The sequence below is a fragment of the Nyctibius grandis genome, chromosome 9, assembly GCF_013368605.1.
Source record: "Nyctibius grandis isolate bNycGra1 chromosome 9, bNycGra1.pri, whole genome shotgun sequence".
Classification (NCBI taxonomy): Eukaryota; Metazoa; Chordata; class Aves; order Nyctibiiformes; family Nyctibiidae; genus Nyctibius; species Nyctibius grandis.
Genome location: NC_090666.1, coordinates 35,483,750 through 35,539,711, shown reverse-complemented (window position 1 = coordinate 35,539,711; position 55,962 = coordinate 35,483,750). Strand labels below are relative to the sequence as shown.

Here is a 55,962-nt window from a genome sequence, read left to right as displayed (position 1 = left end):
TTCACTACAAGGCGTCTTCACCTTTCTTTCACTTGGGACAAATGATAATTGAACTGCATGAATAAAGCTAGACTCTGAATACCAGACCAGCCTGCTAGCCTGGAAAATTCTATACTGCTGTTTGAGCAAAATGGACATTCACAGGCCGTTGACTAGAGCCAAGGGGTTCAATTAGTTGTGTACCTTTCTCTCAAGCAACTGCAAGCAAGGAAATTTTGCCAGCCCTGGATTTAAAATAAAAGGATAGATAACTAGTAAAGGATCATCAATAGCCATGAATAAAACTAGCATGTTAATTAAGAGTAAATAATTATGCCAGTGTACATAACTGATTCTTAAAAGGATGCTCTGCAGACAGAAAAGTTAAAATAGTAGCAAGTACCTACTTTAGGTACTTTAGACTAGTGACATAAGAACCAGTCCCTACAGGAAAACCAACAATATTAATAAAGGCAAAGGGCAGTCTGCCCTTCTGCTCTCCCGGCATGTGTTGTTAAGTCACATGCAGAGATTTCTAACAAGCATGTAGCCATGAAACTACTAAAACCAAGAAGCTATGCACTTAAGTTACTGAATGATTAACAATAATATCATTATTGTTAACATGAATATCATTCATAAGCTATTTTTTGAAATAATATTAAAAGACACCACTCCAAGTACAGTGCAGAGAAGAACTGAGGCAGTAATTAAGATAGACATGTAAAGATAAAATTTAAAACTCTGTATTACTTTTAGGGGGGTGGGCAACAAAGAAGCCACGCTAAATATAAAGAATTAATTCATGTGATCCACATTGCCTCATGCAATCAGCAAGAAGAAAGACGAATCTCTGTTGCTCCTAACTCTCTCACTGAGACTGTAACAATGAGTCCCAGGTATATCTCCCCCTTCCAGTCATATAACTTTGAATTTGCTACAAAAAAATCTACAGAAAAGTTACAAAATCACATTAACAGAAAATAAGTATCATAGGGGCCACATTTAGAGACACCCACTGTAGGGCTTAACTGCAGGTCATCCTTTAAAATCAGATTTTTTAATCAATGTAAGTTAGCACAGCTCCATTCCAATAAATGGGGCCATACCTTTTTGTCCCAGTTGATGATCCAGCCTATAACACTCTTGGAAGAAGCGAGATTTTGTTCACCTGAACAGAGACTCAGTGGGATGCCTCTGAGCTCAAAGTTGTAAGTCAGTGTTCACAGCAACCAGAGTTTCACACCACACCTGCTGAGATGTTTCAGCTATCCTGAATTCTCCAAAAGTCCACTTTGTCTGCAAAAGAAAGGAAAAAACCCTCCCAACAGAGCAGCAAATTAAGAAGGGGGGGAGGGACACCCTATTTTTAAAGCCCATAAAACACAAAGAAATCTCAGCTCAGTGGGAAGGTGAGTATGTGGGCAAGGGGTAATTTTTGAGATATATCATCAGAGAACTACAATTTACATGTAAGTAATTATCCCTTCTGTAAAAGCAGAACATTTCAGACTCCCAACTTCTGGAAGCTAGACTACTCCAAGAAGTAAGTTTGTGCATACAAAGATGAGAACAGAAATGCAGTAGGATTGTGGGACTACCACATGATTAAAAACCAGACAAAAACCACACCAGGGTACCGCTATCATCAGTCCATTTACCAGCGGAGGAATTTCTCCCACCTACCTTGAGCTTGGTGATTTGCTGAGTGCAGCAAAAGCGTTTTTGGAGGCACGTGAATAGGTTTAGAGGCAACAAGGTGGCTCAGAGGAAGCAAACATTCAATCTCAATAAATCGTGGGTAGACAGTGATGAGTATTATTGCTACCAGGATGTTTTCAAAATGTTTTTTTTATTATATGCAGATTTTTTTAAGACTGAAAAATAAATAAGCAGACGTCTCTTGGGTGATTTGATGCTGCAGGGTGTATCTGGGCTAAGGGGACACTGAACATAAAAATGATTTCACTGCTTTAAAAAGAAATAGCTCATAGAATAATTAAACATGGAAAATGTTGTATCTGGACTGGGCCTGGTTTTGTCATGTTCTCTGTGAGTTATCTCCTGGCTATGAAAGCAGCTAATTATGTGGACTCATACTAGGATAAATCTGTTGTTACAGGTTCTACATTGCAGCATTAAAGGCATAGCTGTGCAGAAGGGGATGCTGAGGTGACTCTCCAGAATAAGACATATCTCTGAATGCAGATAAATCTAAAACCAAGAGCGCCATGTTCAACATGGTCCAATTGGTATTAGTGTTTGGCTAACTCCAGAACTTGGAGATCAGGCTCTGCTTTACTGCACCTTGGTTGGGACTGCTGCTCAGCATACCATTGAGTGCCTTGACTTCATCTCAACATTGCAACATGACCTGTTGGGTTCCTGTGAATTTGATGGAAATGTTATGTCCTCTCCATGTATTGGTAACTCCAGGGATCACCTCATTAATGTCAAGCTAATCTAGAGAGATCTCCTGTATGAAGGAGCTTTTAGACTTGGGCTCTATCTGATCCATCTGTTCCAGCTTCAGGAGTTGCTGATAACTACCTTAAGAGGCAGAATTAGCGATGGGCAGATGGAGAGGACTTGCATAGCCTTCACTTTGTGGTTGTGCCACCCTATTTACATGTCTCCCTATCTCTCTCTCCTCCTTGGCTTATTCCTTTTCCTAGTCTCCTACAGATGTGTTTTTTGGGAGCCTAGGTCAGTTCCTCAAGCATTGTGGATCCCAGCTGTAGTTTCTACCTTTTCTACATCTCTATGACTGTGGCTCTGCTATGCTGCTCCCTTTGATACAGGCACAGCTTCTGTAGTAGCAGCAATTGAGATAAACTGACATTTGTTACATTGAAGAAATAAGTCTTTGAGCTGTTTGGAGCAATCCCTACTCTCTTTTTAAACAGCTAAAAGACTTCCTTTAAAAACCTAACAAATAGCAGTTAATCTTCATTGGTGTCTCTCTAGCGGCACCTGTATTGAAGGTCCTGGCCCAGCACTGGCAATAGCACTGATCTATTACTGTTGGCAGCTCTGGTGAGGACTGATTGAGGACTTTGGGAAGTGGACTGACTGCCCGAGTAGCACAGGTCGGGCAGGGCAGGAGGAATTAGGGAGATTTAAGGGAATATGAGAGAAAAGATGGCAATGTTGCTGCAGGGCTTGGGCTGAAAGCTGTAGTTATTACTTCCATAGGAACTGAGGTATTCTTGAGGAAGTATGAACAGCAGCTTTCTGCCCAAGCCCCACAGCAACACTGCCAGCAATTTGTTATCATGGTTCTACCTCATTAAAAAAAAAATTATAATCACTACCATAATTTTAGGAAGGGCAAACCTAAACCACTGAAAGGTGAAGGGACTTTCCCAAGTATAATCAGTAATGATAAGGAAGGGGAAGAGGTAGTATTGTGACCACTCTCCACATTCAAAGCATCACAAAGAAGATTCACTCCTCGGTACAGGTCAAATTCAGAAGGAACACTATGGAGTTGACTCCAAGACTGTAGAGTTTCTTTAGAGTCCATTTTGTGTTGATTTTACACACAGCAACTTTACCTCAAAACTATTATCCTCTACTGAAAACAAAACTAAGCAAAAAGTACAATCTAGAATAGCAAGCTCCCAAATATTGTTATGCAAAACAAGAAGCTTTGTTAAGAGCTTTCTTGAAGACACATTTGAAGGCCATTGTACACTTCCAAATTTAAACAGTCTGGTATGTGAGGAGAAATATGCAAAGCCAGTATTCTCAACTCCTCTGTACTTGTGCCTCTTCATTAAACTGCTAGGATGCCTCTGTTGCCAATTTTGCAAATAATTTAGAGTTGAACAGTCTTTTTTTAAACCTGTGAGAGGGAAAAAAAAAAAAAAAAAGAGAGAAAAATGAAGAATTTATAAAGGGAGACATAAATGTGGCAGTTTTAGAAATCATCTGCAAAGGGAGGAGGTAGATTGGCAGGTATAATGGCAGACCAGAGCCACAAAGCAGAGACACATCATTAAGAGCATTAACTAGGTGTTTTGAGGAATTGCTTTGGCAGACAGCCAACACGACATTAGTATTATTTCACGACAGACTTTATGTGTCACCAAACCTTTATATCAGTTAGGCCCCTAAAAGAAAATTAGTGTTTTTTAAAATAATGAAACGCTTCTACCATTTAAGTTTCTGGGTGTTTTGAAACTTTTAATCCATGAGAATTTGTAGCTTATTCATCCACTATTCACAGAACAGTTGAGATTCTCACAAAATTGTTCTGTCTTGAAGCTTTATCAAGAGCTCCATCTTTTACCCTACCCTCAAGTACAAAAGGAACGGATAAGGATAGAAATAATTTCAACTCAGGCTGACTCCTTTTGCAAGAGCTCTGAATGCCTCTTTATGTTTATGAAGCTTCCTTTGCATTGTGTAAATGCACACTTGCAGTGTAATCATGAGTTTTCCATCATCATTAGCAGCATGGTACTAGTAGTTAAATCAAAGAAGCCTAGTAAATGACACAACACTGGAAGGTTCCCACAAAGAAGAGCCTATTTAGATAATTAAGGAATCTTTATGGTATGAACATCTTCGCGTTGCAGCAAATTGTAACACAGTAGATAACACTACCAAAAAAAGTCCTGAACAAATTACATCCTAGAGATGAAAGCAATCTAGCTAGCCTGCACTAGCTTATCCCATTGTCTACAGAAAAGTACTAGGTGTCAAGATACCACAGAAAATAGTTTAGATCTTACTAGCCTAATTCACATTTTGGGTATGAAAAAAACTGCAAAAACCAACCAACCAACCAAACCCCCCCTAAAACATAAAAGCAAAGCACAAAACAACATATCTCAGCCCTTTACCCAGTAGCTCCCCTGCTCTCGGGGCTAGTGAAATATGGCAAACAATTGTCAACTCCCATCATTCCCTATAGGCCTCTGCACATCTTTATCAACATTTCCACTGAAAAGCCTACTTACGGTTTTTTGCCACTTGCCCTGGACATTTATGTCCACTCAGCACAACTCAAAGTATTGATATAGCCTAAGAAAGTGATACATTTTAAGTTAAGTTTATGTTTTAAGGAGAGAACCTGCCAAAAATGGAAAATTATTCCACATTTTACATATCTCTATGACTTTAAAATGGAGGGATCACACAATGACTGGGATTCTAGCCATCAGTTAGGACACTAGAAAAAAAGAACAGGCATGTTATTGCCAAGTTGCCTTTGCAAGTGTATAGAAATTTTTCAAGCCAACTCACTTCAAATTCTTAATTAGAGTTCCAGAATTCCTGTTGCTTGTCAGGGAAAACTCCATGTTAATTAGTTAAAACATCCCCCCAAAACCAGAAGTACTAAAGTGCACTACAGCTTTGACTTAAGAAGTTTTGCTACACTAAATGTCTCTCAAAGTTCTTTGCCAAATAAGATAGAACAAAGAACCTTCCACGTTGCAGAAAAAGGGGCACATATGATACTTGCCCATTTGGTGCCAAGAATAAATTGTTGCACAAGTGACAATTTCAGTGGATTTTTATAAACCCTTTTTGGAGTAGAAGTGTTTTTCAAAGCAGTTAAGCAAGCAAGTTTCTTACCACAATTTATTAGTCTACTGTAAAAAAAAGTCACTGACCTATCATTCTTCGGTCTTAATAGTTCTTCCTGGTCCTACAACATTCACAAGACAGTGCAGTCACTGTAAGAACAGCTTCCATGAAATAGCTGTTTTGATTACATCATTCTTGCTCATTACAAGGTTTCACTGTAGACATTAGGACATAGCAGTGGCAGGTAAACCCATGGCTCTTCCCAGTGGATTTGTGAAGGCGAACATGGCTGAGACAAGAATCCTCCTCCCTGCATTACACCATCCAGAGTCCTTAGCTAAATTATCTTTTACTTCACACACATTCTTGCTTCTCCACATTGTGATTTATATTTGGCATGATGTCTTTATGCCTATGCTTATAATTTTTCTAAGAAACTCTGGTCTTAAACTTAAGATTCATCTATTTGGTACCCGCATTGTCAGTAACATCATATTGCACTTTTGCATATTCTAGATATGGCACAGCAAGTATCCCCTTGGTTTAGTGTAAAAATCTGGTTCTTGCTACAGCCATGCAGCAGCATTGATTATATCAGTAAACAGAATTCAGCTGTAGGTAATCCAGAAAACTCCAAAAAGCCTATGGTAGGAAAATACTTTTTCTAATTTTTCTATTAAGTATTTAGGTAAATGCCTACCATCCCCAAGATATCTTTAATTATTAAAGACACTGAAAGTTCAGCTGCATGAAGGAAGGTCAGCATCTAGTCCTGGTTAACTCCAAGAATCAAGGATGATAAACAGGTAAGTTGTCTTTACCACTTCGATAAGGTCTTACACTGGAGTCAGGACTGCAATAGATGGCTGGACAGCACAGTCGCTCCCCCTGCTGATCAAACGTCTTCTTGTACCTTTTATCGTTCCTGTATTCACAAGTAAAAATCACCTAAAGCCATGAAAATTGATTAAAATTTGGTAGTTTACTACTTACATTACCAGAGCAATCTGAGAACAAACTATAACCTTTTGGTATCCTAGCTAACTCGGGTAAAAGGAGACATCCTGAGACTCACTTTTAAGAGTGGAAGAGGGGAATTAAGTGGGTCAATTCAAGACCTTTTTACCACGACGCTATTCTCCTGAAGCAGCCCACCCTTAGTGACCATTCGTTTTTTCTTAACTGATGGTATAAAATACATTAAGCATTAACCCCAACCAAATAGTAATTCCTGTTAAGAAAATAAGATTTATAATCTTTATTGTTTACTTACATATAATAAATACAGAACAAAAACATCACACCCATTGATTGTATTACACAGGCTGTTCATCAGAATACATTACATTTTCTTTTTGTTAGCCCTTTTATAGGGTTTTGGTATTGGATCTTAAGAATTCAATTTATAAACCTATCAACACAAGAACAATCCTCCGATTTCCACCTTTATACGTTTCAAATTTTCATATATATACTGATTTCGTTAAAAATATATAAGCACTGTTCAATATTTGCAATATAGGCCTTTAATTTCCATTCATTAGATTTCTATTAATACAGAGAATTTCAAAATAATAGCTTAAATCTGATTTTAATTAAAAATACATATTCTATATTTCTCATTTAACTGACGCATCTCCCCCCCCCACAAAAAAAAAAATTAAGTGACAGGGCAAAGACACTCCCGGCAAAAGCAAATGTTCACTTCTAAAAAACAAAGGGTAAAAGTTCTGCTCCTTGCTTCACCTGTATAATTCTGGACTAATGGAGACACCAATTTAGTATATAGGGAAGGAAGAAACCAGAAACCAGAGTTTCTGAGGAGAAATGCAACTTCACTTCAGATTTACTACTGCCATCCTGCTGTTTTCCTGGCTTAAAATCACTGCATCAAGCCATGATTATACGTTTTTCTCTGCATGAGTATACTTATCATTAAATGGAAATTAGATAAAAATGCTATATTTCTTTTTTATCAAAAATAGATCAAGGTTTAACACACTCTGAAATCAGGTATTTAAGTGCAAATGCAATACGCACCAGCAATTCAGGTCTCACTAAGGAAAATGGTTATAAGATTATGCATAAAGATGTTTCATAGAGGATATATACCTGGAACTAGCTGTGCCCTCAGAACATCTGAATTAACAGCAAACCATAGAGAATTCATGCCAACAAGTTTTCTTCAGTTGAAAGTTCTTCAGTTAAAGCAGCTTCTGCTTTAAAAGTGTTATTCAGAATTCACTGAAACTTAGTAGAAAATGTAATGCCAAAAAGATCATCAAAACTACCATTGGCTTTGTGCATCTTTTAATGCACAAAAGCTTTAGAAGTTTCACAAATCGATCTGTATAAACAACTAAGAAAGTTTCATAAACTATTTTGTTTTACCAATACCCACTCCAAAGAGAACTTATACAAATTTTAAATCATTACCAGGACCCCTTCGGCTGTACAATGCTGAAGTTGTATCACATACTCATTACACTTCTCTAATTCCATTCAGAGAATGTCAACTTGAACAACTGATTTTCAATTGGCAGACCATTCATTTGTAACTGGACTGTATGTGGGACTTTCTAACACTTGACAAAAAAAACCCTAAAAGCCCAAAAAAAACAGAGAGAAAACTTCTCCGCATGTACACTCTCTCTCCAAATATAATTTTTTCCATGATTTTTTTTTTACAATCACAAGGCTTAATTTAAGCATTCAGCTTCAATATGAAATGATTATTTAAAATATCTACATTCTATATTAAATCAAGATCAACCACAGAGAGAGATCAATCCAGTACACTTTTGGCTAAGCACTTCCTATACGTAATTGTGCTATGTAAGAAACTACCCTGATCATTTTACAGCTGATCCCATATGCTGCCCAGTAAGATTCAATTAAAATTTTGGGTTTATTTTTTAAAAGTTTTTTTTTCTTCTCCATTAGGAAATGGATATGGTTTGGCTGGAAAGCCCTGGCTAGGGGAACAGCAGGAAGGGGAAAGAAGAAAAAGGAGATTCTAAAAATATTTTAGAAATCACTCATTGTGATAAAGGAACTGGTGTAATTGGCAAGCAAAAGGTCAGATTTACATAGAAGAGAAGCGTCACCTATAACACAGACAAGGAAGAAAAGACTTGTGAGCTGGCAACATCAGTAATACATCGGAGGATCTCTCTAATGAAAAGACAAGTTGCATATTACAGAGTTAGCTCTATGCTAAATGGCTGCTTCCCCTCAGCTTGATAAGTGTGGGGTTTTGTTTGGTTGGTTTTATTTCTTTCCTAAAACTGTGGAAAAACTTCAGAAACATATGTGAAGAACTACAGAAACATCCCTGAATTATTATTTCTGAGGCCATTCCAGTATCCAGTCATATTTCTTCTGTGGAACATACACAAAATTTGTGCACCTTCCCTGACAAAACAGTCAAAAGTTCATTAAAAGAGAAATTGGATGCAACTGAGATGCAGTTAAAGAACTCTGTACTTGTAGAACTAAAGAGCTGCTTTCTACAAAAATCCTCAGAGAAAAGTCTTTTACACTTTTTAAAAGTAGGAAGTGAAAACCACATGAAATTCTGGATGTGTTCCACATCACGGTAGGCATTCCAGAAAAAGTCTGGCTACCTACCAACACCAGATATAATGATGCAATACTTTCAACTCCAAGGAGCATGAGAACACAGATAACTAAGCAGAGTCACATTTATGTGTTAGATTTATGTTTGTTAGATTTCTAACAATATAGAGAACTAGGGCAGTCAAAATACAATTACAGTAGCTTTACCTAGAGAGGAAGCACCCTGCATTCTTTGCAAAGTGAATGTAAATGGAAATGTCAAATCAGAAATCATCAAGTTGATCCTCCAGGTTATGATTTCTGATCACAGATTCTCACTATTGAAAAAAAAATTCTCCTAGAAGTATACAACTGAGTGAAGAGATTAACATGTCTTATACTGCTGATTTTAAAGAAAAGTCATGCAGCAAGACAAATCCGCCTTCTAAATAATTAAGATGCTTGCTGGCTATATGGAAATATTTTTTGTGACCAGTTACAGCACTATGTTTACCATTTTTACCAGCACTAAAATCCCTCAAATTTATATTACTGAAGTCTTAAAGCAAACCACTCCAAATGTATGCTGCAGACAGAAATACTGCAAAGGCATAAAGGTCAACCTGACTGCGGAGTTTCTTTTCAAGAAAGTTTTACTTTATTAATGCTGTCTATGACTCTGGTGGGCTTTGGATCAAATCCCAGTCTAGCCAAAGTAACTTTACTGGAAAAACAAACAAAAATCCCCAAAGTGAACAGACTTTGTAAAAATTTTATGATATAAATGCATATATATTTGTTAGAAGATTTATACTGGTACTCTACCCCAGGATCAAGATTATGTGTTACTATAGCACTGCCTAACCCTCAAAGTTAATGTCACTGCCATGCCATAACTGCAGCTTCGAAATCAGCAGTGCAACTATTAATTTATATGGCGCATAGTACAATAAAGTAGAAAACCACACATAAATTGCAGCATCAGTTTAGAACGGATGTTGGTCCAAAAAGTAACGAAGTGTTGGGCAGACTGTATTTTATTGACACCTTGAAATGCTCTTAACATTCTCATCATGATTTACCTGATAAGCCTAAGGAAGTTCAACATGAAAGTTACGTGATGTGAAATGTTTGAGTGAAACCTGAAAATGTTTGTATATAATTTTAAAAGCAGGAATTAGTTACCAGCTCTCACAACACATGGTATCATCCATATCTCCCTGAGAAATCATGCCCTGCAATAAACATGTAAAACAAAATACAGCATTCATGCAATTCTGGATTAGATAGAAAAAAAAAAAATCATGCATAACAAGTGTTTATGAACCAACACTTAAATGCTACTGCAGTTATAACAATGAAATTGTAGACGGCAGAAATGGTAACTAACTCAAAACTTACCCCAAATAGAGAAAACTGATTAAAAGTACCATCCTATAGTTAGCCATGTAACGCAACATTGTGATATTAACATTAGTTTCTGTTTCTTGATTTTTGAGTATGCTACTTAACTTCATTTACAAACATACAAACACTCTGCCTTACTGAGGCCTATTTTCATATGAAATTTGAAAGTGTGTCCATGAACTCACTCTATGTCTAAAATTTAACTGGTTTTCCCCCTCCTCTAATAGCTTAGTTTATCTCAGTAACTTAATTTCCCTAAGATAGGGGGATCTTTTAGTAGGGAATAGGAATGATAACATTCAACACAAAGAGAGATGGAACCAAGAATTACAAAGAAATCCTTTTACCACCTTATTTAAAGCAATCACAGTTGTGAATAGCAGTACCTAGGCACAATGGGGTTCGTGAAAGAGTATGACAATTACAAGAGCACACATCAAGAGAAGTAATTTGCAGGCTCTCCTATTTCTGCTAGTACATTACAAGGAGGTGTGCAATGCATATACCAGCATACGGGGTCAAGTATCAGGTCAAGTATCGCATGCAGCACCATGGTTTGTCATTCCAAGAATACCGCTGCTTAGCACTGTATTTCCGCAAAATGGTGTTAGCATTTCCACAAAAAATGGTGTTAGCATTTGCAACACCACAGTGAGATAACCAGGCAGTGCCTTAGCCTCCTTCTTAGCTTCTGAGTTTCAGTGTGCACTCCACTCTAGCCCAAATCCATGACAAGCCAAATCGGTCACATACTAAAGCCCTCACCCCCCTACATGGATTTCCACAGGCAAAAAGCCAACAAGCAAGATGCAGTGCACACCAGGCAACAGAAACATCGGGCCCTCGGTGTCTTCAGTGGCATCCACGTGCCCCATACTTCCTAAGTAATTGTTGAGTACTGATGTTGCATGTATTTCAGTCCTTTGCTGAATCAGTATTACATCTACAGCAGCCCTTCGTAGCGAACACATTTTTGGCATGACTGAAACCTAACAGAATAGCCAGAAAAACTGAAATCCTTTTCCCCCTTTGTTCTGGAGTGCAGTACACAGTACATCAAACTACGCAAGACTCGCCAAAACCCTAAAAGCGAAGGCATGCTACATGGCATTTGGCAAATTATCATCATTTCCTCCATATATAAAAACCAAACAGCTCCAAAACCTCAATCACACACAGAAGAAACTGTTGGTTGTCTCACAGGATAACAGGAATTAGTTTAACTGTTTGACAGAGCAACACATGTAGTATTCATTTTCCATTTTGTAGGCATGGGAAATCACTGTTCCTTAAGCATCTAATGACATTCAAAGAAATGCTTGAGATAAAAAATTCATTTTTTTTTAAATGGTATGTGCTTCCTACAAGAAATAAGTCAGAATAAAGACATTCCCAAATTGAATCAGCAAGAGCAATGACAATTTATGCTAGCACACAGAGGGTAAAGCATTTACGAGAGCTCCTTCACGTTCCAGTTGTGTCACGAGGAAGAAAAACCCAGCATGTCTCCATTACATCAGAGGTACCTGAGAATCAAAGCTAAATCTCTTGTGCATTTACCAAGCACCCATTAGAGAGCTACACAATTTACATTTCAACTTAGACATTATATTTATAAAATATTATTGTACTAAAAATCACAATATTTTATAGAAAAAATCTCAGCACATTCTATTAAATGCAGGAACAATGTTACATGTCATAGCTTCCATAATTAAAACTGTAACATATTTCTTGTAACTACAGGGGCACCACTGTTTAAAAATCCTTTCAGGAAGGACAGTTTGCTTTGTTTCTTATTCTTTAAAGAATTGTAATTTAATGCAAAAAAGACTGCTCAAGCTACCTAGCGCTGTGAGATTAAAATATTTAATATCTTCAAAAAAAAAAAAAAAAGAAGATTAACACATTTTTGTTAAAAACAGTGGGAAGGCCCTAACTTTGAGCTTACTGAACAAAACCATTCTTCAACATTCCTGGGGTCAGAGACAGAAGAATATTCTCTAGTACTTATTAACCTCTCAAACTAACGAATAATGCAAGTTAACGAAAGTCATATACATGGGAGACTGATGATCTTTCACTTTAAGCCATGAACATAAGGACAAATATGAATAGCAATTGCCCATTATACATTACAGCTCCAATTCTATCAGTATGTCCAATTTCAAAAGAACAGCATTAGAATATTTTGCTAAAAATACTCTAATTGCCCATCCGAAAGCAAACTCAGTTTTCCCAGGCTTAGTTTGCTGATACAAGTCCCAACTGATTCAAATTTGTAGTTAATGCCTGGTATCATATATTCAGTGTGATACCAGTATGATATATATATTCGGTATGATCTCATTGAAACATATCATTAATTGAAAACAGACATCAGCTTTTTATTGCCAGTAGGCCTTAATATTAGTTCTTGGAAAAAAGCTGAAGATAACATCCTCTAATTTGTCATAATTTAGAAGGAAAAAAAAAAAAATTCCTTAAAAAAAAAATCACCAACAAAAAAAAACACAACTAAGGAAACTCCACTTACCAAAAAATCCCTGAAGATTCTACCAAAGTCAAATGTAAAATTAGTTCCACACACTGCATTTTCAACTCCTCTACTTGTGGAGCTTGGGAATTGAAATGTGAAGTTTCTCAAAATGCCTACATAAATTTAATAAACTTTTTGGTTGTTTTGGGTTTGTGGTTTTGTTGTAGTTTTTTTCTTTTAATTTCTATTTCAGATGTCCAAAGAAGGACTTACTATCTCATCTTAAAGAGATGCCTCAGATCACTGAAACCTGTAGTGTAATCCAATATTAAAAATTTCAAGGAAAAATTGATAAACGTGCAATATTTGACCAGAATAGCCCCCAGGTTCATTGGGGTTTTTTCCTTTCTCTACTTACAGATTTTTACATTAAATCCTAGCTGCTGGCTCATCAATCCTTTTAAATGTGTAGCTAAGCATGTTGCTTTCCTGCACTACCTCTTGTCTAGTAGTTGTGTCACCAAACCACCAAAATTTCTTTTAGAAGGATCATTACTGAGTGTCAAAACATGAAAAGGGATTTGTGTTATGTCATCCTTCTAAATTTGTGTGGAAGGACAGTAGAAATACTCTACGATACATGGAAGAGAATACTGTTGGCTGAAAATCCATCCTACATTCCTTATAAAAAATAAAATTCATCAAAAGCCAAAATTAACTTTAAGTGTCTTATAGGCCATAAGTTGGAAAACAGCACTGACTAATTTCAAATATTCCTGAATATAATTATTCATAACTTTTCAGAATCAAACAGGACAGAAGCACTGCAGTGGAAGGAAAATACAGGTTATAAGGAAAATGACCAATTTTAGAATAAATTTATTAATGCAACTGGAAAAAAAAAAAAAATCAATGCAAATACCTTTATCTTTCAGATTGTTTAGCAGATTACTGTAGTGCCAACCCATTGACTGAAAACTTTCACAATTAATTTGATTTCTTTCGTAAGTTGGCAGTTATACATGTGAAAATTTTCAAATTTAGTTTTCCATGTGAGATAATTGGGAATAAGGATGGGTTACAGAATCAGTCTTTTTAAAACAAACACTGACTTTGAGAATATACTCAAATGTACTGTAAATATTTTACCATTTACTAAAATTTTAAACATTCCAGTTTGTTAGGTAACAAAAGATTTTTAAACATTGGCACCCAATGCCATTACAAGGCTTCTCAAAATGGCGTAAGACAATATATATGTAGTGTTCTGGGACCGTACAAAGATCCTGCCTCGATAATTACGAGAATGCACTTAATAAATTATTTTTCTATTTTCTTCTATTAATATGCAAATAGTTTATACAACATAAAAAAGTTAATTTGTACCTACTACAGGTAACATATCTATTTAGCTTTTCATCTGAAAGCCTGTAAGACTTGATGACCTGCAAACTTATTTACATAACTCATTTGAAAGTATTTTTTAAAAATAATATTGTCCAGCATTTAACAAGATTGTAAGTTAAAAAAAGAAAGAAATCACTTAACAGCATTTGCGTTCTTGATTTTGTCAAGTAACTTCACCAGCTCAGTGTTATAAGGCAGGCTGGTTGCTCAGATGGACTAAGACTCCCTATGGTGACAGGCATGTAGTAAATTTGTTCATTTATAAAACCAGATGAAAGCAAGAAAGAGAAAAAGTTGAGAGTTTCAAAAGAACTGAAACTTCTTATTTTTACTACAAATTCAGAATAGGCACTGAAATATGATTCCTTAGGGACTTTTCCAGAAGATTGTCTCTTCGCTGGGCATCATTCCATTTTTAACTAAGAAGAAGGGAAAAAAAAAAAAAAAAAAAATTATCAGGGCTATGTAATTAAAGACGAAAAAAAAGGAATCACCATATGTATTTGTTTCCATCTTATTAATAAAGGAAATAACTTGTCTGTTTTAAGCTTAAGACATCACAATTACTGTTTTGGTTAGAATATTTTTAATTTCATTATTAGATTTAAGTGACATTGAGAATAAAAATATACTTCTCATCATGTAATTCTGCGTGTGTTATTTGAAAACTAAAGCCCTGAAGCATAAGGGCTGAGTCCTAAACTATGTCTATCTTTATGCTCCAAGACAGTATCGACATACCATGTAACGTTCCTGTAGAGGTTTGTGTAACCTCCTCTTAGAGATGGATATTTTGCAAACTCCCTAGCTATTCTACTCTAGTTTCCCTACCCTCACCATGAGAAATATTTTCTCTAATATTTAATGCAATTTAACAACTTAATTCTTGTCAACCACAAACACCGACTCCTTCCCATTTTCTATACCCATAATGATAAAGTCTGGTCATGTCCTCTAAACTTCCTTAAACGGTCAATGCTTTTCATGAACTGCAGTAGCCCAAACTGAGACCTCAACAGCATTAAAAAGAGCGAAATAATTACTTCAGATCTCTTCCATACACGTCATCCACACCAAGCTGTATGCCTCTTCTGGTTTATTGACTCATGTCCAATTTTTGATGAACGTTGTAATACTCTTAAGTAAAATACTACTTTACATTTCAATACCATTGACCAAGAACTGTATCAAGGTAAGAATAATGCTTGGTAACAAATAATAATAATTTTGAAGATACGCTTCAAAACTCTATCTATCAATAGAGAACAAGATTAACTGTATGCTCTGTACAAATGTGTGCTCATATAACACGAATACCATAATGAAAACCAATCCTCACCTTCCTCTGCATTGACTGAAGTTTATTAAGCATACCTTTTGTCTATGAACAGCAATTGTCTCCATCTTGTAAAACACTATGCATAGGAATGAGACTTTCACACTGCTCACTTTCTTCTGGCATTCTTAAAAGAGACAAATTTATTTAAAGTTACACAATAATAGTAAATTGGGTGTTATGAAGCCAACATGAGTACTAAGCATGCTAGTGGTTTGAACTGCAGCCATTGAAAACATACAAAGACCCCTTAACTTTCACAGAGTATACTCAAGTTTGCACAATTTTCACTGCATGTTCTGGGTACAGGAACTATCATAGAGGCATTAAGGGGGGAAAAAAAGGAAAGTGTGACAGCCACTAGGAAACTTCTTTTAAAAGGTAAACAGACTTCCCATCTTCCCATTTTCTGAGCATTACATAGGTTAATAAATAGATTGACAACTACTACTATTAAGAAATTAGTACACCTGAATATAAAATTAGATGAAAACAAATACAGTATGAGTACTGTGGCTTATAAAAGAGTATAGGATATTGGAAAGGCTAAAGAAGAGATAGGATTATACTTTGTGACTGCCCTACCTCTGAATTCGATGTTTTCTACAAATAAAGGCAAAAATTCTTCTGATTCCCACCATCACTGGATCCCAGTTGTTATAGTGACATAAGAGAGTTGCAATGAAAAAAGAAAAAAATACAGGGACTGCCCCTGCAAAAAATAACCAGGAAAACTGCACCTGGAATTCAAACACAAACATCATTCACTCGAGTTAAATAAAAAAAAAAAAATTGAAGTTCTTTTAAACTGGGTGAAATACTACAAATATTTTTGTAAGTTATTTGGTACAATTTCTATAGCCACTGCTACTTTGAATAAATGAATAACTTTTCTTCACTGATCCGTTCTTTACACTGGAACATACTGCTTGTGCTGTGGTATAGATGAAAACTGCTATTTCCAAATAGTCCCATTTTTAGGTTTTAGCTGTCTGTCCGGTACCAATGAGAAAGTCCCCTAGACACTTCAAAAAGTCTCAATAAGAGATCTCACCTGGAAGATTTATTCACTGCACCTGTTTATTCACTACAAATATACTGTGGTAACTGCTGAAATCAATGCACACAGAAAGACTATACTACTGGAAATTTACATTTTCTTTTTCCATTTAAAAAAAGGCAGGGCAAATTATTTGCCCAATTTAAACTAAATTCTACTTTTATCTATACTACTACTTGTATCTATCTACTACTACACTCAGAAGTGATCATCTGAGACTGTTTAAAACTTAAAATTATAGAAAGTTAGAGAAATCAAGGGTGCCAGAACAAGAAGTAGTCTCTGAAAGGCCTTTAAGGCTAACAGCAATGAACCTGACGCATGGCTCCCTCGTGTGGAGAAAAGTTCCAAAGTCAAAGACTTTGGAGAAAAAAGGTACGGTTTTGATACCTGGCACTCACATTCACTCTCAAAAATCTAATATTAGAGCCTTATGTTATCCTTACTGACTTCTAACAGAAATTCATAAACACATGAGTTAACAGAAGGAATATTTAAATAGTTGTTAAAAATGTGGTTGTAATTTCTTAAGATTCAGATTTACGTCTGATTATTATAGAATCATAAAGACCCAGAAAGTTAGTAATTATGCATATTATATAATTACCATAATATCTGACAGTCATACGAAGGCTGCATATATTCATAGTTTAATCCTTACATTATTAGCCATGCCAGTGGCATTCCTACGTAGGTTCCTTTTACGAAAACTGAAATGTGGTGTAAAGACAAGGCTGGCCAGAAGCACTTGCAGTTGTTCTTTAATTCTGAAAAGTGCCTGTTCAAGGTAAAGCATTTGGCCAGGCATTGCTGATGACTTTGGGTACTTTTCAAACAAGCTGCACCTTAATCAAATATATTTAAATGTGCAAGTGCAGGCTTGCAAGTGCAAAATTACTGTAACTGTCAATATCAAGAGAGTATTAATTACAACGCAGTTCAACAATTATTAACAAGCGACAGAAGTAAAATACTGTTTGTTGTATATAACGTTAAAAATAACACTGCCATTTAACCCGAAGAGATTCTGTTAACGATGCTCAAAACGGTAGTACGTTACCTTTTGCATGCACATGTCAGCTATTATGGACAGAGGTATTGTAAGGCTTAGCGCAAGTGTGCCTATCAGTGATGAGGTAAGAAAGCATCCCCTAAAAATAATAAAAAATAATAACGATTATTATTTATTATTACTAATAATTATTACTAAAGAGGTCTGTCTTAAAAGTTAAAAGACAACGAAAGTAATACATCAAACTGCAGAAGACATTTGATAAAGCTTAACTGTTAAGCATTGTTTGTTTTAATAATCAAAAATTCAAATACCCACACTCCATCATAAATCTGTGAAACTGCATAGAATTCTTAACTAGACTATTGATGTCTTCTGGAGTCAGGTTTAATCCCCATACAAACCTTTTGAGATGATGAAAAAGTCACTACTTCAGATGTAGTGACTTCGCCTAGAAAAATCTGCATTTTGTTTCCATTTTGAAATAGTTTAATACCAGCCTACAGCAATGAAATCTGTTTTGCCCCAGTCTGGTTAATTAAAAAAGAAAGGTTACTGATGTCTAGAAATCCTACCCAAAAAGACATATATTTTTTACAAATAGACAAATTCTTAAATTAACAAATTGTGCTTTTTAAATCTCACTCTAAAATACACCCTTTAAATCATTCTTCAGAGTCTCAGTAAGATTTCTCTGCATTCTACAAGTGGTCTCATCATATTTCCCAAACAGGAACAAAGCTGTTAGGCTTCTCCAAGTCATAGAGTCACAAAAAGCCATTACAATTTATTTAAATGGCAGAACAACAAAACTACACGCATATGTCAGAGCAGTACTCATTAACAGCCACAGAAAACTGACCCTTTTTCCCCAAATTCCTTTGCAAGTCATATTTAGTTTGCAAATGACTGACTTAGTGAATGAAGGTTTAAATACAAAAAAAACCAAAAAACCCTCAAAGTATATGTAGGAGAGACCTAAGAACATGTGAGCTCTTGAGATCTTCAGCATTTTCATATAAACCTAAGGCTCTATAAATAAAACATGACTGGCCTGAGCCATTTTGATACCAAGTGAAGAGCATAACATCCAACATAAAAAACTGCAATTCCCATTTTATGATTGACCAAGTCAAAAGTTACCAAGCAATAGCGAGGCCTGTTAGCAAATACTCCTCTACGAAATAGCCTATTCTAACTTATGAAGAAAATAAATACAAGGGGATATCTTCCAATTCAAATCAGTAATGCCCACTACTGAGTCAGCCTCTTATTTCAAAGGCATCCAGAATTAATTTATTTATTAAGATAAAAGCCATTCTCATCCTTGGCAAGTACTGAAAACAGTACCAGCTAAGCTTTTTTGTGGAACTGCAATCAGTTCTTCACATAACTGATTTTAAAGAAGGAAAATCTTGTATTTGCAATTTTTATTAGAATTCTGAAACTTGTCTTTTACCTACTCAATCCTTATTCTGGTTACTGTAAAATTAAACAGATGCAACATCACTGAAACTCACTGAAGAAAATGCTATTTTAATTCACAAGTTTCTTAATGCCTTTTAAACACAAAGATTTGAACATGCATTTGGAAAACATTTTCTAGAATACAACTTCATGCATGTATTTCTCCAATTAAACAAGAAGCATGCTCCCAAATCAAGCCTTTAGGTCCTCCCATAAGACTGTCTTTCAGCCAAGCAAAAGTGACCAGTTTGGTATTTGTAATCACTTTGCATTTTTCTATGTCTTTAAAACAAAGAAAAATGTATGCAGATGAGAAAGGAACAGAAAGGAAACAAAGCATTTTAGATACTCTGCATTTTTGCAAACTTCTTTGCCAATATTCTAAGATATAAGTATCTCTGCACTGACTACTTCTGAATTAGAACCAATCTGTCCACCAGAACAGTATAACTGAATAAAAAGTACAGAATCCAACGAAAACTTATCAGCAGGTGAAAAAAAAAAAAAAAAAAATCATGAAGAAGCAAACCTACCACTACATTATTTAGTTGACATTATGTGGTTGGGTGAAGTAAAAGAATACGTTAAATGGTATTATTTACTTCCAAGGAAGGAATAGAGGACCACACCAGTGCCACCCTGGACAGGTAAAAGGATGATGCCAGCACAAACTCTGAAATTAGCCCTAGTCCAAAATTCTAGGGAAAATAAAAATAGCTCTTTAATTGCCGGGATTATCATTCTGAGTAATTACACAAATAGCATGTGTATAAAAAAAGTCTGTGCACACCCATGTACTTAACCCTATGCTAGTACTTGATTTTAGGACAAGCACCAAGTTTTGTTTTTTGTTTTTTGTGGGGTTTTTTTGTTTGTTTGTTTTGTGGGGGTTTTTATTTTGCCTGTATTGAAATTGCCTTAACCTTTTTACCAACTGATACTGAAGTGTAGTCTAATCTTAAAGGATGGCATTAACGTCACAAAAATATTCCATTAATAAACAAATTAAATTATGAAGGAACATACGCTGCAATGCATTCATAACTAGGACTTGTGTAAGAGTTTGCCAACAAACAAAAAATGTCACAATTAAATTTCTTAAGTAACTTCAAAGTTGATCTGAAAACCATGAAAAAAAAAAAAAAAAAAAAGGTTTTCCTGGAACTCCACCTAGATTTTTTGTTGTACTACTGTCATGAACTTCGGATCCGAGGATTACAGATGTCTCTGTTTCAGAGTAGCTATCCCATGGGGTTTTCCACTCTCTACCACAGAGGCTGAACTCAAGGGTTCTCAGGCAGAAGCTCACCAAGTACAACACCTATTCAAAATGTAGCACTGAAATGGACATCGTTCACTGAGCAACTGTATGGCATGGGAAGCATCTCTCTTTTTGGAAACTTCCTCAGTGTTTCCAGAATAAAATAGGACTTTTCAACTTGTAGAAATTTCCGTTACACCCCTATTTTAACCTAATGCTGGCCCAGAAGAAAATTGTCTCAAGCTGGGAACCCTGACTTACCAAATAGTTCTCTAATAACACTGTCCTTCTAACAGCTATACAAAGGTTTAAGTCTGCTACAGCTTCTGAGCCGTTCATCCAGAAGTCTCATGTTTAATCCTCTGTTGCTGACCTAACCAGACTATCATATAATGAAATTAAACAAAAGCTAGGCTAATGTATGAATTGCCGTATCTTCAAGATTAATGCATCTACTGAGATTTAGGTCATTAAGTCTTTGAAGATTTAAACAAACATGTCAACTATAGAATACTAGATTTTGACTCATACATTCAATATGCACAAGGCCTTGGAAACTGAAGAACAGTTACAACAGAAATTCCTGCTCTCCTATTACTACTGCAACTCTATACCACAAGGTCTTTTCATCTCAAAATGTTAATTCTAGAATGAGCTAAGCACACAGTATCTTAGTAAATACTACAAGACCACATCACCTGCTTTTTAAAGTTAGCTGTTGCTTTTAAACAGGACGTTGTGACATGATGGATGACATCTTCTAACTCAAACTGCATACATGGACAGAAAAAAGCAAGGAAAAAAAAAAGGCAAAAACACCCAAAAAAGGTAAAAAACCTACCTAGGCAATTTGACATCTCAACATTTGAGAACACAGGTAAGACAATTTATGTGAAATATATACAAAGCACATAGTACGTACCATAGCCAGAGGAACTCTGACAGAACTGTTCCGATAAGGCCGTTGATGACAATGCACATCCATATCAGTTTATTGGGAAACTCAAATGCTTCAAACCCAGTATAGTGAAGCAGAAAAAACCCTGGCCACAGCAGCAACAGATTAAACAGCCCTACAAAACCTGGGTATAAAAACAGTATTAAGTAAATCACAATAAATATCCAACATAACTAAAATCTCAGCTAAACTCTGCTATTTTGACAACATGCATACACAAAAGCAGCAACAAAGCAATATTTTAAATCTTTCAAAGGAAAGGAATATAAGAAACTTTACCTGAAATTCACAAACAACAATTATATCAGATATTTATCAGGTATTTACAGGTTTGAAATTGGAAAAAAAAAAAAAAAAAGGAAAAAAAGATTTCCATTGGGTCCAAAGGGACTGTCTGCATTCCTACAGGTAGTGTTATCTTTCATTGTTAAGACTGTAAACAAGAAACAATTCACACAACCAGTCTCTAAAGTACTCATAACCACGGGAACAATAGGCTTTCCCTACTTCCTTGGCTTTTCTGAGCCCCTTTACCACTCATATACAGTTCAGTGCCTGAAAGCAAACAATTTAGTCACACACTGAATTAAAACTTTCAATAGAGTTATTTTTAGTCTTACCAAAGAACATTGGTATGTCAAGTTTATCTTCTCTATCTACTTTCCTTTTTATCATTACTATGTACACAGCATAAAGCATTGCTCCTACAAGAGACCAAAGGGAACCTGTAAAGATGAAAAAAAAAAACACTCAAGACATGCCAAATGTTATGCACACTAGGATCAACTCTCCTAAACATACACCTATTATAAAACTGTCAGAGATAAACAATTTATTACAGAATCTGTTACTATATGAAAAGTATGGAAAAATGCAGAAAGCCCGAAAATGCAAATACTTTGCCAATTAAGATATATACATGGGGGGGGGGGGGGGGGGGGGGGGGGGGGAATCAGCATAAACATCCAGTTTCAGAAGTTGAAACTAAAAAGCCAGATTGTGAAATGTTACATGAGTAAGAAACATACAGCTTGCTGTATGACCTGCTGAGTATTGTCAAAAGATGGTACTCATCACTGCATATTCTAGGATTGAAAAAATAAGTAAATACCTATTGTATCTTTTCCAGCAGATTTCTCAGATCCAGAGAGGTTAACAAGTACCACACCACCAATGCTAGCAAAAAAGAAGAAATGCAAAATGCCACTTAAACCCAAGAACTTTTTTACAAAGACAGAAAAAAAGGGGGAGAAAAATATCAGAATAGAGTTCTCTCTTTAGGTATTTTTAGTTAACCAAACCCCCACTTTTGGCAAAGCCAAAATGAGTTCTCTATTGCTAAGGCCTGATCCTAAGCTAAAAACAACCAAACAAAAAAGTCCCACTTTTAACTTCCCTGAGTAATGCACCAGGCATTTAATGAAACAGGCTGACAACATTGAATGTAAAGCCTCTTCCCCTCTCCCTATCTACACAAAAATACAGAAACCATAATTAAACAACAAGAAAATAAGAGCATATTTCCAGCAGAAACCTGATTAATCTAGCTTCCTACAGGAGCATGAGATTTGGTAACTGTTCATGATACAAAGTATTTGAAAAGACTTAATTCACTTGCTCAATTCATCTGTGAAACAAGGATTTTAAAAAAAAGTGAAGCATATAATATATTGTCACAGATACCATAGGTACAGTAGGTATAGTCATCATCTCACAGTATCAGGGAGTTTTTGATCAAATGTTCCATCCCATCATCTTACCTTAAAATAACAGCTAATAATTTGGACAGGGTAAACCTATCTCCACTGTTACTGGGAAAGACTGCAGCTAAGATTAGAGTAAAAAGCCCTGCAAGAGAAATTAAGAAGAGTTTATACAATCAAGTTTCACTACTAGTTTGTTCAGAAAACTGCAAAGACATTTTCTTCTTTATATTTCACATGCTTGTTTTAACTGCTTGATCTTAGCATCCATAATTTTAAACAGAACTATTATGAAACTAACACCTCGTGGTGTGAATCCTCAGATGAGCAAATACATGCTCAACTTCGAGAAAGGCTAGCCATACTAAGAAGATAAACTGCAATAAGCCGGAAAATTCAGTGAAAAAAAATCATCACGTAATTGTGCTTTTAAAACTGATTTTATAAAACAACAAAAGTTACTCCTCAAAACATAGACTGTCACATAATTTAAATACTTTAAAGTTCATATTAGAGCCTTTCATAAAACCTGTAAAGCAAGTGATACGCATAATGTTTAGGTGGTTTAAGTTCTTTAACCCTAAAGCTACCTTTTTAAAAAACAATAATTAGCAAGAAGACTTTACTCTGAATTGTATCTATTTTGATAAAAAGTTACACCATCTTTCCTTCAAACCTATTACACTCCCAGTATGTCCCTTTAATACACAGACATAACCACAGGAGTACATACACATGAACTTGAAAAGCAAAAAGCAGGGGAATCATGAAGAGAGCTTAAATCCCTGCAATTACATAACGGAATTTTTAAATGCACATATTCAATGGCTTTAAGCCTTATGATTCCCCCAAAACCACAGGTAAATCATTACACAAATCCATTGTAACCAAAAAGATTTTTATGTTATAAACAGCCTTATAACACACATCTGATTGTGTAAATAAAACTTACCAGAGGTTGAAGACAAGATATTAACTATGGCAACCTGTGTATCTGACAGAGCTTCTTGGTAAGAGAAATTTGCCAAGAACCACTAAGGGGGAAAGAAAAATAGTTTTGTGATTATATGGATAGCAACAGCAGAGTTTATCAGTGCAACAACATCCTACTTAAAGAAAAAAACCCAACTATTTGTCCAAAAATAAAATCAGAACAAGACTTTTACCTCATACAGATTTCTAACTTCTATTAAAGTGTCAGGTACATTAGAAGATGGAGGCGAAATTAGAACTGGCCCAAACCAACCACATTCAACTATGTGTTTAATAATGAAAACTTACTTCAGAACTTAAACATAATTTAATAATTAAAATGAAATTGTAATAGCTATTCTATAGTAACTGAAGGTACTTTCAACTTGTTTTGCAAGTGCTTCAAGATGATTACTGCACAAGGGCTGCAAAGAAATTTCAGATATACATGGGACATTACTCAGCCTAGTAAGTTTTTTTTAGAGTACTTAAAACAGGCACACATCTTCCACCCTAAAAAACAAGCATCACTTACATTCAACACCTCAAAAATATTTTGGAAGGATTCATGTCTGTGAATTACTTCCTAAGTATAAAAAATGGCAAGTGTTTTATCATTTCTTGACTGAGATCTCATTAATAAGATCTCAGATATACCCTCAGGGAAGTTACCATTCTCTGAAGTCTTAGGTGGAAATACTTACACTGCCCAAGAAGAAACCCACATACATGCCAGTAGTAGCAGCATCCAAGAATAGCACAAACAGGATTTGTTTTGAAAGTAAGGACTCTACCCTAGGAAAGCTGCATATGCATATACATCCAAATAGACACAGAATTTTAAATGATTTTTTAAAAAGCTATTTCATCCATCCAAATCATTAATGAGTGGCTTATTATTCTCTTGTTGCTGTGTGGACGTTCTTTATGTATACACACGGAAAAATTACATCACTGTTTTCTGGTCTATGGATCAAGAATACGAATAATTTTTTTAATTACGATGATGATTTAAAATGTTTAAAGAGCATAGCTTCCTGAGGAAAAGCTGTGGTGGGCCCACACTACATATACCCTATTCGACAGTATCAGTGAAACTATTTCTAGAAAAGCTGTCACTGATCTGCTCTCTACATTTTTACAGTCTCTTAAAAATCTTGCCACCATTAACTCTCTCTCCCCGCAGAACTGAGGCATGGTGCAGAAACACCAGCAACCAACAGATTCATAAGTAAATCTTGCAGCCCTCAATGGAGCTGAAGGACGATTAACTCTCTTCTCTTCATACTACTGGAGGGCACAATGCTGCAGCGAGGCACAAGATGGTACTTTCTGGGATGGCCCAGAAAGAAGCCATAGTGACATCTACCCACTTCACGCAGTCTCACTGCAGCTGTTAACAGCCTGTATACATGTAGTCCCAGATGCTGCTGTACCAAACACACCCAACGCTGGACAACATGGCACAAAAGCATAACACATCTTATAACTGACCTTACAGTGAACTACACACCTAGGATCTCTTTTTATTACCCTCCCTTTAAGAAGTTGCACCTTCATGTCCAGCACATGAGGAAGGTTTTACTTCTTAGAGTATATTTATAAAATGAGGCATAAAGAATATAAGTTATCTCAATACTGTTTCACTATTATTATACAAGTTTTAATTGCATCTATACTTAAGTTTTCTGAAAGAATGAAGCACATACCACAAAGCAAAAGAAAAAGCTAATTTTTGCCACTTGGGTTGCTGTGAGTTTTCCTACAGTTTTTAATATTGATTCCTGCTCCTTAACCGTTGGATATGACATGCGAGACAACTTTGCTTCCAATGCATGGCTCGAGGGGAGTTGTCGAATCTCCATAATATTACTGAATCTTACACGAGGCTTTTTGGGAGCTTAAGAAAAGAGGGGGAGGAAAAAAAAAGGGAGAGAAAAAAAAGGCTGCATATTATCATTAAACTTTTCAGGCCAACACAATATGCAAATAAAACTATGATGTTCTAATACAGCATTGATTACAATACTTCACAAATAATAAGCGTTTATCCACATAGAAGACATGCCATTATTTTTATTTATTAAACTAGTATTTTGCTATTTGATAGGCCACTAATAAGACAAAGCACAATTATTGTTTTCAATCAGTACAGTTGTCCATCCACAAAAACCCTCACTGAAAAGCACCATCTCTCCACCCTGTCAAAAAAATCCCCACAAGGTAACAACAAATTTTTAGGTAGGAATTACTCTGTATTTATGAATATTACATATAAGATTTTCTTTAATTGTTTAATAGTCAAACAGCCAAAAACTGCACACAACTATACCTAACTGCAAGGACAGTGTTTCATTCAGAGGATGAGAGTGTCCAACAGACCTCAAACCATAGCAGAGATCATAATGTCACTTGCTCATTTGAAATCCACTCTGTAACTAATCTTGCAAACCAGGATCAGATTTTATTTATAAGGGTATTGTAAGTAACATTAGTTTCCTGTGTAAAGAAAACATTACACGCTACATATAAGTATTAGCCTAATTCAACAGGAAACAATATCTAATTTCCTAAAAAAGTAAAGGGAAAAGCTACAGCACAAACAACCCTGGAGTGAATGGTGCATGTTATCACAAGACAACAGAGCACACCAAAGCGGTTCTGCACAAGTGCCATCTAGAAATTAACAAAGAGGCTTTCCCTTTTATAAGCAGGGACTCTTTTACTGAGAATCAGACAATTGGATTCTTTGACAGCCAACTTTTCTATAATTGTCTGGGACAGTTAGGCCTGTTCCAGCTACTATCACAAGATAGTGAGGCTTAAATAAAAATCAGAATGCACATAGACTGTTAAAATTCTTACTTTGACTGCTTTGCTCCTGCTCTAAAAGGGACAATAGCTTGTTTTTCCAGAGGCTGACTCACTGCTGCTGGTCATACAAGCCCAGAAGGAAAGAATCACAAGTACTGAACCCAGTTGGTCCCTTGAGATAAACATAGGCTGGATCTGTAGTGACCAAGAAAGGTAAACTGAACGATAGGCCTATGTTTTATCTACCTGAAAGTAAATATATGAGACTGCAGTTCATGCAATTAAGAGATTTAAGGAAGAAAAAAGAAAAAAAAAAAAGATAAAAAAAAAAGCAAGTCCTGCAACATGACATCAGTTATACCAACAAAGAGGAAAGTAATTCATTCACCAAAGAACTAGCATTTCAGCATTCCAAAAGTCTTTACTCACTTTTCTCTGCATCACTATTATTACTGCCATTTTTTTCAGTAGGCAAATCATGAAACTTTACAGGAACATATAAAGGTTCACTCTGAAATGAATCAGTATAAGTAAAAATACAGTTAAGCAGGATATTTAAATTTAAGCAGTAGAATTAATATAGTGAATTAGAAAACTAAATAAAAGCTTGGTGAATATTAAGATAATCAAATTTAACGAAGCAGTTTTGCACACAGGGGACAGGCTTGTCAGAAATGTTCATACATAATCTATATTTTATGTTAAACATATTGGTAAAATGCAGTACTCAAAAATAACTGTGTGCTTTTGTGTATATCCTCATGGACACAAAACTCATCCCCTGAAAATTCAAACCTACTGATTTAAAAATAACTCATCAAAATCACAGACATTTCATTAGATCTATAACTTTGTCCAAATGATAAACTAGAAACATGAAATACAGAATACATATACAAAAACAAACACATACTCATTTTCCTCCCATGACCCTAAAAGCTCAATAACTAGAACTAAAAGTCGAAAAACTTTGGGAAAGGAACTCCAATATATAAGGCACTTAGAAGCATTTTAAGCAATTAAAACTTCTGCTAACGAGACATGTTTTAAGCTGCTTGTTTAAATTAAATTAAGAAACTGTAAGACTGAAGTAATGAAAAAGACCTGGTAGCTGCATTTTCATTAGGCTCCTTGTTTAGGACCAGAATTTTTGTAGATATTTAAATTAATGCAAAACTGTCCAAGGTTAACAATGAATCCTGCTTCGAGAGTCATATGACCTTAATGAATTGAGCAGGCTAAGAAGATTTTATTCTTAAATGTAGATAAATAAAGTGGAGAAAAAAAACAAAGAATGAAATGAAGAATACTTCTGAAAAATCTCTCTTCAACTCCCTGTTCAGTATAAAATACCCATATTGTTGTTTGTCAACACTCAATTGCCTCCCCCTACTCTACTACAGAGATGGTACAAGCTTTAAAAGTTCTGTGTTTTGGACACATTTCTGCATGTGGCCTCTGATTTAGGTATGCAGATTAAGCAGCAACCTGTGATCAACAGGGGCGTAACAAACTGTCATTTATGGATGATGAAAATCACCACAAAAAAGCCATCTGGCAATGCAGCTTAGCAGCAGAATACCAGTGCTGACATTTCATTCAGTAGTCACTCTGTCCACCAGAAGGAAGAAAGCACCCTATTCTCTTTCGAAATGCAATGCAGGATCACAGTATACAAGATACTCAACTAACTGAATGATTCCGTTGTGGAATTTAGTCTGGAAAACTGTTTGGCTTTACCACTAGCTCTCCACATTTCACTTTGGTAGCTACTGAGCTGAATGTGCAAAGGTTTCCTTCATACAACATAAATATTTCTTTCACAAACTACCACAGAAACATTCAAGTAAGTGTTCTATTGAGCTGAGAACCTGTATTTCTCAAAATAAGCAATGTCATTCTTTGCCGCACTTATTAGTAACATATAAGTTACCAATCCCCTTTGCCAAAAACTATTACATTTAAGACCGCCATATTTTAAAAACATTAACGTCAGGATAATGGTGACATATTACTATAAAGCATCGACCTTCACAAATTAAGGCACTTACCAGAGAACTGTTTACAGTGTTATCTGTTGTACAAGCAGCAAAATAACCTTCAGCATCTGCGAACTAATTACAGAACCTTAAATGTAATAATCTATCAAGACGGAGTTATTAATAACTGAATTTTCTGATAATAAGTTTTTTAATGCCTTTTTCCTCAATTCTATCACAATTTCCTCTCTCCCTCCAGCCCTCCTCCCCAATAAACAAGAGAGCTTACAAGTTCAGTAAATAATTTCAGTAATTCCTTGTACCTCTTGGAGAACCCCATTGAATTCAACTGCCCAGGTATCAGTGCAGGATCAGGCTGTTAGAATGCCAAAATCTGTAAAGTTCAGTCTTTGCAAGACATGCTTCACTAAATTATTGTGCACATATTAACAATAAGCCTCTTGTTTCTTCATTTTACTGAGGCAAAGGTCCTTTGTATAAAAACCTGGAGTTCTGCCTTAGTTTTAACAAGATTTAAATTAGGATAAGGTCAAGTATCATTTCTCCTCTTCCCTTCTGCATCTTAACAAGCACTACTACCCCTATTCCCTGACCTGCAGCTTGCTCTTCTACCATGCTGGTAAGTAACCTATTAAGCAAAGCCTGTAGCGTGGAAGAGGGCTTAGAAGTAAGGTATGAGCGTTTACCTCAGCAATCATTATTGAAATAAAAATCTATAAATGGATCATTTTTGTTCCAGATTAATAAACACAAGACATTTTAAAGGCACTTATAATAATTACGCAGTTGAATATTTAACTAAATTCCTTAGGGAGGGGGCGGGGGGGAAATCTTCTAACTGCACACTACAGTCCTGTCTCTGCACTGTTCTTTTGAAATATGCTAACATCAAAAGTAATGGCTATTTCCTACAAATTATTTTTAAAATTACTTTTTATAGGATTAGAAAGAAAAAATAATGAGATTGCAGTAGCGGTGCCATGAGTGCCACACACAAATGTGACAGATTCAGCACTCTTAACTCATTGCTGTCCAGTTCATATAAGTTCATATTACCTCTTTCTTTGACATAGCACTGCCCAAGATTCAGTCAGTCAATATAACCATGACAATTCACACTAGGCAATAGCCCCCTATTCTGCTCATCTCCTCAGATTAACAAATTTGATCAGTATAATTGCTCTGTACAACTAATAATCCTTTAGCTCTTTCATCATCCTTATTTGTCATTACTGACAATAAAGAATCTGTAAATTCTGTTTATTTCCTGATTATCTTACTAAGATCCTGAACAGCATCAATTCTAACATGTGCCATACTATGCACAGACATTTGATATTAAAGGCTGATCTACCAAAAATGATTTCAAGATATCAGCCAACTCTAAATGTTCTGTGTTTAACACAAGATTTGTTTAAAATCAAAAGGATTAGTTTTTGGTTTTGTGGTGTTTTGGGTGCTTTTTTTTAATAAAAATCCTTTGGCTTTGTCATGTAACACTTCAGTTACTTAAGTATGTTACACCTACAACTGTCACTATCAGACAAGTCTAATATACCCAGAAGAACTAAAGTCAGTTCCTTTCACACAAGCTATTTTCTATAAAGACATGTTGATTAACAGCATGTTCTTGGATCACGTTTTCTGTTATTTTAATGCAAGATTAATATCAGGCCAAATGCCTTACTGCTTCCTGAGTCCTGCTGCTCAGCATCCTGAAACACTGGCACAGAACAAGCACTCTTCCCAGCATCTCTAACTTCCTCGGAAAAAAAGTATGTGTTTCTGTAACATGACAATAATTTTAGACTCGAGCACAAATTATGCCTAGTTCCAGAAGGTCATCTGTGCATAAAGGCTATAAAAACACAATATTAACAACAACAAAAACATAATTCTACCACCTTTTCTAAATATGACTTTAAAAACCTCAAAATCTCTTAGCAAACAGTTCATAGTTCTGCCAGAGACAAAGAGAGTCAGTAATAAAAATCAACTACAAAGTTCAAACACTGATTCCATTGGTTACAGATGCTGAGGAAATAAAAGGGAACCAACAGCAGTGATGCTCATAAGCTCTTCTTAAAGAGAATTATCCTCTGCAACTGTCCAAGATAAAATACCAGGCTAGATGGGCCAATGGTCTGGCCCAGTAGAGCATTTCTGATGATTCTTGACACATTTCATATTGCTTTTTCCTTTCTTTTCTTCCTCTCACAAGACTACTATGATGGTTGCCATGTCTTCCTGTGCCGCGATTGTTTACAACTGCTTTTCTGAAAGCACTATTTCACAAATACGTAAACTTTGCCTTTCTCTAGTCCCTATTTCAAGTCTCTTCTGTACAAACTTCAGCAAATATCAAAGCATTTATAAAGTTAAAATACTTACAAAAGCTGCATGCCTTCCACGAAACCCACGAGTACACTGTTGCCTCCATGGTTTCCAAACAATAAATCCCAAGAGGTACAGAACAAACATGGATGTTTTTGCAAATGTACTGAAAAAAGGTTTGTTGTACTTTGTAAAAACATACTGTGGGAAGAAAATAATTGCAGTATCCAAAATTACCAATTAGGTGAGAATTCACAAAATTAACGAACAGATTTAAGTATATAGTCCAGAACAGTCTTGTTCCCAAAATGACAGTGCTGCACATATTGGCATGTATGACCAGAAGACACATGTGGCCCTACCTATTCTGGGGGTACCCTCTCCCATGCTATCTTAAATGCCATCAAGAAGGCACTGAGCCATTTTGTAAGATACAATGTCACCAGAGAAAAGCTACTTATTACATGTATCTAACTGAGCAACATATTGATATGCCACTGAATTCAAAGGATTTACATACAAATATTTTCTAAATGAAAGACCACTTTTATATAGCATAGTAATCACAAATTAGAGAAGATTATTTAAGTAACATTTCAGTATCAATAGTGATTCCACCAGCTCATTGGAAAAAAATTTTATTACTATAATGGCGTGTTAAGCACAAACATTTTTATATGCTTAGTTTCAAAACTGATACGGAACATAACAACTTACTGACAACTCAGAAACTTGAATTTGACAAGAATTTATTAAAAACTCAATTTCCATTGCTAAAGCTCTGTTGAAACTTAACAGGAAGCAAATACCAGATCAATTTCAAGATGGTGAATACATGAACTAGATTATAGCAAACTTGTCTGCAATTATCGGGCTTAACTCCATGACCCGAGTCCTTTGTTGCTCTGAACTATAATCCACCATACCACCTAGCCTGCAATGTTACAGCCCATTTGCTACTACTTCTCAGGAAACATATGGGCATTATTTTAATCAACATGGCAATGAACAAAATGAACTCCCTAATTACAGTACATAGTTATGAGCTTATGTTGTTTCATTTTAAAGTCATCAATAACACCTTCTGTCTTGAAAGCAGCAGTCACCGAGTTGAGCTTATTCAGAACTTTTAGTGGATACGGGTTAGTTCACTAACCCAAAGGGTATCGTCTTCCCTGTACTGAAAAGGTGGTTAAACACTACACTAGAACACTCATTGAGTGTTCAAGTGACCATGTTTCTGCTGCATTTTTCTCTTAAATAGGCTTTTATTTTCCTTTTAAGAAGCATGGAACAATACTTACAGAAGTAAGTTCTGAAGAGGCAACCCATATCACGTCAACGAGGAGAAGAATGACAATTCCTAGAGCCATTCGCCTACGCTGAGTGGATGAACTGCTCTGGGAGCTCATTCGATTCATGACAAAAACCCACACCATTTGTAACCTATTCAAGATTGATAAAGGAATAAAACCCAAAAGATTATAAATGGTGACTAAAGAAAAAAAGACAAAAACAGTGGAGGGCAAGTGTTGAAATGGACCCAATATGCCAGGAAACACGTTTATATTTGTTAAAAAGCAGATCTTTCACACATCTGGCATGAGATTTTCAGAGACATTAAGGGCAATTATAAAGTAAATCTAGACTTTTCAAGAATTTATCAACTATTCTACCACCGAAGCAAGCAAAAGTAGGTAAAACATTTGGAATTTGTATGCTACAAATTCTGCAAAATTTGAAACCCCTACATTTTGGTAAATTCAGATACTCTAAGCTGATAGTAGAAATTATTTTAATGTGTTGTGTCAAATACAATCCTACTAAAGGTAGTCAGAAACATGTTTAAACTTAAGCATTCAACAAATATTTCCAAAGACATAGCAACACATTTGGGTAAATTATGATCCCTCAAAGAGTAAAGTGATTCATGAAAAAAAAAAAAAAAATTAATTAAATTACACATGCACTTGATCTCAAAAGATTTACATATCTCTTTGGTAAGTTATGAAATACAGGCATGCACCAATTCTAGTGAAAACCTACCAAACTAAGAGTAAGCATACAATATATGCAACAGAACGCTTTGCCTATTAAAAAAACCCCAAAACATCGATAATGATTTTGAGTGTGCCCCAGTATGTTACACATAAGAATAATTAATTAAGAACACTTCATATTCTGAGAAATCAAAACTACAGCAGTAAACTAGCTTTAAGCTTGTCATGTAATAAAAAAGTCATGAAGACTTGCCAGATATTACAGCATAAAGTTTGGATATTGACACGCACAAACCTATTTTTCTTTTCATCTACACACCTCACAGCTCCTAGAAGTCTTTGTTCAAGGTAGTAATAGAAAGGCCTCAATCTGAGCATTTCTGGTGAATTATCAGAAAAGTACATCTAGGTTTAAATGCTTATAGCCAACTGCTTTTACATACTGGAAAAGTGTACCACTCAACAGAAAATTCTGAAAATATGGCTTGTGCTGCAAAAATTCTTATTAGGGAGACGACTATTTGCAGTTAAAACATTAAAATTTATGCAGGAGGTGAGCACTACAGCAGTGTGTAAACAGATCACAACCAACCTTCTTTCCTTTTCCTTCAGTAGGCAGAGTACTTCTGTTTTATTCAACGCAACGTTTTATTCTGTTTTATTCAATTCATTCTAAACACAAGAGAACAGAACTTATATTGTTTGGGCTGGCCAAAAAAGTGGTACATTGTGACTTTAGAGGGCTCAACATTGCACCACTTGCACTAAAAATAAGTATTAACATTACTGAAAACACTGAAGTTATATTAAGAGGTCACTAAAGTACTTTCCAAAAAAATAAAAGAAACGCAAGGCAAACAAGCTTTTAAAAATTATGCTTGTGTTTTAACTCAAAAAAATTACAAAGATTCACTGGACCTACTCCAAACAAGTGGTTAAGCATGAGCATACCAGACCTACATGCATTCTTATATCCACTAATGCTACTAGAAGCTCATTCAGATTTGTGATACAGCTTTACAACTGCCCATTAGAAGATGTAAATTTAGGAAAATCTTCAGTTTTATGATTAAAAACCTTCAAATACAAGTGACAGAGACTGAGGTCTTGCTCATTGGCCTACTCATACGAGAATCTTTCACATACTTTCTAATGAATCTCAGTAAGAGATGCATATGGTAGTTCTATTATTAACATTAACCTATTTATGTATATATTTTAAGAACCAATTTATTAGGAGTTAATTTGCTACAGATTACATACACCTTGCTATTTATCATCACAAACTCAAACACTCACTGTCTTTGAGAGAACTCCTCAAGGAACTGAAATCTAATTTGCCTTGATGGAGCAAATCCTGACTCTTCCAGTAAATAAAGGTGATCTGCTTTGCTAACACAGTTCGGTGATTTTAAATTACACTTTGTTTTTTCCACACATGTCAACATATAAACACGTACTGTCTTTTCACTATTTACAAATTATTTATGAAGGAGACAGTGCCACAACGTCCTCAGTGAGGAAGCTATGTGATTTCTTTTTTCCAGACTAGCCTATTCCTCAGATTAATGACTTAAGTGTCCAGATATGCACAAGTGCATTTGAGACCACTACACTGTTTCCCACCTTTGCCTCATGCCTCTCCTTTGCAATACAGTCTCTGCCATGTTCAAATCTTGCCACTTTCTCCTCTGTCTCTCAAAGGGCTTCTTTCCAAAGAAAATCAACAGGCAGGGTTCCTGAAGTATAATTACACCACTAGATCTATGGTGATATATTCCATGTGTGGCCATCAGTTCTGGATAATTATTCTACTTTTCTGATAAAATGGTGGGGCTGACAAAAGAAAGCAGAAGTCTTAAGTACGGAGGTGTAAAGTTATGAAAGACTCAGAACGGAATGGCAGTTTTTATTTGATACAGAATAAAGGAGAAAACACTTCTCAAAGAGAGAATAGGGATATTATCTTAAACCTGAGTAAGCTAACAGAAAGGGTTTTGTGCTTGAAAGCTTATAAGAGTATTTTCAGTTTTTATGAGTTGGTCTAATAGATACTACATATTATACTCTACAAACTTTGGCTTCATTTTATTATGACTCATAGCCTACAAGCCATTATATGAAGATATATCATATATAGCCTACAAATTGCTCATATGTGTGCATAATATACAGTGAAAACAGAAGCTGGGCATAAAAGAGTTCCAAAGAAGCTAGAAGGAAGAAATCTCATTCCTTGACAGGCTACAGTGCGACACATGAACAGTGGTAATGTATACCAGAAATGGGAAACACTCCAGCCTTTCACCGGTTATGTGCCACAGGTAGGAGGCAGAGAGGCAGCTGGAGACAGGAAGGAATTGCAGTAGCCTGATCAATTTGACACCTCTACATCACATGCTCGCATCCCTAGCTCTTCTGTTCTCACCACAAACTGCTTCAAAACATTGTGCATAGACATCACGCACAGAGATCATTGATGTTTATAAATATGTAAAGGGCAAGTGTCATGAGGATGGAGCCAGGCTCTTCTCAGTGACATTCATTGACAGGACAAGGGGCAATGGGTGCAAGCTGGAACACAGGAGGTTCCGCATAAATATGAGGAAAAACTTCTTTACAGTGAGGGTAGCTGAACACTGGAACAGGCTGCCCAGAGAGGTTGTGGAGTCTCCTTCTCTGGAGACATTCAAAACCCGCCTGGACGCGTTCCTCTGTGATATGGTCTAGGCAATCCTGCTCCGGCAGGGGGATTGGACTAGATGCTCTTTCGAGGTCCCTTCCAATCCCTAACATTCTGTGATTCTGTGATTCTGTGTGATTCTGTAGTTGCTTAATATTGTACTCAACTTGTCTACATTAGGCTTGTACAAATCCCTTGCCTTAAGATCCCTTGGCAGGAGGGGAGTAAAGGATGCTCGAATATCTAGTACTTCTTAGATAACAGGTCACTTATGAAGTTATTCAGAGCATAAGTACACATTGCACCATTTCTACCTATAAGCAGATTTTAAAATTCTAATTAAAGAGCCCACACTTATGTCTTTAAGCTGAAGCTTTTTATATGTTTCACTAATAGCTGCTATTACTTTCTCGTCTGACTACAAAGAGTCTGTTTAACATTTCTGTATACCTAATACAGCCCTTTGCTTGGTTCTTCCCTAACAAGGAAAAAAGCTTAACAAGGAAGGGTGACTACAAAGTCATCATGCAGCAACATGCACCTTCAAGCTGGTAGCTGACTAAAAAAATTATGAAGCAGCAATACTAAAATGCCTATAATGTTCAGCAGAAAAACAGAATGCTATTGAAACTTACATACTAAGTTTCAGGGCAGAATTAAAACCTGTAAAACTTCACACAGAATGCAAAGACAGACAGAAATTACTATTTTGAGAAGTTTTAGACAGACCCATCATCCCACTTATTGACAAAGCACTAGTATGCATGAACTTGTAATGAAATACGATTCCATGCACTTCTTTACATTTGGCTTCTGTAGAGTGACAGCAACATGCTCTGACAAAAATGAACATAGAAAGAACAAGATTTACGTTTCTCATACATACCTTCCACAATAACTGTAAAAAAAACAAACAAAAAATGCTAACAAACTTCACACATCATGTCAAAGTGATGACAGTCTCCTAAAAAGAAAAAAAAAAAAGCAAGCAAAGGTTGAAAATTTATGTGCATGTGTATATTAAGCACTTATCTTCGCAAAACGTGTTCTAAAATTTCAAGTTCAACAAGTGTCTACTGCAGCTCAAGTCCTAAATGATAGGGAAATACAAATATAGAACCTTAAGAATCAGTCCACATCAAAAATGCTAGCAGGACAGCACTGAATTGCAAGAAAACAGGATCACTTACTATTTTTGATATTTGAAAGAACACGACCCTTTCCTTATTAATTGAGTATAAGAGGCTCACATGAGAAAGAAGCAGCTGATGATATTCAGTTCTAAATTTTCAAGCTATGCAGAGAAAGGCTGTATTTCTTAACCCTACATTCCTAAGCAAAGACTAGAATTAGGAAGGTAGTAGAAGAGCATATAGGCTCTTTGTCCTTAAAATAATCTAGAAAGATAAGACACCTCCACATTATTTCTTGTGGAAGCCTAGTATCTTTCCATATTTTGATATAGTATTATTACTGTATCCAAAACCAAAAAACCTTACATAAAATATTTTTTTTTAATTTTAAACTCAGATCCTATAAAGACATTCAACAAAGTTCACTTTAAAATTATTATATAGGGAAAGAAACATTATACATAAGGGACTTCAGAAAAAATACTATACTACACCAATCGGAAGCCCATCTAATCTGCAACTATTTGCAAATCCACGTGTTGGCAAGTATATAGTGCTCCAAAACAAGGCACAACAAAACTAGAACTGACAACAAAGAATAATAAAGCTGTAAGTTTTATTGTCCAGAAGTGCTGGATTTTTTTTCTTTTATTATTCATGTGAAAACTTGCTAAGCTCTGTTTTAGGTACATCCTGTATCAACAGAAGTCACACCCTATATTAATAAGTCACAGATTAGTGCATAGAATAGCGGTAGCAGTAAGGGCAAAACTAAATGTTTATCCTAAATTTTGCCTTTGATTACATGTCAAGCATGGCTGAAAGTTTCTAAACTGTGAATAGGAGGCAAAAGTTAAACTGATGCTCTCCACCTATTTTAAATTAGATTAAGAGGTAGACTATAAAGATGGACCACAGAAGCCTATGATTCAGCCTCCACTGCACTCACCATGATTTACAGACTGATTAGCATCCAGCAAGTTCAAGCCCTTTACTACACAGTTCACCAAACTGGTTAAAATAAAATTTGAAGATGTAGCTTTAAGACACAGGCATGTGGTTATCCATCTTGTATACCACAAAGTCTATGTTCACTGTAGATCCTGAACACCTATTTAGTTCAGTGCCCTCACATACAAACAGTAGCTGCTGGTCATATTTTTCTTACACTACCAACCTAATTAGAGATCAAGATCAGTATCTCAGATAAGCAAGACTTAAAGCAGAAGACTTTTAACCATACAAAGTTTGAACAGTTTGTGCATGCCTAATTTATGCAGCCAAAATACAAAAATGTAGGAATAAGAAAAAAATTAGAAAGCAAAAAATATGCTTAAAAAATTCTTCTCTCCGTGCACACTAAACTAAATATCACTAAGAGAAAGATACCGTTCAGTTGCTTACTTTCAGCCCCTACTTAATCCATATGAGCTATACTCGAGTAAGCAGGTGCAGAACTTGCACCAAAATTCGGTTATTATGCAAGATATATATCTTACCCTCTATCAGCATGCAAGATCTGCTGTGCGCTGTAATCCTGACTGGAGCTGATCACACAGAACCCTGTTCAATGCTTATTACCAATAATTAACCCATTTCAGGATAAGGATAAAAGTTCAGCATATCAATATAACAACTGACACCTAAAATGAGAACTGTACAAGACACTTCTCTGGAAGAACACGGCTTCACCCTTACAAAACATTTAATTCATCAAGTGCACAGAGTTATGATAAATTTAAGCCACCAGAAGACATATAGGCTGAAATAGAAATGATGGTTTAAAAGCAAATACAATATTCTACCCTATTAAATATAACAGAAACTTCAGTGTATGTTTGCCTTCTCTTTCTATTATTAGGAAATACAAGTTATATCATGTGGAAAGCATATTTAATGTACCAGTTGAAATTTGACATTTGAAGGAATATTCATTTAAAAGGCATTTCTTAACATCATTATAATTTTCAGCAAATAGCATGGAGATCTTTTTAAGTCTTTTTTAATTTTATTTACCATTTTAACAGTATTAGAGTTGGAGCTGTCATCTTGTGGAACCATTTTTCAGCCAGTTACATGAAGATCATCTGCAAAAAAAAGATGAAAAAAATATACTTAACTTTCCTTGTCATGACACCGCATTTGGTTTTTAAAATGTTACAGTATCCTAGATCACTTAAGCTGAGTCACCACTTTAATTTATGACACACAGAAAAGATAAAAAACGGTCTCACTACATAGTCTGCAGTGTATGTTTCCCTAGCTGACTACACTAAAGCCAACAAGCTCAATAGTCTGCCCAGTTCTGGTGTTCTGAACACGCAATAAGTGACATCTGAGGACAGGATGTATAACTCCACCATTGATACCTCATGTGCAACCTTATTTCTGTAGCACTAAATGTTTCTTTGTGCAGATTATGTCTTTTTTCATATTAAAAGTTCAACCCTAAAAAAGAAAATCATATGAAGTTCACAAAATATGAAAAACTTCTATTGCGTTGACAATTAGAGAAGAGAACATCATGAGTAAAAGAACTGCCAAATCTTGCAAAACAGGAGTGTTGCCTCTAGCTGTTCTATGAGGAAAACACACACTTCCCAAAAAAGTACATCATAACAAGAATAACAAGAGACCCGAACAGCAGCGCAGTCACAAACTATGATGCAAGTCAACTTGAAATTCCTTCTGGTATTTACTCAAGATTATTTCATATACAATTTGAAAGACAACGTACCAAGATAAGGTTTGCACACAGAAGAAATAGTTTTAGTTTTTCCAGTTATACCAGCTGCTCCAATAATACAAGTCCTGGGATACAACCCCCACCCCTTTAACATGTACTGTCATGGTGATTCTCATTTCATATATGATTACTTTCAAGATAAGATAAACAGAGACACTGCCTTGACTCTAATCAGAAAAAAGCTGAAAGTAAACCGACACACGTTTTACACCCATCCTTCTAAATCTGGAAATGTACATTAAAGCAATGTTAATTTAACACAACTCTGACCTCCACTCAACTTTCAAGGAGTATCACGAGATGAGAGCAAAAGCAAGAATCTTCAGAAGAGATGGAAAGGTGAGCCTGATGCAACATGACAACTGTATTCACTACAGCCCTGTAATACTTACTCAAGGAAAATTTCCTGTAGAATCTGTAGAATATAGTGAGGCAAAAGACCCAAAAAAATAAACTGAAGCCAAGTTTTTCATGCCAGTACTGAGTACTGCAAGTAGAGATCATCATTCTTAGCTAAATAAAAAGTTATACAAGACCGAAGTTCGCACAGAAAACACACTAATTTTAGTACCAACATAACAGAATTCAGCTACACACGAAGAGGTGCTTCAGTAATCTGGCAGTGCACAATGTAACGATAATACTATCAAACTGTCATGGCACAGCTGGATCCTGGTATCCAAGGAATAAAAGGAACACTTGAAAAAGTTTCCTGTTCAGCACTCACTCAAAATCCATGAAACAAAGTTTCAAACAAATTTTCTCATATAGCAATAGTAATGCAGAATATTAATCTATTGCATTCCTCGGAGTCTTTACCAGCTACCAGAGTATCTAACCACATACTTCTCAGGTTCATTCATACAGCACCCCAGCATGACTACAACCCAGTTGGACATAAACATCTATGACCACATCGAGTTAGAAACATACTAGCTTCAGGTCATCAGAGTGAAAGCTGACAAGTGGAATTGATGTTGCCCTCCTTCTTACACTCCTCCAATAACATTAGAAGAAAATACTTAATGTCAAGCTGCCAAGGCCTCTTTAAGTGTCACCATGTACAGAGCAATCTTTTAGCCACCAGTAGCTATACATTTAATATTAGCTAAGAATTACAAGTGACACCCGTTTCACATGCTACCCATCTAATCTTGTCTAGTGCAAGATCTAAACATATCACGCTTTGTCACAGGGCAAAGAGCCACAGATAAGAACAAGCACAGCAGCCTTCAAAACTGCACGTCACTCTCGCATCTGAAAGCTGAGCCTTCCAGGCATGCTAGAAATCGGGAAAACCACTGCATTCAGACACGTGTTTCAGAGTGAATGGGGTCTTCCCCTTCCTTCCTGCCAACAGGTATCTTTGGGGAAAAGCAGCAGGAACAGAGAGAAGGAAATGAGTAAATCTCCTTAAGACAGTCAGAAAAAGTGTGTGCCTGAGGAGAAAGGAACATGGCTCAAGCCCTGGTGATTACAGAGGAGGAAGAATGAGTACCTGTCCTGCGCTCGCACGTAAAACAAACACTGGAGACCGCAGGGGGAAAGAGGCGCAGCCCAAGCAGGGGGAAGCACGAACCTCCTCGCCTTCAGGCGAGGCAGGACGAGCTCGTCACCTGCCACCTCGCTCCTGGGAAAGCGGAATCCCCCCGCACACATCCCCTCCCTCCCCGGGCAGGGCGGGCACGCTCGGCTCACTGAGGCGGGGAGAGGAAAGCGCTTTCTCCAACACCGCTGACACAAACGTGATTGGGACGGGGCCGAGGCCCGGCAGGCGGAGGGGAAGGGGCGACACGCTGCCGCCGACCACCGCTGGACGCCGGCAACGGCCGGCGGGAGACGGGTCACACACCCGGGCGCACCGACGCGGCGCTCCCGGCCCACGCGCGACGTGAGGGGGCAAAGTTCCCTCTCCGAAGCGAGGCGGGGCCCGGTCTCGCCCCCCTCAGCCCTGCGGGCCGGGGACCGGGCGGGCGAGGCCTCTTGCCCGCGACACCCCCGGCGACGGCTGACAGGCGCGGCGGGGGGGCAGCAGCCGCGCAATCCGCAGCCCGCCTCCCGCCGCGCACGGCCGCTTGGGGCTCGCCCCGTCCCCGCGACGGCGGCGGTACCTGAGGCCGCGAAGGGGCCCGGAGCTCCGTCCGGCGGCGGCACCGCCCGCGGCCCTCCCCTGCCTCCCGCCCGCCCTCTAAGATGGTGGCGTGCGCGCGCCGAGAATCCATCCCCGAGGCCGCGAGCGGAGCGCTGGCCCCGCCCCGCCCGCAGGCCGGCCCCATCGAGGCGCTCGGCCAGCCACTCGCCACCCCTGCCGGCCGCCTCCGGTCCCTGGGCGGGCGCGGGCGGGACGGCAGCGGGTGCTGCCGCGGCCGGGCACCGGGGAGCGGTTCGGAGGGGGCGCCTTCCCCTCACCGCCCTTTCTGACTGCTCAGACACCGAGCCGAAAGGTTGCGGCGCGTAAAAGCCTGAGGTGCCGGTGCCCGCGCTGCGCCGCAGCCGGCCCCGGCCGGCGGCCCCTCGGGGCCGGGCAGCAGCCGGGGCCGCGGGCCGGCGGAACGCAGCTTTGCTTCGTTTCTCGCTTAAAAACTCTTCGCGCTCCGCTGCCGGCCGCGCCGGTACTGGGCTCGGCCCCGGAGGGCTGGCAGAGGAGGGCCCCGCCCGGCGCAGGGTCCTGCCCAGAGCCGGCCGGGGGCACGGGGCGCCTTCCTGGCCGGCGGGAACGGGGAGCGCGGGGTCGCGGCTCCTTCCGATGGCGAGAAGCGGCCAGTGGGCTGGGAAAAAGTGTAGCAAACTGGGGCTCTTGCTCGTTCCATCAGGAGCAGGGCTCATCCCCTGCGGCTGGGGGTTTGCCTTGGCTCCCGGGGAGCGGTGCTGACTGCGGTCCGCACAGTGGCCGTCTTCAAGGAGAGAAGAGGTAGAACAGCTCTGATGGAAGAGAACTTCCTTCGGACAGACGAGCCATTGTCTAACATCTATAGTCTTTTTCAAGGCAGGGAGATAAGCAGGTCAAAAAAAGAAAGAAACCGAAAGATGGAGGAACAGAGAATGCAGAGGAAGAGCGTGGGAACTGAAGAACTAGAGATGGAGAAGTGGGATGGAGGTTGAAACTAGGCTGTCAGAAAGAGGGAAGAAAGAAAAGCCGAAGTGAGCAAGACCCTTGAGAAATGTCCTAAAATGCAGTGAGATTGATACCAGACGGTTTAGTAAAAGTAAGCCTCAAAGTACGCCCTAAAAGGCCTACTCTGTGTAACCTTTAGACAGAATAAACTTTCAGCAATTTTCCTTTCAGCTAAAATAACAGTACGTTCTGAAGCTAATGGTATGTTTTGAAGACAGGGTCTGCTTCTGGGACTGATAACACTTATAGTCATCACTGATTCTTGCTTGCGCTTAGTCTTAGAGAATCCAAGGTCTCTGTTAAATTCCTCACTAATTACAAAGAAGGGCCAGAGATAAGCAAGACTGTGAACAACATCTTTGTAGTGTCTTAAATGACTTGATTCACAGCTCTGGTGCCAGGAGTAGAGATAAATCCTGTAAGAATCAGAACAATATCTTCTCCTTGGAGCCACCTGCATGTGTCAACAGAAAGGCCTGGACCACGCTTGCGCAGAAGAGGGTTATACAGTGGACAGCATCACTATGGGGGGATTATGACCACTAGAGACCCACAGAGCCCACCCAAGACCCCTTCCCCAATTTAGTAAGCATGCGCAAAGACAATTACATAATATATTAGCATATGCATAAGGTTTCTTGGAATAGGTGGGCTTTACTCGGAATTGTATGAATATTCAGTTTTCTATAATGTATACAACGAGTGTGCTTCTGTCCCTCGGTGTGCATGCTAGGAGCAGAGATCCTCCATGCACCCAGCGCTGCAATAAACCGGTGTCGGCTTTCTAAACTGTCATTTGGTTTAGAGAGTTTTCTTGGTTACTATTTTCTGGTAACAAGATGGTGGAATCTTTGTTTCATAGTTACTGTAATCTTTACACTCTGCGATACAGTCTCACAGGACTGGGAAGTAGTGGCAACTAATTAAATTCTCAAAATAGATGTCTGCTGAGCTACCAATGCACTTTTAACAGCATAAAAAAAAGTGAAGTCGTATAGATGTATAAGCTACATTAAAGCACAGTTAACCTTAACGTTTAATTTTGAGATGCACAAGTTATTGACTAACCAAGCTGTAAAAGGAAATATTAGGCAAAGTTAAAATCTGCCAAAAAATAATGATTAAAATAAACTAGCATAGGCTTAGATGAAATTGCAAAATCAGGTTCTGGTCTTGTGTGTTTTGGTTTTGTAGTCCACATTACCTGCTTGTAGTCAGTGTTGATTAGTATTTAAGAATCAAGCTCATAATACCAACCTAAAGATAACCAAAGGTGTATGTAATGTGTTGCAGATTATTCAGTATTCACCTGCTAACATAAATGCATCTTTTTGCAAAGTTCAACTGTTACATATTTGGGGAATTTTATGGTAAAAACTGCTAGGAAATAATGGTAAGCAATGTATACGGATGAGTGGAAAGGTAACTAGTATTTAATTGTAATTAGGTGATACATATGATATAGCTGTGAAATTAATTTACGTGCTGTTCACACTTACAAACTGTTGAAATAAAACATGTTTCCCCCTTCCTACAAGTTAGTGATTGAAAAGATCTGTTATCTCTCATATCAGAATATGTTGTCATATCATCATATGTCTGGCTGAGTGTCACTGTTGGACTTGAATTATTTCCTTTATATAAATAAAAGTCAGTTCTTAAGAAGAAAAGAAAATCCTTTTAAGAACTTTTCATCTGAAACTGGTTTGGGTTTTTTTTGTGAGCCTTCATTTCTTAATATAGCTGTATTTTTATTTGCATATAGGACCACTAAGAGACACATCCAACAAGCTTGATGCCTCATAAAACTGGTTGTTTGAAGTAGTAAGATACAATCCCTGCCCAGAAGCATTTCTAACCTAAACAGCACAAGGAAATGCAGTGAATTATGATCTTGGTGCAAACTGTCCTTTTTGGATGTATTCTGAGTATATATCATAAATGATGCTGTATTGATTTGTTGTGCTTCTGCCCTCACTATCTTCTGCCTTGAAGCCAAAATTGCCAAAATATGCAATATGGTGCTTTTATATGAAATTTTGACTTTACAACTTTGGAAAGAGGTTTTAGGTAAAAATAATTTCTTGGACAAAACTGCAGGAAAATAGCAGTCCTCGTGCAGTGGCGCTTTCTGTGGAATTTGGAGGAGCTGAAAATTATACAAAACGTAATGACAAAAATGTGTCAGCATCTAATTTTCTTGGGTCTTGCACATCTTTGCTCCAAGTATTTATACTGAGACTCAGTAAACTTACATGGCTTATCCAAGGTCAGTTAGTTAAGAAGCAGTGAAACCTGAGACGACAACCAAAGAGTTATGACTACAGAGAATACACATAATACTTTTTTTTATAGCTAATGGTGCTTTTACTAAATAATATCTTGAAAATTATTATGCATAATTTATATTAAAATGGGGTGAATGTTTTATATTAAAAAAAAAGCTGCATGTGTTCTTCTGAACAGGCAACAGGGAAGGTGCAGATTCTCAGACTCTTCTGAGGCAGTGATAGAAAAGCTCTGGAAAAGGGGAATTCACCTTTGAGAGCTAACATACTAAAGCTCAGCTTGGTTTGCTGCCCCTGGCAAGTGCTGTCTCACAGTGCGTGGCAGTAGCTGGTGCTAGGGATGGCAAAATACCTGGAGATGTACAGATTTTCTCTCTTTTTTTTCCTTCAGTCTCCTTTGAGAGTGTAAAGCTTATGAAATCCCAACTGTGAATTAAAACCATCTGAGTGCAGCTCCACATGTCCTCTCTTGCGTGTGAGTTTTCTTCTTTATTTTTTATGAGGCTGTGCAGTTTGCATCTCAATGCAGTCACACAGCTAAATCCAACTTGTTAATGTTCTGATTTTAAACATTTTGACTAAGGCAGGTGAATGGGAGAAAACTGCAGTTCTTAAGGTGGAGTGCCAAACTTCTTTTCATCGCCGAATGAGGCACTTATGCTGTGGTTCCTGAGGCATTTGAAGAAAAATGGGTCAGCATTGTCAGAAGCCCAGAAGTTTGTACTTTTTACACTCAGAAATATCACAGGACTCCTGTATTTTTAGCTCTCGACTAAGTAATTTGCTTCCTATTGTAAAAGTCCGCATTATGATCCTGTGTCTTCTCTGAAAGAAACTATTATAAGAATGATTTCTTTTCCCCCCTTTTTTTACTGTTCCTTTTTTAGGAATTAGAGTTTCAGTAATCACATGTACTAAAACTATATGTATCTTGCAAATATACACATATTGTATATTTATTTTTCATGCTGTTAATATTTTAGTTACATAAATAGTACTTTTATAGGCAAAGCAAAATTACATCTACTTCCCAACAGCACTGTAATCTTTTCATAAGAGAAAACATCCTCAATTTTATTTTACAGACCTGCTTAACTGCACTTATAAAGAAAATTTGAATTTATTTTCTGCTCATATATGTTCTACTTATGAGAACGTAATAGCTGATTTGGATTAGATAGATCAGATCCCAGTAAGGAAATTTAATACTCTCTAGGTCTCATAATAGATCTCTACAAAGGAACTGAATCCACTTATTTTAGAGAAATGCTTCCTTTGGATCAGATCTTTGATGAACAAGATGTTCATTGTTGATGAACAAGACAAAGCAGCAGAAGAAACTGTGTTCAAATTTAAACTGACAAGTCAGTTTTGATCAACTTCTGTCCTCCTTGGGGGAAGGATGTAGTCTAAGTGTTCAGGACTAGGCTTGGCATAGGATGCATGACAGCAGAGTTTTCCCCTGTTCTGTTGGGTCAGACCAAAAGTCCATCTAGCTCAGAATCATGTCTCCACGGTGACTCGTAATGGATGCCTGGGAAAAGGGAACTGGAAACAAGGCACTTCCAGAGTAGTTGTAGCTTTTAGAAATAAATGATTTACAGTATCCTTATGGAAGTCTGTAATTCAGCCAATATCTTTAATAGCTCTTGATGGACCTATGAACTTGGCTAATCCCTTCTGTGAACCTGGTTACACCGTAAAACATTAGCTGTTAAGGATTTATTTAGGTAGAGTCTTGTGGTGTAAAAGAAAATGCTTCTTTTTGCTTGGGTTTAGCCCACTGGTTAATAATCTTATCACATAACTTGTAATAGTTGTTCCATCTCACCTTCTTTGCACCATTTGAGTTTTAATGTGTCTTATAGTTGTCCTCAACTGCCCTTGAAGTGTGCTGAGTCCCACTTTGCATGAAGCCACTCATGACGGAGGGAACGGTTCGATTGCTCAGCTACCCTCACTGCCTTCCTCTGCTCCTGATCCAATTCTTGAGATGCTGAAATTAAAACATCAAAGTTTGGGTGTATCATGAGTTAGATATAGTTACAATTTCCATTTTGTTCTCAGTCCTCTTTTGTGTATTTACAAGCATTTTGTATTTGTGACCCTTGCTGAGCTGTTACACAGCTGTTTTCTCGACTGTTTTACCTTATGACAAGGCTCTAAGAAAATTCAGTGCTTAAAACTGTTACCATTTTGAATAAAATTTGTGCTGATTACTATGAAAACTACCAGTACTTACAGAAAAATGTTACGCTGCAGAGGTATTAGAAGCAAAAACCACAAATATTTTTGCAATGTAGCTTTTTATCAACCATTACTTTTAATAGCTGTAAAAAATAAACTAGAATTGAGAGCTTTTTCTGCTTCCTACTGAATATTACTTGCAAATATTAGCTAGTAATAAGATTATAGACTAGTAAAACAACTTGTTTGGGGAGCTTGTCATCACTTATTTCAGTCTCTTTACTTTGCTGATTTATAATAGTAAAGAAAACAGGAATCTTAATTGGCAATGGGATTTCCCAGACTGAAAATGACTAAATTGCTATCACTCAATTATTTTCAGTGGATGAGCTGTGATCATAATTTGTTAAAAAAAGACAATTTAAAAAACCATTTGGAAGCCTATCCAAGCAAAACAAAAAGTAAATGGAAAGTAAACCTTCAGAAGTGTTCTGAATTACAGAATTACCATGCAATTAAGAAAAATCATATGCAGGAGGGGACTGCAGGCATAACCTTCATGCAGGTTGACAAGTAGAGAGTCATTTCAATACTATAGCTAGCAGAAACGCATGTGTGAGCACGAGTGCCTGCTCCGTCTGGAGATGCAATTAAAAAAAACAAACAGGTCTTCACAGAGAGTCAAATGTGATTTTTACTTAAAGCGAATATTCCCATAAAAGCAACTTTCTAAAGGTCAAGTCAGGCAGTTTTCCCAGCACAAGGCTAAACAGTTGCAATTGCATGTAATCTGACCCGGTATGTTCAGGAAAACATGGAACAGATTTTGATATTTCTGCTTTTGCACATTGCTGTATGAATAATCACAATGATTCACTGGGGCTTGTTGCAACATAAGGTACTATTCAAAGTGAATTGCAGTATTGCCCAATATGGTAATAGTTAACTGATCCCTTGCTGGGCGTGCACAATATTCAAGATAAGTCAGGTATTCTCATAAGAAGGGCCTAAGGCAAAGGAACAAATGTCCCATATTGATTCTTACAGTACTAGCATGGGAGACGTACTGTGTATATGTAGGTTCTATATATAGAGCACACAAATAGATTAAACTGGATGTTACTCCACAGGGAAATACAGAGGGAAAGTTTCTGGTTTTCACATCTTGTAACATTAACAAGTACCTGTGGTCCTTTCAATGCAGACTGTCTTAAACTGCACCAGAAATGAAAGCTCATCAGATGAGAAATTGCACTGACAGAGCTACTGATTTGGGGCTTTGCCAGTGCCTTGCTTTGAGATAGTAAGGTTTCAAAATATGTTGTCCTTAAAGGTGAAGTTGGTTGGCTTGTTAGGATGGCACAGCAACTTGAAAAAGCATGTAGTGCTCCTAACAGGTATTTTAATGCCCCTATTCTTGCAATAAGGGCTAACATAATTCACGTCATCTGTTTGTCTATAAGATTTTGCCCAACTTACATATTCATTTACATCATCTGCCACAGTGTTTGCTTTCAGTATGCTTTTTAAAAGCAGTAGAGTGGGTGAAATGCTTGGATACAATGTTTCTGTTAGTTTTCATATATTCCTCCTACTAGACATGTCTAGAGCATGTTCTTACAAATTGACTGTGGTCTTCTTCAAAGACATGTGTATAATCCTTACAGCAGCTGACACAGCACTGTAGACTTGCAAATCAACTTCTATACTTTTTGATGATCCATTAAGGCATTATTTCAGTCTTGCAGCAGAAACCCCAACTTTACAGAAATGAGTTAACAGTTTCTTTCTCTATATATTACCGAACAGACTGAATAAATCTAGTGTGGAGGTACCCAGCAATCAGAAATAGTGCTTTGAAATGGTTTCCATTTTTTATGCGTGCAGCATTGTCACTAGAAATAGATTTATTTATCTATTTATTTAGGAACACAATATTTTTAAGTGTTTCCACTGTTGACTAATTTGACTACTATGGTTCATTGTTTCTAAATAAATCATGCATGTTAAGAAGAAACTTGGGCTCCAGATAGCTGTGATAATTGAAAAAGATACTGCACGAGCTGTTCATTGTTATCCCCCAGCGCTGCTGGAGAGAGCGTTCCTTATTCTGCTGGAGAGAACATTTTTTATCCCACTAGAAAGAAGGCAGCCAAATTATTTAACCCATCAGAGAGGATATTTTTAGTTATGTCTCATTTTGTCTGGAGACAATTAGGGAGTGCTTATTCATGCTTCTGCCAATAGAACTGTGGATGCTACAATATCCAGTTGACTGAAAAGGCTGGTACCATTTTGAAGGAGCACACTGCTGCACCCGGAGAAGGATATCTGTCTATGTGAGTTCCAAATTCTCCTTCTGGTTCTCCTCTCCTCTATCTTGAAGTAAGTACAACAAGAGTAACATGGCACAGTGACCATAGTTGTGATATAGTAGCCTTTAACATCTATTGTCTTCTAAAAGCTAATCTGAGGAGTCAACAGTTTGGATCAACTGAAGAGAATATTTTTTTTTTCAAAGTCACAAAACAAGGGAAAACCCCAAAAAGGTATAATACAAGTGTTTCTAAACAATCCTTTTATGAAAAGCCATTTGGAATGGGAGGTCAAATATTAGCAGCAAAACCCTCTCAAGAGTTGGTAAACATCTGTTAAAGTCTGAACAAGTGTCTTGAACAGAAACTAATTTGTTTACCTGTCATACATTCAATTGCTCGCAGTTTCAAATGTTTGAATAGCTCAAAAACCCAAGGTGCCATTGCATGCTCTATGATTCTTCATGATACTGCTTTTGTGAAAAGACCCACTTGGATCATCTTGATCCTCTGTTCTAAGCATCGATGATCTGGCACTTTTCTTGCTCTTATACTTGCCACTTTTTTAAGGCTTGGTTTTACTCTGGTGAGCTTCTGTGCTCTGCTGGAAACCTCATTGGTTATGGATGCCTGCAATGACTGCTAAACTGCAAACATACCAATTAGTGACATACTGATTTGATATAGCGCATGGATGAGACCTTTGAATGAAAATTAAAAGATCACTAAATTAAAAATGGTGTTTTTACATATGTTTTTAAGTTATATGGGTTTTTCTCAAATTAATGGTTCATGACATGGTGAACATGAAAGTTGTTGCCTAAAGTACAACTGCTAAGGCAAGTCAGGTACTTACAGCTGTGATTGATTTAAGTTCTCAGTTCTGTTGAAGTGTATAATAAGTCATATGAAAAAGGTAGCAATACACATTTGCTCCGGCCAAGAAAGTAAATAAGTACAATTGAGAACACATAATAATGTTTCTATTACAGAATCACAGAATGGTTAGGATTGGAAGGGACCTCCGGAGATCATCTACTCCAACCCCCTGCTATTACATGAGAAAGCAGATTTTCTCATCATGGCCAAGCTACATATTACTATTACTTGGCTCCCAGGTGTGATTGTGTGGAGCCTGTGCAGTACAGATACAACACAAAGGCAGAGAATTGTACCCCCTTTTTGCTGTTGTAGGAATCCTGCTGCCATCATTCTGCTAATTCACTTACAGAAGCTTTATAAAGGAACAAGATGTACTTGTTATGAGAAAGCACAGAACAGCACATAAAGAGAAACGATTCTGAATGGAAAAAGCAAGCTGTAAACAGGAATGCAGTGTTTCTCTAGACAGCATGGCTTTTGCAGATTTTGCCTCTGCCCAGAACATCAAGTTCCTATTTAAGTCATCACATTTTCACTCAAATTCCTCCTTTACATTTTCTAGGTTGATCTTTTGACACACATTTTGCTGTTATTCCTAGCAAATATAATGGGCAATAGAGATGTTATCATCATAATAGTCCAAGGGTATAAACAAGCCCCACTTTATAAATTTCTCTCCTTACCTACCTTGTTTCAATGTACAAAGGATCAGAGTTGGTTTTTTTCCATTCGTTATTTTGAAAAAAAAATATGGTTGGACTGATTATATTTTGAAAGTTAATGATTTTAGTTGATCTAAGTCAGAGCTCTTGGAGAGTAGCCACATCAAATGAGATCCTGGTAATTTGCCATGACTTCACCATGTGCAGCTCTATGAAATTACATGCCTCCCATATGGCTGTTGCTATAGCTATGCCAAAATCAACCAATAACACTAGAATTTTGCTTGTGGCCCTTCCTTGAAGAAATCTACATACATCATATATCAGGGTAGATAAAATGTTTTATTCTTTAGCTCTCTGTAGTATTCCACCAACTATTGGTAAAACTTAATTATATTAAAATACTCAGAACATGATGGATAAATTATTAAGCAATGTAATTTATAACAAATACTCACAATAAACTGAATATTGTCTAATGGATAATCTAGACCTGATTTTCCTTGGCTGTTTCTCTAGCTTTTATTGTCAGCTTTACTTGGGCTTAAGGGATGGGTGATGTACTGGGTATTAACCTGCCTTTTAAATTCAGTTTCTATCAATCTAAATGGCAACATGCTGACCCAGGCAAGATCAGGTTCTCAGCCCTCCTGGGAATTCCCAAAGTCCCTTCACCCCTGCAACTTTTACTTCCTTTTGTTTTTTTCTTGTTCCTTGCACTTTACTGTGCTTCCCAGCCTTCGATCTATATATGGATTCACAGAGTTGTTCCTTCTGCATGCTCAAGGGCAGGCCATTAACTGCATGAAAACGATCCAGAATGAGCACGTTGCTGAAAAGCTTCCCACATAGCCTAGTAAGTGATATGTAATGCTTTTGTCTAGGTATGCACTTCTTCAGGCTGAAGGACTTGTGAAATTTTACTTGTAGTATTGCCGGAGCTAGTAAATCATACCTGCATCATGGAAAAGTTTGGGGCCTCAAGACTGACTTACAGAAAAATTGTGGGAAGTTGTCTGAAAATTCCCTCCATCCAAATCAAACTGTTAGACTGCTCCTGTGTTTAGTTCTGGACTAATAGAAATACTTTCCTTCTGAACTTTTATCTTCTAATTTCTTATGCATTTGTGTTCATCTGCATTCTTTTGTTTTATATTTACATTGTAAACTGCCTGGAGGCAGACAGCAGCAGGAGGATGCTCTGCAATGGTAATTACTTCTGTTATCATGGATATTCAGGAAAAGATCACCTGCAACCCAACTGTGCTTATAAAGGCTGGCCTGTGATGCATCACAGAATGATGATATCACTGGATTATGTCTGCTGTATAGGATAGTACCAGATAAAGGCAATTTAGGGTTTTGTTCACTCCCATTCCATTGGTAGGATTGAGAACATACTAAGACATTGCCTCTACACAATAAAAATTTGATTTCTGGTACACCCTGAAACAGTGAAAAGCTTTGCATAGGTTTGGAACTGACTTCTGGCCAAATGAGGATGAGAAGATTCAGAAAATTACACCATGACAACAGACATTAGGCTTTTGCTACTGCTCCTGTACCGAAGAAATAAGTAAGGGTTGGAAAACATTTCAATGCAAGAAAGTTTTGAAAGATATCAGTCAGCACTGCAGTCCCGCTGGATCTAGCTAAATTTTAGCTTTATAAGCTCAATTTTGTGATTTGAGCACAAGACTTCTATGCTAAAAATATCCACCAAGATAATCTAGATGCCAATGCACGTCTATAGAGGAAGCAATATTGAAATTTAGATTGATCTGTTTGAATTTTGATGAGTAATATGCCAAACTTGTGATTATGGTACAATATGAGATAAATATTGCTTAAAGAGAAATCTGGCACCTGTATTTTATTGGCCTGGGTCTACAGCCACCTGAAGAACTGCATCTGGCAAGACTAATAAAATGAAACATGAGATCTCATGGCCAGGGAGTTTAGTCTTTCAACTCCTTCCCGTGCAAAACTGTGATTGACTTGGCACCTTGATACTGAAAGAAATCCTATGCTTTTTGGTTCTCACATGTGAACTCCAGTGTAATTCAGTAAAACAAAATGCACCAGCAGTGCTCTTTTTTGATGTCATTCTTAATGCAAGCTCAGGAAGAACACAAACTGATAGCAAGAGATTGCAATGGAGTTACTTAGCAGATTTGTTTCACTTTCCATATGAACTGCAGTATAGTTTTTTCCCTGCTCAGTGTCCTACCGTTTTGCAGAAAGCACTTGTACTCACAAGGAGGAAAAAAATAAATCTAGCTATGGGGTATTTTCTGTAGAGTGCATTACAGTAAGTGCTTGTGGGTGTGATTTAATGTTTTATAGTGAAATGATGCTTCTGTTAGCAAAAAGTCATCAGCATACTTTTATAGCAGTTCTACTATCTGACTTTTGACTTTGCTGTTACGGCTTAGCCAGACTAATCAGGAGCATTATTTGGAAATATTAGGTAATAAAGAACAGTCAGCTATGGTACACTAACGTTTGCACTGTCCAACACTCACTACACCTGGGCATGGTAACTCCGTGGTGCTGATCCCCTCTGTGCTGGCTCTATGAGCTGTATAGCCAGGACAAGACCTGCCAGCTCCACGCTTTCTGCATGCCACAGTTTTTTGGCCCTTGTCTACGTTCCTCTGGGGGATTACTTGAACTCCTGCAACTGGAGCGCTGCACAGCTCTCTTGTTCCAGGACTCCATCTGCCAGACACAGCAGTTGAAGCTGCTGCATGTATAACCCTGAATACCAGGTAATAAAACCAAGAGGAAAGTGAAAAGTCCACATGGTACTTCATATACTAACTGTATTTATTTTAGATAAATCTGTACCTATGAACACACACAGGTATGTGCATTAAAGAATGGCTATTTGCACTTTCTCTGAAAAGCTTTCAGAGATATTTATCTTGCATATTCTAGCACAGCATAGATCACAGGCTACACAATATCCTGCAGAAATCCCTTTCTTTATCTGTAAACTGCCTCATAATATTCTATTCATAATTTGCTTTGACATTGAAATAAAACCATTAATATTCTCAGTATCTCCTTTCCTTGCCTGTGTTCCTCAGGAAGATCTGGCAGCCCACAGAAGCCAGATGGTGGCTTGAACTTCACAACTGAACCATCTAGCTGCTGCTACAAAAAGAGATATGTTTGCTTCCTCCTATCTCAACCTGAAGGGCATGTACCTAGCCCTTCCTTTGCACTGGCACTGGCTCTTGTTTAACCCTACAATGAACTCAGGGAATGAGCCTCTTCATTAGAGACACCTTAAGCTAAGTGAGGAGGACCAATGCTTGAGCAACGAAGCAAGACCAGAGGATACCTCGAGGGCTAGTGGCTCCCTAAGGGACATGGAGCCACCTGCAGTAACACAGCCAGCAGGGCTGGGGACTCACCAGCCTGGGTATGTTCCACAGTACATGGCTGAGGTGAAGTGGGCAGACTCAAAGGTAGTGGCCAGGTTCAACCAAGACTCTAGATCATCAGACAAGTTCATGGTGGTGAAACAGGTCCAAAGTGAAGCCAGGATGTCGGTCTGCTGTCTAGGACTAGGGGCAGTGATGCTATCCAGGGAAGGCCCATAGGGACAACACAAGTCTAAGACCAAGCCAGAAACACACACCTACAGCATAGCTCAGACAGGAACTGAGGGCCCAGGGCTGAGCTTAAATGAGTCTCCTGTGCCCTCAAGCAAGGGAGAGTGGGGTGGAGGCCCCAGGTGAGGCTGATTAAGGCTATTAAGGCCCATTAGTGCACTCTGAGCTCTGACAATTACACCTTTTGATGGGCTACCAAATTTGTGTTCAGCTTGACATCAGATTACATCATGAAGCTCACATTGCTGAGAAGGTAACAGCAAGCAAATGACTGAAAAAAACGGAAAGCCACAGTACCAGAACTGTTAAAACATTAAAGTACTTTGAAAGCAAACGGAAAACAGCGTGTGGCTACAGTACACCGTGGGGCAACAACTGGGCCAGACCTGGTGGACACAGCAGTCTGTCCTTCAAAACCTGAAGGGTGGTGAAAGGTGGAAAGAGAGAGAAAGAAAAGAGCAAGCCCTTGAACATATTTTTTTACTTTGTCCACCTGAACGCCAGAGCCCCAGCAGTGCATGCCCTTGCCCTCTTTGGGACCAAAAGTCCTTCCAAAGGAGGACAGGGGGCTATGGCTAAACCCAAGAAGGGATGGACGCTGCTGATCCCATTGGTGGGTGTGCTGGGACGGCTGATCGGGGCAGGGCCACGCTTGTGTGCTCTGGCGACGTGGGAGCAGGGCATGGAGACGGCATCGCCGGCAGCGTGCTGGTGGGTGGTGGAGCAGGCTGGTGGGCGCGGGAGCTGGCAGTGCTGGGAGGCTGGGAAAGGCTGCTTGCTCGGCTGCCCTGTCAGCGCCGCACCACCCCACCTCGGGCTGCGGGACTTTAAAGGATGAGGAGTGTGAGGCGTGGGTTTGGTGCTGCTGCAGAGGGCTGCAGGTGAGAGGGGCCTGAGGGCTTCCTTTGAACATGGCTGAGGGGAATTGGGTTTTCAGGGAGTCTGGGCTGCCCGGGGCTGGTGCTGTGGGGTACCTGGTACCTTCCCCAGCAGGTGTTTCATTCGCCAGCCCAGATAGAGCCTGGCAACGCCAACAAGCGCCA

The 55,962-nt window shown here is 37.7% G+C and overlaps 1 protein-coding gene across 3 annotated transcripts; it reads right to left on the bottom strand.

The window, feature by feature from the left end:
- Window positions 1-6,760: 6,760 nt before the first annotated feature.
- On the bottom strand, window positions 6,761-42,028 carry SLC35F5 (solute carrier family 35 member F5). 3 transcript variants are annotated; one of them, XM_068407697.1, is made up of 18 exons: window positions 41,959-42,028; window positions 39,118-39,188; window positions 36,855-36,932; window positions 33,878-33,957; window positions 32,590-32,731; window positions 31,343-31,486; window positions 29,003-29,065; window positions 27,381-27,462; window positions 25,847-26,037; window positions 24,118-24,199; window positions 23,223-23,310; window positions 22,574-22,638; window positions 22,083-22,187; window positions 21,427-21,586; window positions 17,825-17,915; window positions 16,290-16,444; window positions 15,743-15,831; window positions 6,761-14,787 (listed from the first exon to the last, which is right to left on the bottom strand). In XM_068407697.1, the coding sequence occupies exons 5-17, from the start codon at window positions 32,722-32,724 to the stop codon at window positions 15,750-15,752; spliced, it is 1,443 nt and encodes a 480-aa protein (XP_068263798.1). In that variant the 5' UTR covers window positions 32,725-32,731; window positions 33,878-33,957; window positions 36,855-36,932; window positions 39,118-39,188; window positions 41,959-42,028; the 3' UTR covers window positions 6,761-14,787; window positions 15,743-15,749. The 3 variants fall into 3 exon arrangements, with proteins under 3 accessions (XP_068263798.1, XP_068263799.1, XP_068263800.1); XM_068407698.1 differs by lacking the exon at window positions 33,878-33,957; XM_068407699.1 differs by lacking the exons at window positions 36,855-36,932; window positions 39,118-39,188; window positions 41,959-42,028 and adding an exon at window positions 36,604-36,644.
- Window positions 42,029-55,962: the final 13,934 nt, after the last annotated feature.

Coding starts and splice junctions, on each gene's coding strand:
- SLC35F5 (XM_068407697.1), bottom strand. CDS start 32,724: ATGGTGTGGGTTTTTGTCATGAATCGAATGAGCTCCCAGAGCAGTTCA. Junction 26,038..27,380: donor TAATAGTGATGCAGAGAAAA/GTGAGTAAAGAC, acceptor TCTTTTCTTAAG/CTCCCAAAAAGCCTCGTGTA. Junction 23,311..24,117: donor TATCTTGTCTTCAACCTCTG/GTAAGTTTTATT, acceptor TTTCTCTTGCAG/GGCTTTTTACTCTAATCTTA.